The 60948-nt window shown below is 40.6% G+C and overlaps 4 protein-coding genes across 20 annotated transcripts in view; all 4 read right to left on the reverse strand.

Moving 5' to 3' along the window:
* Positions 1-6868, reverse strand: part of msi2b (musashi RNA-binding protein 2b) — a 253360-nt gene extending 246492 nt beyond the window's left edge. For 8 of the 15 annotated variants that reach the window (XR_005443102.1, XM_038709129.1, XM_038709123.1 and 5 more), the window contains exons 1-4: positions 6675-6865; positions 6308-6348; positions 5934-6015; positions 5291-5375 (exon numbers count right to left, since the gene is read on the reverse strand). Coding sequence is in view for 14 of the 15 variants with exons in the window: in XM_038709129.1 (XP_038565057.1) it covers positions 5291-5375; positions 5934-6015; positions 6308-6348; positions 6675-6736 (270 nt within the window). In the remaining variant the exon portion in view is untranslated. Of the gene's footprint in view, positions 1-5290; positions 5376-5933; positions 6016-6307; positions 6349-6674 lie in introns of all 15 variants that reach the window. The other 7 variants (XM_038709130.1, XM_038709128.1, XM_038709122.1 and 4 more) reach the window with 2 other exon arrangements.
* An 8442-nt stretch (positions 6869-15310) lies between these two features.
* On the reverse strand, positions 15311-19146 carry LOC119894912 (oligodendrocyte-myelin glycoprotein-like). The gene is made up of 2 exons (XM_038707624.1): positions 18857-19146; positions 15311-18053 (listed from the first exon to the last, which is right to left on the reverse strand). Exons 1-2 carry the CDS (start codon positions 18862-18864, stop codon positions 16658-16660), a joined length of 1404 nt encoding a protein of 467 aa, XP_038563552.1. The 5' UTR covers positions 18865-19146; the 3' UTR covers positions 15311-16657.
* Positions 19147-20567: 1421 nt separating this feature from the next.
* LOC119896132 lies at positions 20568-23133 on the reverse strand. The gene is made up of 2 exons (XM_038709620.1): positions 22980-23133; positions 20568-21616 (listed from the first exon to the last, which is right to left on the reverse strand). The coding sequence occupies exon 2, from the start codon at positions 21606-21608 to the stop codon at positions 20835-20837; it is 774 nt and encodes a 257-aa protein (XP_038565548.1). The 5' UTR covers positions 21609-21616; positions 22980-23133; the 3' UTR covers positions 20568-20834.
* A 12377-nt stretch (positions 23134-35510) lies between these two features.
* LOC119895478 (kinase suppressor of Ras 1-like) lies at positions 35511-60586 on the reverse strand. Of its 3 annotated transcripts, none has more exons than XM_038708628.1 (21): positions 60058-60586; positions 51220-51360; positions 47505-47652; positions 46908-47397; positions 45066-45247; positions 44602-44671; positions 44423-44506; positions 44278-44339; positions 44080-44189; positions 43469-43637; positions 43111-43152; positions 42686-42734; positions 42522-42585; positions 40797-41084; positions 40514-40710; positions 40329-40425; positions 39706-39839; positions 39137-39268; positions 38848-38983; positions 38498-38631; positions 35511-37154 (listed from the first exon to the last, which is right to left on the reverse strand). In XM_038708628.1, exons 1-21 carry the CDS (start codon positions 60271-60273, stop codon positions 37148-37150), a joined length of 2952 nt encoding a protein of 983 aa, XP_038564556.1. In that variant the 5' UTR covers positions 60274-60586; the 3' UTR covers positions 35511-37147. The 3 variants fall into 3 exon arrangements, with proteins under 3 accessions (XP_038564556.1, XP_038564558.1, XP_038564557.1); XM_038708630.1 differs by lacking the exon at positions 60058-60586 and adding an exon at positions 57675-57942; XM_038708629.1 differs by lacking the exon at positions 43111-43152.
* Positions 60587-60948: the final 362 nt, after the last annotated feature.

The raw sequence follows: 60948 nt of genomic DNA on the forward strand, positions 1-60948 counted from the left end.
CAAAGGGCTCAACAATTACAGTTGTGTGCGTTTTGCAATGTGGGTATTTCAGATAAATCTTAAGTATCTAAGTTTACACAGTTCAGTTCACAAGGAGCACAAGGGCATGACTAGTGAGATGCTAAGGATGCACTACTGGTGAAGTATCCAGCTGTGGTCTGTGTCAAGGGCTTTTTTCTCACTCAAAGTCAAAACTGGCCTCTCCAGTGGAGCATGTTTAAGTATTTGCTCACCTTATACCCTCTTTATATCACCCTAACAAGACTTTTTCAAATTAACAGTTCCGATACACCATTGTTATATATACGAAACACTCTCTCACACATAACAAAAGTGGATATCCTTAAGACATCATACAAGCTGATATGTCAACATAATAAATGAGAACAGACCAAGAGGAATCTCCCCAACCCTAGCCCACCTTCTTTTATCTTCCACAGCCTTTAACTATAGGGTCTCTGAGGGCTGCTTCTGCATGCGACTGTGGGAGATCAGGGCAGAGAAACAGCATATATCTTAAGTTCACATCTTACAAAAGGATTTAATATATTAATGCAGCTCCTGGGTAAACTCTCTTCCTCTCTCTTAAGACATATCTACACTAGCATGATGATGCGGTGTTTAAGCTAAAAGGAAAAGGCTTATCAAAGCTTACAGCTTCTCCCAACTAAAGTGTGAGAGCAGGCCCACAGGTGTGCATGTGTGATACCAACAAAATAGACAAGAAATTAAAACATAAATGTTTCATATCTGGGCTGTCAATCTTTACTGATTTCCGCGGTGGAATAACACCTTGGAAAGGTAGTTTGTTATGCTCCTCAAATCAATAATGAGAATTTCACCAATGTCGTGCTCAACAAGAAAATTGGCCATCTTTTTTATCTTCTTAAAAATATGCTACACTATTATGAGTATGATCCAGATTCACTGGCATTACACAAGATATTACATTACTGCCATCATCTGATGTTCTGTACCAACAAGAGACAGATACAGCATGAACTAATAACGCCTTCAGCCATAATTAACTGCAGAAGACAGAGCACCTGCTATACTTAAACAAGAGCCAGTCAGAGTTTAGCTCACTGATTTGACTTTAAAAATCCTACATGATGAATACGATTTAGATCGGCCCAGAACAGCTGCTCATTCTTTCCTTTTCTCCTCCGTTGCTCTTGGGTTGTTTCCTGCCTTACCTACAACATCAAAACTGCGAGTATAGGTTGACCTGGGGTCATTCAATAAAGGCTTTTTTTCAGATATAGCATTTGGTAGGTCCACCTAGCCCTGCTAAATATTTTATCAAATTTTATTTTTTTTTAAAAGTTACTATCACTGCTTTAGGTAAAACAATAACAAACATCAACCTGGAATCAATCTACTGCCTTGTTAAGCTCTCAACTGTTACTTCTCAAATGCAAAATCATGTACTATAATCTCCCCTGTTCATCTTCAGGAACAGATGCATTGAGCTGCATATTTCTGAACTGAACAAAGCATCATGAAAAATGGTAAATATGTTCTGAATTACGAGCATGTGTGTTTTGAAGCCCTAGGCTGTGCTTCCCCATATGTCTCATTCACATTCATCCTAGTCTGAGTGTTTTCATAACCGGACAAAAAGCGGAAGAGGAAGCCTGTGATGGTGTGCCTACCTTCGCCCATCCTGGCATTTTGGTTGCAGTTACACTGTTTCTACAGCTCAACTACAATAAACATTATGGTAAAATGATGATCCATACTGAAATCCTTTTTTTGCCAAAGTATTAAATGATTCAATACACACATCCAACTATATCTATAAAATAACAATGAGATAAACAAATAGAAATTAGATAAGATTTCCACTTTCCCTGTACAAATAACATGACTCAACTTGTTCAGTCACAGTACCTCCAGCCACTCACTCCTTTCAAGGTTACTAGGGACAAACATACTGGTAAGGATTCATCCAGGCACTGCAAAAGTAGGAGGCCTGTATCAAACCAACATCTGCAAACGCATCAAGAACCGTCCACATATGCTGGACTGGTTCATTCTTTCCATTAGCACTGAGAAACTTTATAAGAGATATGATAGATCCTAATGCAATGCAATCTTGATAGAATGAATGCTAAGATATACAACAGCACAGCAGATAAAGCCCAATGACTAATAGTGAGGATAACAACGCAGACAGCTAGGTTTGTAATCTTCTACTGCACACTGATGGATAAACAACAGCACATTAGCAGCAAGGAAATATCAATTTCTGCATGTATTTGAGTCAACAGGTCTTTGGTATGTCAATTACACTGTAAAACACTTACAACAATGTCCGTCAAAAAACAACAACACATGGCTTCACATTATTGTCTGTTATGAGGAAGCTATTAGGTATCCCCATTATTACAGAACTATCAGTATCATCAATATATTTCAGGTTTGGGAGCTATGAAGACAAAATACATGGCCATGGAAACAAAACAAATAAATCACACACAAAAAAATTGTTTAATTAACGTCAAGACAGAAATGCAAATCTAATTTGGCTCCATAACTTTTAAATGTAGACTGTGTGAAAGTCACCATCCAATATGATTATGTTAATGGTCATTAAAAACGATTTATTTTGGGCAGCCTGGTGGCCTAAGGGTTTAAGACGCTGACCGTGTAATCACAACGTCCCCTGATCGAGTCCAGCCAGGCCTCTCTCTATCTCTCTCCCTCATTTCCTGTCAGCTCTCCACTGCATTCTATTTAATAGGCAGAAAAAAGCACCAAAAAATACTTTAAACATTTTCAAATAAAAAAACACTTCCAAAACATTGTTTTTTTTTAAAGGAAAGATAATACCTGACAGAGGTATGATAAATATAATAAAAAGTTTCACAATAAGTCTCAAGTTACTTGCTGTGTCTGTACACTAAGGCCACAATTCAGAGAGAATTATGACTGGATGCCAGACCTTAAAATGTCACTGTTCAGTTCTCAGGATGAGGTGCTGTCAAATTGGAAGAGTATGACATAAGTCTGCCAAATATGATCAATAACCAACAATAAGTGTGATATAATACAATTGTTTGCATACATATGTATGTAGCTGCAAAGTTTTTTCTCTCTTTTAATATGGATACAAAACAGGGGTGGCGATCCACAGTCACAAAAAGGTAGTTTCACGTTACAGAATTTGCATTCCACTTAATATGCTTCAGAGGAGCAAGAAAAACCTGTGTTTTTACTCCAGCATAATACATAAGAAAATAGGTCACCAATATTTTACATTTTGAAAATGATGTTACGTATGAGCTGTAGGCAAAAGTTTGGTAACTTCAATATAATAAAAAGATAAGAAAAAAAAAAGACCTTTATCTTATGGGTGAAAGAAATATTTTGCAATGGAAGTCAGTTGCAACACAGAAGTAGCAGTGGTTTGAGACTGTGGTATGAGCACAAGGTCATCAAGTTTAATCCAATGAATATCTTAACAGAATAATCCAAAATGTACCAAGAATTTAACTATTTCTGCATTTAAGTATTTATGTATCATTACCCTTTAAAGTAGCCCCTTAACCTGCTGCTACGTACTCCCTTCTATAGATGTTTTGCAATGCCATCAGTCGTACTTACTGGTCATTTCACTGCCAAGAACCTTGTCTTCTCTCTGTACTCACTGATTCACAACAGAAGCACTGCTGTGTGTAGCTGTCACCCATATTCCCATAACACAATAAAAGAGCTGATAGAGCTTCAGACACAACATTTAGAATCCATCCACTCAGGAACACTAAAGCACAACTAAAGCGCAAAATATCAGTGAGACCCACCTGAGACAAAAACATAACAGGATGGGTCTGATCGTTTTCGGGGGGGGGGACGGGGGACTAATAACCTTACCACCGTATGCCCACCATGTTTTTGCCCCATTATGTATTTTGACCTAGTGTTATCATTCATTTTGTAAAGGTGTGTGTGTCTTTTGTTTGATGGTGAATAACTAATTTTCAGAAAAGTTGAAAACTCAACCCATAAGCCCATTTGGAGAAGTAGCGCCTCCATCACTGAGCTGTTAGAAAAACTAATTAAAAGAAAAAAAAAGAACAGCCACATTTTCTCTAAACTTTGCAATCGAAAGAATATAAACAACAACAAAAGGCAAGTTTTCTCACTTCTGTGCCAATCACTTCTTGAGCTCTAGAATATGATTACAATGAACAACAAAACTTAATTTACATTACTTGCCATATCCTATGCAGATTTCAGAGTGTATTATATATTCTGCCATCTGAAGTACAATCTATTTGTCTTTCAAAATCCTTAAAAAAAAAAAACTATCCATCTAGAGCCGCCTTCAGCCGGGGTAGCACACACACAGTAATGTTTTCTCAACGTGCACTATTCCATTTCCAAAAGTATGCTGGCATATCTAGATATTAACACATGCCAAGGAGAAATCCGAGACAAATATAATTTCAGCTGAACCCTGTCTAATCCATCACTGTAAGACATCTCTCAAAAATGACTAGCATCTTTAATTATTCATCTACTGACAAATCTCAAAAGGCAACTAGAATCTACAATAGTTCAAAGTTTTTCCATCAATGCAGTGCGCGCATGTATGTGTGTGTCTGTGAATCAATTGCCTTATTTACGGAAGTAAATTCAGACAATTCTTTGAAACTAAGCACGCACTTATAGAAGGTCACGAATTGCTGTTACACTGTTTCACCATTCCTATCAAATTATTATTTTGTATTACAGTAACTAAGTAAGCAAATTATTTTGAATAAGATCTTTGTAGTTTAAAAAGTTGTTTAATTCTGCTTTAATTTAGTTTACTGACAAATACAGAACTCTGACAGCAAGGCAGTATTGTTTTGGGGTGTGTCAAACCTATTTTTCCCCACTTGCAGTATCAGTGCATCAAGCGTGACACAATGCAATATCTGCCGGGTCAAACAGTAGCAAGGCAGCAGGCATGAGACAGCACGCCCTTCAGTGGAACATGAGATATGTGCACACTGCACATGTGGCTGCAACAAGAAGGGGGCGTGTCAGTCCCATTCATCCAGAGAAGTGAAAGTGAACACATATAATATTCACCCTGGAGTTGTGTTTTATTGCTAAGCTTAGTGTTGAAGGGCCCATCATACATTTAGCCTTTATACATGACCTTGATCCACCCAGCCTGTTAACCTTAAGAGGTGTTTCTCCACAAGGCCTCGGGCAGTTAAAAGTCACTCAGTTATGACAGGGCAGAACAGTGCAAACACAAAACAAGAAATAAAATGTGCAGATACAATTAACTCACCGTCTTTGAGTCTAATTCGTGGTGTTGTTGGGCTAAGACTTTATCTACACTGGCAGCATCTGTAAACGTAACAAACCCAAATCCTCTGCAAAACAAAGACAAAAAGACGACAACAACAACAACGTTAAAATGCAAAGCCTACATACAAAACAAAAAATTACAATACATTTTGTTTCTTGCAAATACAAATGATGAAAAATATTGCAACTTGCCACAATTATCTGCATTACAATGGGCATAATATTCCAATGACCTTATTATTGTTACAACATTTCTCTGTAAATGTATTTTAAAATCCACATTATGGACTTCTTGTGGCAGATTTGAAAGAGAAACTGAGGACAATTCTGATGATTATTTTGGTATGTTACAATATGAGACGACACTACACCAACACTGTGGTGCAGTCACAAAGTCAATGTCAAATTGCATTCGGCTGCAGCTTTACAGCAGTGAGCATTTAAGCTTATCTGGCTTGCTGTGAAACCACACGCAGGCGCGCGCACACGGGGACACACACGAACACGTGCGCGCGCGGACATAGAGACACACACATACACGCTGGATTAATACTAAACACGGACAAAGTAAGCGATATCGCTACATGCACTGGGAAGGAAAAGTAGAAAAGCCCCATATTTACCTTGAACGTTTTGTCGTGGGGTCTCTCATCACCATACATTCTCTTATTTCTCCGAATTTACTAAAATAGTCTCTAAGGCTGTCTGTGAACAGAGAAAATATGTCGGGTCATTTGACAGAAACATATGGGCATGCTGTTGTCACTGTATTTCAAAAACACCCCGCGATGCGCGTAGGGGTCGAATAGAGGACTTCAGATGGACGGAGATCAAAAATAACATCGTGCGCACACACTAGTGAGATATCCCATACAGTACACTACTGCACAGTGCACATTCGCACATACACCGTCAGCAGCCACAACGAGCACTCAGTCACAGCGACAAAAACAACAAGAAATACTGGATACGGTGTAAAAGAGAATAACAGTCTCACCTGGTGAGGTTTGCCAGCTGAGGCCACCGATAAACATTTTACTGTAAGGGGAAAACACAACAGAAGTGAGTCCAGATGTCAGTTCGGCCATTTTGACGACTAACTACTTCTAAAAGCGACCTTAAAGGATAAAGGAAGACTATGAAAACACATTCGCGCTTAGTAATTATAGTCTATCGACATGAAAGGGGGAGGCCACTCTCGCTACAAAGCTCGGGTCCTTAAAACTGCATCTGGAAACAGACCCGTGCACGGTTTAAGTGCGTACTGTGGGGACGAATCCAGCACGGCAGTCGAAGTCCTCTCCAAGATGTTGTAACATGAAAAAAAAATCGTACCTTAGGAATACATTTAAAAAGATTCTTACCCCGGGTCATGTTGTGAATCATTTAGGCTTCCGGATGTGGCTTGACTGCCGTCTCCTTCCATATCTATTTCAAACTATAGGCTGGGAACTACAGTCACAGTGACAGACACACACAGATACGGCAGGAGATATGCAAAGCCCCGCTATGAGAATATTACTGAGCCGGGAATGAAAGCGTCACACGTGGGATCAGCTCAGCCCCCTGCTCCCTCCTCCCTCTCTCAGCATGCTCTACCTTGGCCCACAGGGGGCGGAGCCTGCCTCTGTCACCTAACCAATCCAATTGACGTCAATTCAGGCAATCTGCAAACCAATCCTCCGATTTGTCATTTAATTAAGCAATAAGCCACTAGAGGTGAAAGTGGCTTATTGCTTCTCTAAATCAGTGGACACATTTCATTGTAAATAAAATAAAAAAAATAAACAAAAACTTTGTTCAAGAAGTATTGTTCTTAATTAGTTATGTTTACGTAATATTATTAACTGAAAGGTGGACGTTTACAAAGCAGGGGGGCCAATTTTTTTTAATCATTAATTACAATAATTTATTATTCTACCGCCATGCAATATAGTCCCTCAGAAAGAAGCAAAAAGTGGGTCAGTTCCTATTTGCCTGTGAATATTTAGATAATCCTTATTGTGATGGCTCACAAGTGTTTTGCCAAGAAATAAGATAAGGTTTCATTCAGCTAAAAGTTGCATACAATGTGAAGCAAAACGGAAAATTGACATTGTGCAGCAAGCATGTTTTATTTAAAAATGGTGAAGGAAAGCAAGCAGATTAGTTTATAATAGAAGAATAATTTAATACAAACAACAATAACTGAATGTTTTATCTCCAGGAAACAGAGTATTTGAGTGGCAGATAATGCTATCAGTGCCACCAAGTGACACCATACATTTGCCAAAAAGAGGTGATTTTTGGTTGGAGCATTTATATTTCTTATGACTTACATGACATCACAATCATGCTATAGTATCAACAATGCAAGTCTGTATTTATTAACAAGGTTACGGTACACATAATAAATTAAAATGTGTTACACTGAACGTTTTCAAACACAGCTCAGAATACACATCAGCCACTGAGCCATAAAATCTGTGTTCACCCAGGTTTAAATCCCGTGGAAAAGCTCCCTGAGCAAGATACTGAATCTTTGTAGCTGACCCTGAGGTCTGACCTTTAACGGCTATATTCATTAGGAAAGCCAACAAGGAATCTTCCTATGGGGATCTATAAAGTATGATATTCATACATACGGTGGAGTAATTATGGATCTTTTCATGTAGATGACCTGTAACGAGCTGCACAATGTATGTGGAGATAAGCTGGCTCTGCACCCTCATGACCCTGAAGAAGAAGAAGCAGGATAAGAAATGAATGACTAAATGAACAGCATAATATTTGCGGTGGGAATTTTTTTTTGTACATTATTTGCACAGCATGCTGTCAATAGAACATAAGAATAAAAACCTCATGTTGAAATTATGTTCTAAATAATGAATTATACATTTGTTTGTATCTATGCCTGATTACTGCTCACAGAACTCAGACAATACAGTCTATAAAAATGCAGTTTTCATTCAAGTTGGCATGAGAGTACTTACAACAAAACATTCCAAGCTCTGCATGAAACGTGACAAGTGATCTTATTTCATTATTCACATCCAGTGAAGTTTTTTGAATAGGCCTCTCTGTGCTGACTGTTCAGAGCACTACCAGAGGGTATTTCTTATCTAGCCAAGCAGCATGTTGTTCAAACAATGACTTAGATAAAACCCAAATAACAGCACTTTTGACAGTTTAACAGCTAAAACTCTGTCATTAGTTGGGGGACACTCCACACTGCAGCTGTCTGTATTACTGAAACAAATGTATAGAAGCAATTGGTGGCAATTCCTTGTAGCACAGGAGTGTCAAGGAAGATGGAAACATGACACCTTGTGTGAAACGTTATTTCCCATTTTGACTTTTATCCACTATTCTGGATATTCTGTCCTGTGCCATTTGGCGATACATTAAAGATTGTTTTTGTGTTGCATTTTGTAAGTTGTCAAATGTGTGGCGGTGTCCTACAGCGTATGCCTTAAATGTGAATGTAAGAAAATCACATGCCCTCATGCAGCTGCAGAGAGAGAAGAGCGGGGGGGGGGGGGGGGGGTGTTATAAAATGACGTGGAATATGAACTCTGAGGTAAAGCATGGCTTTAAAGCCCATCACAAGGTGTGAAAAAATCACAGTGTATTTAACACATGAAGAGCAACTTCTGTTTTATGCTCAAATAAAAACACTGGGGTCCTGGTGTGGTTGGGAATTATTCTGCTTTTTGAACGCTGTTATCAGGGCCTTCCTATTCACTGTTGTTTCACCATGAAGAAAGCAAAGTCAAACGTGACAGAAAAGGTACGTTACAGGCGTGGCTTTTAACAACATCTGATCAAGGGTTGCAAACCAGATTTGAACCCAAAACAACCTGATGCCACAGCAGACACACGTAATTTTATTTAAAATCTAAGACTGGTACGGCAGTCAACTAGCACATATTTCAGCAAATATCTTTCCCATGTCACGGACAACACTAGTCCAAGGTTTAGATCTTTTTTACACTGACTGAAGGAGAAAGGTGCAGATTTCTAAATTGAGGGGTGTTCTCCCTCTAATCTGAGCGGCCACCACTGCCTGATGAAAGTGCCTAAAATGTTTATCCTTCTTTAAGCAACTTTAGGCACTCTGACAGCTATGCCTTTGGAGCAGTTGAGCATTTAGTACTGAGTGAGGAGGAAACCGAAGGGCTATATTTTACTGTAAACAGTGTATGAACACACTTCCTTGAAGGTGATGTTGGGTCACACAGTAACATAATCATGGCTTGGAAGTGTTTATAAAGGTGACAGACGTTCACTGAAGCTATTTTGATTAATGACCGGATGAAGAATTTCAAGAAATAGACAGCTTCTTATACCACACGACGTGCTTTGAACTTGTCTATGTTGAATCATAATTCACTATTTACTTTAGATTTGAGGGAAATGTAAAGATTTCATATCGCTGTATCACTGTCACTGTAGCCTGTATTCAGCGCTGAAAGATGAACCGCTTCTCAATAGAGAGGAAACTCAGCATGCAAAAAAAGCTTGTAACTAACCGAGCCTTTGCATGAAAACTGGAGGATTTGGGGATTGAGAGAGAAGTAAAATTGATAGTGTGTGAAAGAGCTGAGGGGAAAAAGAAAGTGAGAGAAGCAACAGACTGGCTGACAGTGTTATGAGATGCTGTTTTGAGAAGAGGCATCCTGTTTCCTGTTGCAGCAATCATTTTACAGCCTCAGACTTGACCTTGAAGAAATTGTTCTTGGATCATGGAAAACCTCTTTTCCCCACACAGATTCCTAAACATCTTCTGTGTGTGAAACACAAAACATATTTTCAATCTTTAAATCTCTGGAGACATAAATACTGTTGACGACAAATCACTTCTGATAGTGATCCGTATTTTAAAGTGAAACTTAAAGTCTACAGGGATTTTACATTTTGATACATCATTTGCATAACTGCACAGAGGTTCACCGTGTGTTTTAAGCATGCACTGACTTGTGAAATAATCCACTGTATGTTATTCCAACATTAAAAGGGAGTTCAGAGGAAATACTTTCACTTCTATGAATTTGTTATGGCTATTATTCAAACACTCTCACTCTGCTCACTTAAGTTTATCCTTTGGATTTTGTGAATTATTTCATATTGATCACTGTGGATTGAGTGATCTTTGCTTTTCTCAGGAGGGCCTATTACAGTGAAATTCAGAATCCAGAGGAAAGCTGTGGAGAAGGCTGCAGATGTGAACAAATTGTCTCCCTCTAGTGTCCTCTCCTTTCTGCTTCTTCTTTGATGAGCTAAAGCACCTCTCAGACTGCAGGGAGAGAGCCAGACCGAAACATGCATAATTGACAGTCCTATTTCAGGAATTAGCCACCCACCAAACTGCAGTCTACCTGCTCTTTCATCTTGCCTAGAATAACTTAGCATTTTAGAAAAGTCTACTTCAGCCACAGAGGATTGTTTATTTGTAGATTGGTGTATTTAATAAATAAAAAATTCTGTTCTCATGATTGATTTTGTGCATTTTCCAAAGGGTGGTTGAAGAAAAACATCAACAGATAATATGTGAGAATTACTGGGAATGCGCACAGTTGTCACCACAAAGAGAAACTGTTTGAAGTGAGATCAGGAGGAAGGATGTTCTGGTGATGAGTGATTTCTCTCCCCCATTATGCCTTCTGTAACTACGCAGATGAGTTAATTAAGCTGTGCCAGAGGCTACGCACTAGCATTCCAGGTAGATGGGCCACTGTGATATTCAGACATCCACATGATTAAAAACTGAAACTCTAATATTGACTTTTGAAATATCCAAAATGCATAAGGCTCCTTGATACTTGCAAATTATCCATGCAAATTTAAACTAAATGCAGTACTCCCTTGTACCAAGTGCCAAAAAGCACCTCAAGGTACCACAAAATAGCTTGTAGTTCCCCAAAAGTTCACAGATTGTTCCTCAGAGTTTTACAAAATCCCCACATACTGCATGAAAAAAGGATCCAACAGTTTTCCAGAATGAATGATATTACACATATTTCTGTTTTAGCAAGCTAGACCAAGCAAGTTGATTTGCATTTTTGACCTCAGTATTAACAGACCATTTGAATGTGGGGGCTTCTTAGACCAATCAGGCTCCAACACAAGTGGATGATGACGACATCATTTACCTGCTCCACTGGTCTGGGAGATAAGCTCATGCCCCTGCTGCTCCCTGGAATGTTCCGGCTGCTGTTTGTACGACTGCAGAGAGAGCTGTGTGTTACAGATGATGACGAGTGGCATTAAAGCACCACGAGAAGCCATCCTATCACCTGTACAGTCAGCAGAGGGGAGAAAGATGTGGATGTTGTTGGCCTTATGGAGAGCAGTATACCCCTTCTCATACAGAGACTGAATATGAAACTGTCCCAGTCATGTAGGTTTTGCGTTGGTTGAACAAGTTAAATTCAACATTGTTTCTAATATGAGCATACTTTCGAGCTTGCTGTCCCCAAATCTTTTCCCCCTCTCTCTCTCTCAAAATACATTAAAGCCCATTTTGTTGGAATCCTCCCCAGGACAGCTGTGCACCGTGCTCCCTGGCTTATCATGCAAATGTGTAGCACACAGTCACGATTTCCTCTTTATAACAGTTTTAAGACAGAACAGTTTTTAACACTCATGCATGTATGCAGCTACATTTGTTGCTGTTCCACGGACAAAAACAGTACACAGTAAACCTTTGGATTAGTAGCCTGAAGAACTCGTACACCCAGTTTTATTAACTTTCTCTGAGTTTGTTTATATGAGTGCATATGTTATGCCTCAGAGGCTAAAAATGGTGCAGCAAGCAGGCCTCTCTGGACACACCAGCTAAGTGGTGCTTTCTGTCTCCTGGCTCATTCTTTGTTTGTTTTTTTTTACCAGCCTTTTATCTCCTTTCCTTTTTACTTTATTTCTTTCCCAAACCGGCTGCCACCATATTTTCTCTCAGTTGCCAACCACTTCCTATTCTGCAACCACTGACCTTAACATTGACCTTGCCTTGTCTGTGCCATTGAGACAAGAGCGAGAGATACCATATCCTCAGCTTCCTCCCACTATGTTGCAGGGTAGAATTTTGCCTGTCTCATCAGTCTTACAACTGCTAGAGTATGCCTTGTTATTTCTTCCAGATTCCTACTTCCAGATTGTTTTGCTTTTCAGCCACTCAGTGACCAGACTGGAAAACATAGCTCTTGGCTCAAAAAGATGGTGAGCCTTGGCATAAAGACCAAAGCTGTCAATACAGATTAGGTTTATCAGATAAACTTTATCTGCATTTGAGCATCCTTTGGTTGGGTACCAGCCTAATTCTGGGTCACAATTGATATTGTGACACAGGCTCTAAGGAGGTTGAAACTGGCAGCCAGTATTTTATCCGTAAGCGTGCTGCAGTTGTCTTGCCACTAGGCATGCATCAGTATGTCTGCAAGCTTTGGTCTATCATGATGGTCCACGATAATGGCCATTACATTATGTGTACAATAGGTCTGTAGGCTGCTGGTTATCCACAGTAATTGTTGTGATTTTCTCATGTCTGTGAAAGGTTGCCCTTGAGTGCCATGAGGAGCTCTCCTTCATCTTTTCCTCTCTGTCTGTTTGTTATTTTCTGTTTGAGTGTGACATTTTGGGAGAAGAATATCATTCACATTGTTCAAAGAAAATTCCAAAGATCTTGACACAAATGTGTCTGCTCACAGTTCTTAGATGCATTTTTATTCCATATCTGAAAATTAGCTGCGTGTTTGAATTACCAAGCCCTGTCATTGCAGTAAACAACATTTTGCTCCATAAGGATTTTACTTTTTTGTGTATTCTAAACAGTAGTGAGATCCTTTTTATTTCTCGAGATGTCCTTGAGAATAATCTCCCTCAGGGGCATGTTGTGTCCTGGTGAAGATCACAATCTCTCTGAGAATTGTCTCTGACTATAGTGTTTTGGTATAAACATTAATTTCCATCCCACCACCACAAGAGGGCACTTTGAGCACATGTAAGAGTAGCTGATGTCATTTGTGTTCATGTGCCTTTGTCTACTGAGTACCCACGGAGGTGGTTCAAAAGTCTCTTCCTTTTAGGAGCAGTGAGTCTAAAGTCACCCACGGGTTCTCCTACAGTGGCCTTCTAGCCTCTCTTACTGAACGGAAAGACTGTATGACTTCTGCAGGCTGCTGTAAGGGGAATGTTGGGCTTTCCTGGACTCTCTGTTATTGTATACAGTCTCAGAAAAGAAGGTTCAATTCCAAACCAGCTCAAAGAACATGTTAGCTTGGCGGTGAGCCAGCTTTGTAAGCAGTGCAAAAACAGAAGAAAATTTACTTTTTCAGCAATGATACATACATACACACTGTATAAAAAATAAAAAATAAAAACCCCATGATTGCCTGCATTAAGATTGTATAAAAATGTGTGTGATATACCGTGTTGATATATATATATATATACCAATTTCATATATATGGTGAGTCTTCTTGCGTGTGGCTGAAAGAAAGAAGGCAGCACACTCAAAATAGGGCCGGGTGGAGAGATGAAGAGGGGAGGCATGGCAGCAGTAAATGATGCTAGCCTTCTACACCTTGTCAGTTATTAGGAGAAGCCAGAAGAGAGATCTGACATTACTTTGTGTTGTCTACAGAGAAAATAATTGGCAAGCAGGCCCTGGCTGGCACTGGCACCTGCAGCACTTGTTTTAAAAGTTCTGCAAGGGGAGGCAGAAAGATAAAAACATATATATCATGTATCTGTTATGGAGATGAATCTCCTTGAGTTTTAGAATGTATGAAAGCTGCAATAGTTCATTGGTTGTGTTGTTTATTCTAAACTTCACAGTTAAAAACAATGTAAACAAAACTTACTTATAATTCTCCACCCTGTCTTCCTTTCTCTGTGGCAAACTTCAGAATTCAGAACAAGAATCTGTTACTTCATCCTCCCTTTGTCTTTTTATGTCTCATAAACTAGGTCTACAGTGGAAACCTCTCTGGCTTGTTGGTCAATAGTACTTTATACTGGAAGAAATATATCCATTTAGGGGACTCAATAATGATTATTTTTTGTTAATAAGTTATTAAGTAAAGATACTGGTTGATGAGAAAGTTAGACTTGAGGGGAGAAATGAAAACCATGTTAACGCTCTTTAAATCTTGAATGGTGCTTAAATAAACAGCACACCAACCACAGGTTTCTTTCTGTTTTGGCTTCTGTTGCTGAGCTATAAATACACAGGATGTATTCAGCAGGTGTTTGAGTTTTCAGTATGAAGGCTGGTGTAGATAAAGTGATCTGTTCATTTTGTTCACTCTTTCTTACTTTTTTTTATCTTGTATTACTCTTTGTCAAATCATTTCACTACATTGTCTGATTGTCATCAACCAAATAACTAGTTATCTGTTTATCCAGTTGTAGTAGTATTTTCTATTCTAAGTGTGTATTTTCATTTTGATTTCATTCCTTTTATGGCTAGCTGTCCAGGTATGATCCATGGCCCAACCAACATTACTTCAGATGTTCATCATTAAAAGTGTGGGTGGTGACAGTGACTCCATGTTGCTCTTCTAGGCTGCGCCTAACTGAACCACAGGGTCACCTGTTCACCAGGCTCACACCTCCCTGTGCCACACAGTGCCTGGAGGGAGCCCTGGTTTCTGTGTCACAGATGTTCCTGCATGTGCATTTTCTCTCTTCTCTTTGGGACAATGATCAAATATAGAGCATGTGCTTCTGGTTTAGTCTCTCTTCCACAATGTATTTCTGCACATAGTAGATAATTTTTCACCAATCTTTGATTTTAAACGTAGACATGATATTCCAGAGTGATTGCTCAGTGACCAACAGATAAGACTGTGTGTTTGTTCTGGGCATTTTCCAGGTGTGATAAATTAAGAATATGACTGGAGTAAGTGCTTTTACGCTTAGTGAACCTTCCCTCAATAAATATACTTAAAAACAAATCTATGCTTGCTAATAAAATCTGAATAAGTCACTGTTTAATGAGTTTGATTTCTATAACCTTGTTTATTTTTAACTTCAGTCCCCATGAGGGTTGACATCCATGTCAAAGACTCACGGAATATGTTGAGTTTGTCTGCCCTCTCCCCTGAGACATAATTTTCAAGAACAGTTTGAAATGAAAAAACATTGATCTTCCAGTGTAAAATGAAGAAAAATGTGGTGTAAAAAGAAAGATCATTAAAAGGTGTAGATAACTCAGCACGTTTTATTCAACTTCACAGAAAGTGCTTCCCTGGCACTATATTCTTCTTAAGTTTATCAAATGCAACTTGCTGAGATGCATTTCCTTCTATCTGGCATTAGGTAGGTATTTCTAAAATGTAAAAACCTGAAGGCTGGCACATCACTGTTATTTACGCTTAATGCAATCAAGATTGGAATATCTTAACATTTCAAAAAAAAATCTGTCTGTGCTTTAATGCTCTGCGGCAATACAGTAGTAGGTTAGCATTCCTGGAACGTTCAATCACCATGCAGATCATTTTCACGAGCGCCACTGAATCATGAAGGACACTTAAGTCTGAGATGTGATCAAAATACAGAAGCAGTGCTCGCCACTCAGAGTTTGTTAAAGATAGTGACGCAACACTGTCCATTTGTTTTCCCCCCTCTCTGCTGCTCCCTGTTATGTACATGTCATGACCGGTTTCTTAGATACACCCTGTCCCCAAAACAGATTGTTCCTCTGGTGAGTGATGTGGTTTGTTACATAAAACAAGCAGGCAGGCATCAAGGACACCTATAGGCATGAGAGTCAAAATATCTTTGATTTACATCATACATATTTGAAAGCTAATGCCACCAATATAAAATAAAAAGATCTGAGCACACCATGACTAAGTGGACATCTGTCCAATCCAGCCCATAGTTTAGGAAAATTTGAAAGAATAAAAATCAAAGACACACAATAATTTGTAGGTCATAATATGTACTGGCCAGCACCTCAGTTAGTAGTTGCAGATGAGCACCAGGTTACATTCAGTTCCATAATAACCTGAATGTACAGTGCCACCATGTGCTTAGCTATATTCATTACAATGTATTTTTTTATTTTTTATTTTAATCAGTGACTGCGTTCAAGTGGAGGCTTGTTAAAAGTGTTATTAGAATAGGAAATGCATTGTTTTTTGACCAGTTATCATAAATGTAGCTCCATTCCATACTCAGAACAGTAGGGATTATGAAAGTTGTCATAAAGCCTTAGTGTTGTAAATGGCCTTTTTCAAGAGAAAGCCGGTAATACGCACAACAGTTAAACAAAAGTTTCCTACAGCACGTGTGCTGCATTTGTTTGTGCTGTAAATTCATATGCAGACTTAACACTAAGCTGTCAGTGTTTTTCGTTTGTCTTTCAGAGGGCTTGGTGCAGAATGAGAGACAGAAGCCCCAGGCTGTGCAGGAAAAGGAGCAAGTAGCAGGTAGCAAGAGCTGGGCTGCTGTTGCTGATGCCATTAGGAAGGGACTGATTCTGCCTCCTGACACTCCTGGTACGAAGAGTGGTTGTTTTCTTTTTTTGGATGGAGGGGCTCTCTGTTGTTAAGAACCGGTCCGTGGCCAGCGTCGCGTCAGCCCTGATTGGAGTTTCAGTAATGAAGTCTGTGTCGGTGGTGTGGAAGGAGTGAGTGGGTGAGGCTTCCTCTGTGCCAGAGGTGAGATGGGAATTAGTGTGGAGCATGTACTCTGCGGCAGAAAGGGGATTAATAGGTAGGTGTGTGCCTGTGCTTCTGGGTGGCAGCGTGGAGATGCCGATGGGTGTGGCTGTGAAGGGGTGGTGCTGTGTGGTGTCTTTGGGGGTGTGTGAGGTGCTTAACAGAGCAGAAACAGACAAGTACCACCACCCGGTGACACTGGCCTCAGAGGGCACGGAGCTCATGTCCTGGGCACTCGCTGCCAGGGGGGGCAGGTTATAGGAGGCAAAGTGCCACCCTCCGGTCCTGCCAGGGCGCACCCCTCCACAGACAGGCTGGGTGTGGCAGGGGCAGCCAAGGACGCGGGCAGGGGTATGCTGAGTCCAGGAGAGTAAGTAGGTGATGTCTGCATAAAGGTGACAGGCCCAAGGGTTGTCTCCCAGAGTCACGACTCTAAGTGATGTCATCTTGTCCAGCACTCCATAGGGCAGCATGGAAAAGCGGTTAGCATGTAGATATAAGTGAGTTAGTCTGAGGAGCCGGTCCAGAGAGCCCGGCAGCACCTTCACAAGCAAGTTGTGGGACAGGTCAATAGTCTCCAGGTGTGCAGGCATGTTGGTGGGCAAAGTCCAGAAGTGATTGTGGCTTAGGTTGAGCGTGCACAGATTGGTCAGTGTATTGTTGATGAAGATGGCGCGCTCCAGCTTGTTGTTGGAGAGGTCAAGCATTCGCAGATTCCACTGGTAGACCGTATCGTTCTTGTCGAGAAACTGGAGGCGGTTGCAGGCGGCGTAAAGGTGCCACAGGGAGCGTGGTAATCCGGTGGGCAGGTGGCTCAGCCGGTTGTGAGACAAATCAAGGAAGCGGAGGTGGGTGTATGCGGTGAGCTGGCTGTCCAGGTTGTGAAATCGGTTGTGGGACAAGTTGAGGGAGCGCATGTTGTGCTGCAGGCCCTCAGGCAACTGTCTCAGACCCCTCCCGGAGCAGTCTACCTCCCTGTGGCTATGGCTGCAGGAGCACATGGAGGGGCACACGGCTAGGACATGCAACCCCAGCAACAACACAAGCAGGAGCTCCAGGAGGGCCTCATTAAGGGAGAACTTCAGCATGGCATGCCTGCTAAAAGAAAGAGAGGGACACAGGAATGTCAGAGATTGTCTTACACAGCATTCTCCTTACCTTCAGGAGGCACACTGTAATGCCTGCAGTGAACTTGGATAGTCAAAACAGGGAACATATATTTGCTATCTGTAGGAAAAGGATGGTAACTGCAGAGGGATGTGCTGAACAAAACTAGTTTCATAAATTCTTTAAAGCTCCACCCTCTTCCAGGATCTCTCTCTCTCTCTGTGTCTCCCTTTACTGTAAATATGCACACAGGATGCTCAAGGTTTACTGCACATCACTGCATTGCTTGCAGATACACACATTCATATCACCTGCCAAACCTACTCCCCTAACCATGCAGGAATGTTTTCAGGGATGCTGTAGCAGTGTCCTATCGAGAAATGCTCATACTGCGTATATGCACCATCAGTAGAGGGTTGTGATGTGTCCTTTTCTATAACTGATAAACATTGGATCTGATCTGTAAGAGGACATTTCTAGAAGTCTAGTAGTCTATTCAAGAATATCATTCATCACAAAGGATGACAAATCCATGTAGTCATTTTCCCTGGCAACAGTTCGCGTGTTCAGTCATCAGTGGTTGTCAGAGCAGACAGTCCCATGCTCTCAGAGGAGGAGAACTAGCTCAATACATGGGTTTTATTAATGACTCCACAGAGAGCTCATGCATCAGCTGGTGCAAAGGCAGGCAAAGACACAGCCAGGAACTCTACACTGCAGTATGTGTGAGCCAGGGTGTGTCAAAACGTGTGTGTAAAAAGTGTGAGAGTCTTTAAATTTTGTCCATAACTCACCTTCTCATCTTATCATTCCAGTCTCTTTTCTCTGCTCCTTTTTGCTGTCCAGCCTCTCTTCCCTCTCCTATCCTGCTTTCAGGCTCGGGACCAGCTGCTGCTCTTTTGAAGGTGAATTTTTATCCTATGCCTGAATTTCCCTCATAGAGTTTGACCCTTGCTCACTTGTCCAGTGCAGGTTTTTGAGGCTGCCCTCACTGCCTTGCAGTATGGTCCTTTTGTCCTCTCTCCTCTTATATGGATCTTTTGGGTTAGCGCGATCAGGCACTGCAGGCTCTGGATTTACTCAGTGCAGTGGAAGTGAGCGGGGAGAGGTGGGGTGTTGGTGGGGGGAAGTATTAGGAGGAGGGTAAGGAGAAATGGAACGCATAACGGAGGGGTCCCTGCACACAAGGCTGCTACAAAGGAAATCCCTTATCTGGCAGCTTTCAGGATTTGCTTCTACATTTGAAGTGGCAACTTTTGTTGTGGTTAGATTAATTGGCTGATTTCTGTACTGTTTGTACTCAAAATAAATTAGACTGTTATCAGATATCCCCTAAATCAATATTATCCCTCTTTAAAGTATCCCTTTAGAAAGTAATACTGTGCTGTAATTGGTTGCTATTTACCCTGTGTAAACTTAGACACTCCCACAAAAACCTTCAAGATTTATTGCAGAGGACTCCTGTCCGCTGCAGCTTCCTGCCATCAGCAATACAGGCAACTCTCTATTCTTGCACTGCAATGCTGTACTTCTATCACACATAATTGCATACCTTGGATTCTAAGGAACAGTTTAACTGCGATACAGATGGTATAGTACAATGCAAACCGTAGATATCTGATTTATTCAAACACAGCAGTTCGGAGTGCTTTTGTATTTGTTTGGTACTTTGGTCTTTGCTCAGTTGTCGTGTAAACTTTAGTACCTCTTTTGCTATGCTTTTGTTACATCTTCACCCAACTCTCTCTGTAACTTTCACTGCCTCTCTATACATCCAGTAGCCCATCTGCACTGAGATCGAAACCCATGTCTCTTGTCAACAAGCCTCAGTGTCAAACCATCACTTCCACTGTTGGTCACCGTAAAACATGCTACCCAGTCAATTTAAGCTGTGAAACCACATAGCAGCAGAGAAAAAAAAAATCATCCAAATCTCTCATATCCAAGTTCTGCCTTTTTCACTTGGAATGCCTGGTGTATAATACAGAAATAAGTTCCTGCCTGAGAAATATTTCACATTTACTTTCACTGAAGATTGCTTTTACTGCACCCTGTCTCTAAATCTGCAACATCACCCAGCGCTACCGCAACTCAGCGTGTTTGCATCTCCTTGCTATTAGAGTTGAGCAGCTGGAGTTGAAGCGGAGGCTGCATTGAGAAGGGACAAGCTATTCAGACTTTTAATGAAAGGTGCACATCCATCATGACGTCACAAGTAAACAGATGAACAAATATCTGCACAAGACGTCGGAAACAAGTGTATATTGGTTTTTTGAAAAGTTTTTTGTGTGGCTTTGTAAGCTCGGAGGTGAAAAAGAATGTTCTTTCTTGGTTGAGCGGCACTGCCGGGAAGAGGCACATTCTCTGCTTGCTAATCAAGCACACACACACACACACACACACACACACACACACACACACACACACACACACACACACACACACACACACACACACACAAGATTTCATTAGGAAATGGCTTCCTGCAATAATAATGCAAAAGTGTATTTTTATATTTATATATTTTAATATTCAAAATACACAAATAACAGAGAAATACAACCAATTGTATTATATAACCAAAAAAATGAAAGAAAGAAAAGAAACGCTCAGTGCTAAGTTTGAGAGACTTGGCACACATAGTTGTTACTGACTGTAGAGAAAAAGCTGCTGAAAAAAGTATCCTCTATTTAAAGTAAGGTGGTTGTAAAGATATAAGGAAGTGAATGCAGTTGCTTAGGAAACTCTTTGGCTTCACACACACACACAACTCTAGACCACATCCTTTGGTTCCTCTGTGCCCTGAGAGGAGGGAGCTGCCACAGCTTTAGTAGCCTGGGCCTCCTCTTGTGGTTTTGAGGAGGATGAATTTTCAGCAACGGTTTCAGGTGTGGTTGAAGCTTCCTCATTGTTGGCTCCCTCCTCCTCCTTCTTCTCCTCTCCCATTTGTCCATCCTTGTTTACAATCCCTCCTTCTTCCTTGGTGGTGCCATTTCCCACCTCCTCCTGTGTTTGAACAACGTCAGTCATTAACATGTTGGTCTCTTTGGCGTCCGTCTCTGACTTGCTTTTGTCCGTCTTGGCATTTTCTATCAAGGGTTCAGAGTAGCAGATCAGGTCAGCGTTGCTGCTCAGCGCCTTGATGCGTCTGCTCAACTGACACACCTTCCACGCCAGCAACAAAGTAGAAACTAGCAGAATGGCACAAAATACGATCAGTCCGCCAGAGACAATCAATATTGGATGACATTCCTTCCTGAAAATCTTATTGGCACTTATGGTGGTGTGCAGCAGGCCAGGTGTGGTGTGCAGCAGGCTAGATGTGGTGGTGCTCCTAGTGGAGAATTGGGAGACTTTTGTTGTTAACCCAGTGGTTATCAGGTTGCCGGTGCTAGACATGACACTGGCAGTGGTGGATGTAACTTCAGAAGTTGAAACAGTGGCAGAGTCGGAATTATTTGTAGGAGGTGCTGTGATGCTTTTAGCTCCACACAATAGTGCACCCAGGATTTTTATGCTGTACAACACGAGGATGAGGCCTTTCATGTTGATGTCTGAGAAGACATGGAAAGGCAGTTTAGTTTGAAATCAGTTTTGGATTGCAAACTTCATACAGTAAGGAGAATTAGAAAGCAGCCCAGAAACATTAGCACCTTACTATATAATCTATGGGGCAACCATAATCAAACCAAAATGCTGTTTTTGCTTGTGTTACAGCCTCTTACTACAAATCACTGGTTGTGGAAATGCATATCTAAATTTAAAATGTATATATATTTAAATACTGTACTCATGTACAGTTTGTATGAACTTTCAATTTTATGCTATTTTCTATTATTATTCCACCACATTTTGAAGGCATATATTGTACTTCACACTACAATACATTTATTTGACAGTTTTAGTTACTACTTATTCCCCTTGTTACTTTGAAAATTTTAATTATTAGTAGAAAATAAAATAAAATAAAGTAATATATTATGTCACGATATTATAGACTAAGCTACCCCGTAATCTATAGAGTAGTTACAATTAGCCACACATTTACGCTGCAACATTAAAGTAATGCATGTATTAGTTATAATCCAATAATATAATATGTATGATTCTGAAATGAATACTTTTACTTCTGGTGCTTTGAATATGTTTTGATGTTAATACTTATGTACTTTAAAGTAAAAATTTGAATGCAGACAGACTTTCACTTGTAACAGAGAATTTGCATACTTTGACATTGCTCCTGATCGAGTACTTGCCATGACAAATCCCATATACTTTTGATTACTTAAATTACTTTTTCCTAAATATTAGCATTTCTTAGATTTTAAATTTCATTTATGAAATATGAAAATTAGTCTGTCTAACATGCCAGATTATGCATTACCTCTGTCAAAGTTAATTTCATTACAGTGCCCTTTAAATATTTAAACAAACTACAGCATGGTTACAAAATGGTCAGCAGTAATATATTGTAATGCATATGACATTTGAATTTGACTAAAATGCTGATGAAGTATTTTAGTTTTCTCTCTAAATGAGTGAACTTGTTTCTGTTATATCATATTATGTTGTCTTCAAAAGGAAGAAATGTTGAGAGTTTGATAAAGTAAATCTTTTCAGATTTATCACTTACAGATTTACAGAGGTTTTTTAAGTTTCAGCCCCATCATCATATTTCCTACATTGTTTGAGGACATATTTGTGAATAGAGTTGTACAGGAGTGTTCCTGTAAACTCATGTCAAGGTGATTTTAACCCCTCAAACAGTTTACTGTATCTTTTTTAATGCATATCACATATTTTTCCATCAGAATTCAGGACAGAACCATGCAACAACACCAACTTTAAATACAGATGTTAGGTCTTCTTTGGTGTTTCAGGTTTCAAAATGAAGTATGTATAAAATCTGCCACTTACATTGTTGGTGATCTTGATATGGTCCCAAGAAGAAAATTGTTTTGATGACGATGAGATGAACGATGTGTAAATGAACTCAGAGACAATGACAGTAACTCGAATCAACTTATGTGGCTGTCTTGTTCTTACTTCTCCATTTGGACTATAATAAGAAAAGGAAGTGGTTTCAATGTTCTGTTCAATGCTGCACCAGACATCTGTGGGTTGGTAGACCATAAAAAGTTGCAGGCATGCTAAATTGCCACTGAGTAGATAGTTCTAACTCATTGATCATGAACTGTTTCATTTAAGGTTATCCGTTTTGGGTTCAGTTATGTGAGTTTTGAATCAATGCAAGTTGTCTTCTTACTGGCACCCTCGTGACATTACTGGAATAAACATGCACAAGTCTGCACAAGTGTCATCTACCTATTTTTGTCCAAACCACACTTGCTCACAGATGACTTTAATTATAGTCCATGTAAGTAATGTACCAATATTACAAGGCCTTTTGACACTAAGTAAGTTAACACCACATGTAGTGGAGTGTGTTGCAACACAACTAGTGTACATACAAGTCAAAAATAATATTTATTTGCATTGATTGCAGTTTTTTTTATATAGTTCCTCTTCTATTTCCCCGTAACTGTATGTTTGTGTTTTCCGTGTGATTTCTGTGGCGTGTCTGCACCTGTGCTTATTAGCTAAATACTTGATTTAGCAAGTTGCCTCATCCCTGCAGATGAAACCAGCAACATGCAAGTCAGGAACTACCAAACTTAAGATTCATCAATCAAAACACCCCGTGCTCCAGTAGCATACTGCATTAAAGATCATGGTGTGCCTGACGCTGCTGGTCAGCCTGCTGTGCATTTGTGATCAAGGCATTGACATCAAATATCAGTTAAGACAATCTCATCAACATGGCCATCTAAAGGAACATATTGCAAAACTGATAATAAAAAATGACAGAAATTTTCTCGCAGGGAAAATGTTCAGACTAGTTTGAATTACCACTCAAATCAGTGCTGACAATATCAGACAGCATCTTCTTATTCAGACAGAAGGGTGGAGGCAAGGTTGCAAGATTACTGCCAAGTAGTGTTGTAACTTGTGTAAGAAGTGGATATCCTGTTGTAATACACAATATAAACTCCACACTGCCCTTGATTTAATCTGATAAATGAGAAAAGCATCATAATGTCACATTCTGCATCACTCACAGTCCCTTCAGCCACATTCCCACTTCCTCAAACCCATTCATTGACATTGCTTTCTCCTGTCCATCAGATACCCTATGACTTTTTCTCCTGTCCCACTCATTCACCTGCTTCCCATTTCCTCTAATCAGCCCAGTAATACATACAATTGACATTTCTATGTTCCAAAGTAAATGCTCTGTACTTGTATAGCGCCTTTCTAGTCTTTTCGACCACTCAAAGCGCTTTTACTCTACATCTGCATTCACACACATTCATCCACTGAGCCTAAGTGCTCAAACAGAAAGTAACATTCAAACACAGTTCGGGGTTCAGTATCTTGCCAAAGGATACTTCGACATGCAGCCTGGAGGAGCCAGGGATTGAACCGATGACCTTCCGATTGACGGGCAACCCGCTCTACCTCCTGCCTTTCAAACCACAGGAACATGAACCTTACCCTGACTCTGACCCTGTACCTTAAAATATCTGTCTGACTGCTTGGCATTAAAGGAACCGCTCTAAGCTGGTTTAAGTCCTATTTATCAGATCGATTTCAGTTTGTACATGTAAACAATGCGTCCTCCATGCATGCCAAAGTTAGTCATGGAGTTCCACAAGGATCTGTGCTCGGACCAATCCTGTTCACTTTATATATGCTTCCTTTAGACAGTATTATCAGGAAACACTCCATAAACTTTCATTGTTATGCAGATGATACTCAATTATATCTATCGATCAAGCCAGATGAAACTAATCAGTTAGCTAAACTCCAAATGTGCCTTCAGGATGTTAAAACCTGGATGACCTGTAATTTTCTAATGTTAAACTCAAATAAAACTGAAGTCATTGTTCTGGCGCCCAAGCACCTCCATGACGCATTATCTAAAGATATAGTTTCCCTTGATGGCACCGCCCTGGCCTCAAGTACCACTGTGAGGAATCTTGGAGTTATCTTTGATCAGGACATGTCGTTTAAGTCTCATATTAAGCAAATTTCAAGGACTGCCTTTTTTCACCTACGTAATATTGCAATAATCAGGAACATCCTGTCTAAAAATGATGCAGAAAAACTAGTCCATGCACTTGTTACTTCTAGGCTGGATTATTGCAATTCCCTATTATAAGGCCGCTCGAAAAAGTCCATTCAGCTGATCCACTGACAGGAACCAGGAAAAGAGATCATATTTCTCCTGTTTTAGCTTCTCTGCATTGGCTTCCTGTAAAACCCAGAATAGAATTTAAAATCATTCTTCTTACATAAAAAGCTCTTAATGGTCAGGCACCATCTTATCTTAAAGAGCTCATAGTACCTTACTACCCCACCAGAGCACTGCGCTCCCAGAATGCAGGGTTACTTGTGGTTCCTAGAGTCTCCAAAAGTAGACTAGGAGCCAAAGCGTTCAGCTATCAAGCTCCTCTCCTGTGGAACCAGGTTCCAGTTTGGGTTCAGGAGGCAGACACCATCTCCACATTTAAGAGTAGGCTTAAGACTTTCCTCTTTTTTTAAAGCTTATAGTTAGGGCTGGCTCAGGTGAGTCCTGAACCATCCCTTAGTTATGCTGCTATAGGCCTAGACTGCCAGGGGATTTCCCATGATGCACTGAGCTCCTTTCTCTTCTTTCTCTCCATCTGTATGCAACCTCCTCCCATTAATGCATGTTACTAACTTGACTTCTTCCCTTTCCCGTAGTCTTGTGCTTTCTCGTCCCTCTCCTCTCTCCTCCTATCACTCTCTGCGGGTGTTTCTGGGTCTGGAGCTGTGGAGTCTGAATTTGTGGTTGTGAGTCACCTGCTGCCCCTGTGTAACTAATCGACACCCTCTGCTACAATTATTGTTACTAGTTCTATTGTTATTATTATTATTATTATCTTGTCTCCCTCCCTCCCTCTTTCTCTGTCTCTTTCTCACACCCAGCTGGTCGAGGCAGATGGCCGCCCACCCTGAGCCATGGTTCTGCTCGAGGTTTCTGCCTTTTAAAAGGAAGTTTTTCCTTGCCTCTGTTGCCTAGTGCTTGCTCTTGGTGGGAATTGTTGGGCTTCTGTAAATAACATCACAGAGTATGGTCTACACCTGCTCTTCCATGAAAAGCGCTCTGAGACTTTTGTTGTGATTTGACGCTACATAAATAAAATTGAAATGAATTGAAAACTGCTTGCCTGCTTGCAGGCACTTACCTGTAAGCCTGTAAATACTTGCATTTGGGTCCTATCTCTGTAGCTTCTCTCACACCAGCCGCAACACATCAGGCTAATTATGTGTGAGAGGAAGTGAGAACTGAACAAAGACAGATGACTTATTCGGAAAAAAAACCCCATGCAGTCCCTTGAGCAATGGAAAGTCCCATTTAAATAGCACCAAGAAAGATAGAAAGGCATTAAGAACGTTAGAAAAGAAACGTATAGTAAGGATTTAAGAAAGAGTAAAACAAAAATAAAATGGAAAAAAGATAAAATTGAATCAGACAAATCAAACAGTAGAATAAAACACAGATGTGTTACAGTGAGGAGCAAGATATTAATAATTGGCCCCAAGTTTAACTTAAATTGCAGTGGCAAAAAAAGCCTGATTTAAAAGAGATGAGAGTTGGAGCAGAACTCATGTTTTCTGGTATCCAACGAAGGTTAAAGTCAAGGGCAACTGGACTTGGTTGAAGATACTGGAAGACGTGTACCGGTGGCCAAGACTGAACGACCATCTTTGGTATCTTCACCCGGTGAAGGTGCACAGGTGAAGATACCAACGATGGTCGTTCAGTCTTGGCCACCGGTAGTCCTAACGATTGTAATGACTGTCGTTACAGCAACCAGGAACATCCTTTGGATGAGGGACGAAACGTCTTCCAGTTGACTGACTGGATGACTGAGAATCTTCATAGACATGTTTTCTGGTAGTTTGTTATAGGTGGTGCATAAAAATGGAACGCTGCTTCTCCGTGTTTAGTTTGACCTATCGTAAACTATTTGAGAGGTCTGGACAGTTCATAATGGAGCAGCAGATCAGAAATGTTTTTCGGCCCCAAACCATTATGTGCTTTATAAACCAACAGCAGTATTTTTAAATATTTTTTTTGAACAGGAAGCTGTGAGAACTGGAGGGAGGTGATCTGCTCTTCTGGTCTTAGTGAGGACTCTAGCAGCATTGTCTTGAATCAGCCGCAGCTGTCTGATTGACTTTTTAGAGAGAGCTGTGAAGTCAGCGCTACAGTATTCGAGCCTGCTGAAGATAAACGCATGCCCAAGATTTTCTAAATCCTGCTGAGCCATAAGTGAGAAAAAACACATCACAATCAATAATAATCAATCAAACATAATAAGCTGGAGAGGAATTGTACACCTGGGATCTAGGGGTCATAGCAGTGAGTATATAATATCACAGAAAATAGTACTTACCTGGATATATTTTGGATCTTTGGTCTTTAATGTTTGTGATTGACTTTTAATCATTCTTCTTTGGTTGATGGTAAAATATTTTGTGGTTTGTGCTCTAGTGGAAATATGCAGATGCTTGGGAACTCCACATTATTTTGTACGCCCTACCCTAACCCTTTAAATAGGATTAAAACCCGTTTAACATTGAGCCAGTTTTCCAGTCTGCCTAGTAAGGTGCTGTGGTTGACCACATTGAATGCAGCACTGAGATCTAATAACACCAAGACTGAAACTGAAACTGACTGATGTTGTGGTGTAATCAAAATCCTGGCAGCATCAAAACTATTGTTTGGGGTCAACAGCCTTTTTCAATGATTTTGCTTAAAAATGGGAGTTTTGATGTGGGCCTGTAATTGTTCATTGGTGAGATGTCTAGATTTTTCTTTTTTAACAGTGGCTTAATAACTGCAGTTTTCATGCAAATTCATTGCATGATTCCTGGGATAAAAGTCCGGGGGTGCTATTGACACACTAGGGTTTTTCAGCCTGTCAACATTAGCAAATAAGGCATATACATTATTATTGTTCTAAAAATGCAATAAAAATGCAAAGTCTCTCTTTAAAGATAATGCACATTGAGATTTGTTTTTCACCACATGGGTTCAACTTTGAAACACTATGTGTTTTGTTTTTTACGAAAGACTACCATTACCTTAGTGGGGGGAAATGGCTTTAAAGAGGTGGTATTATGCTAATTTTCAGGTTCAAAATCTTATTTAGGGGTTGTAACAGAACAGGTTTACATGGTTTGATTTAAAAAAAAACCCACCATATTTTTCTCATAAAGCACATTACTTCAGCTCCTCTTTTCACCCTGTGTGTTGTACGCGCCGCTCTTGAGCTACAGAGTGATGCATCTTACTTGTACAAAATCTTTGTTGGGAGTTGTACATGCGCAGTTCCCAGGTAAGGACTACTAGCCAATCAGAAGCAGAGGGCAGGGTCTTAAGAAACAAGTTAGTGTGATCCAAATCAAGACGCTTCAGACTGCAAACGTAATCTAGCAGATGGTATAAGTTACTCACAACCACACAACATCATTGTTCCACATCTTCTGAAGTGGATTTAGTTATTAAATTCCATACAAAAACTGTAAAATATCAAACTTTCTGTTGCTGGCCTGATGCAGTGAATAGTGACGATTCTCTCTGACCAATCAGCAGTCTGTCCTGTTTTCACGTTACATTTTAGTATCCCTCAGCTCGCTTGGAACCTCGACGGAGGTGAGGTGATACAAAAAAAAGAACCTGGAAGCAGGTACAGGTACAACATTTCTACAATGGAAAACCAAACGAAGGTGAGTCGAGCCAAAGGGCCTCCGCTCAGACTAGCTTGGTTTGAGGGCGTGCCTGACCCCGCGTTTTCATTGTGATGTCACAAGTAAAGGAAGTGAAGGGCTGGACTACAAACGAGCTGTTTTCAAGCAGTTCAGAGCAGAGTTTTCTGTGGGAGATGGGAACTCCCTTTGGGCTGGACTTTGGGCTTTTTCACTTTGCAAACCCGTTACATGCACAAAAAAGATATATAACTCAATAAAGGAGAGGGGAAAAGCCAAAAAGCATAATACCACCTCTTTAATATTATAATCACCATCACCTTTAATATTATAATGTGTCATTTCTGAAATCTGAAATTATCTACAAGATCATTGATCAAGTCTCAAGCAAAATTAGGTGTGGAAGAGAAAGCCTGAATGAATAATTCACTGGTGTTTTCAGTGATAAACCTTTTTCTGATTACGTCTGATTGAACATATCTGTGCACAGAGATAGTGATCTCAAAGAAAACATAGGAATGTTCCGAAAAAGCAACCACAGTCACCACAACCTTAATAGTTTTAAGGCCCTTGGAGATGACTACGATAAGTCCAGAGTGTTGACCCTGTCTGTCCTAGCATCTTCTCGCTTGTCTGTGCTGATGCCAGGCAGATATGCTTGGTGTTGATTTATATGGCTGTGATTTGAGATGCAGCAGTGCAGTTTAGTGGCATCCATTTACATCTAATCCAGTTAGTCTTAATCTCTGATCTTGGTTTGTCAGAGAAGGGGGAGTATGGGGGGATATTGATGAAGCTAACTTTTGGTGACCTTGCTGGCCTTATCAGTTTCGTCAGCCCAGGCAGGAGAGGGTTATTTTTGTAGTCTTTGTTATCAGCAAGGTTGATGTTACAGCGTGTGCATGGTTGGGGTGGAGGCAGATTACGTGTCGGTGACCTGGGGGTGAATTTAATGCCAACGTTAACCAGCGCTTCCGTTTTATCAGTGAAATCCAAAAGGGGTAAGGCAGGGGAGAGTGACGGGAGGAGGAATTGGACGGCTGATCCATGACCTGGTTGTCAGCACGCTGATGTTGAGGCTGTGGTGTTTTGTCTTGGTGGTACTGAGGCTGCTGTGTGTCCAGTTGCATCATCTTGGGTCTAGCCCTATTCGAGTGTCGCAGACTGATACATGTACATTGTAATGTACATTTTGTACATGTACAAAAATGGTTCATTTGCACTTTCAAGCAACATTATGTATTTGTCTTTTAGTGCAAATTGCCGCCTGTACTGTTTCAGTGTACAGCTGTCGTAATAAGGACAGCTGTACAGGCACTGTAAAAAAAAATCTGTAATTTTACAGTTTGATTCCTTTTTATTTCACAGATCTTTTCCTGTATTTTTGAAATACAGGAAAATATCAAAAAATTGCCAAACCAAACGGTGAATTTACATGTCTAATGTAAAATAACATGAAAAACCTGTAGCTGTGAATAAGCATAATATTTCTACTATTTTAAAGAAATTATTGGGTTTTTTTACGTAATACATGAAAATATCAAAAAATTGCCAAACCAAACAGTGAATTTACATGACTAATGTAAAATAACATGAAAAACCTGTAGCTGTGAATAAGCATAATATTTCTACTATTTTAAAGAAATTATTGGGTTTTTTTACGTAATACATGAAAATATCAAAAAATTGCCAAACCAAACAGTGAATTTACATGACTAATGTAAAATAACATGAAAAACCTGTAGCTGTGAATAAGCATAATATTTCTACTATTTTAAAGAAATTATTGGGGTTTTTTTTACGTAAAAAAGCTGTACCATCACAGATAAATATTATTTATCTTATTTAAAAAAAAACACTGTTAAATTTAAGTTTAATACTGTAAAAACATTTCTTAAACAAAAAACATGTGTTCTGTAATTTGACATAGATTTGCTTGTAAGTTGACAATATCTCCGTTAATTATGGATATTTGGAAGGCAGTGCACAACTGTGTGCACCTGAGTTAGGATCCACAGATTCTTTTACTAAAAATGACAGAGCAGATAACCACTCCCCTCCACCACCAGCTCTTCCATCAAGTGTGAGCAATATGCAAAAGTCAGATGATTACAAAAGTATTGAGACACACCTCAGAATCACTGAATTCAGGTGTTCCAATCACTTCCCTGACCACAGGTGGATAAAATTGAGCACCTAGGCATGCAGACTGCTTCTACAAACATTTCTGAAAGAATGGGTCTCTCTCAGGAGCTCAGTGAATTGTGAATTGAAGCATGGTACTGTGATATATTGCCACCTGTGCAATAAGTCCTCACTATTAAATATTCCACACTCAACTGTTAGTGGTATTATGACAAAGTGGAAGCAATGAGAACAACAGAAACTCAGCCACAGTGTGGTAGGCGCACAGTGCGCGGAAGCTGCCAACCTTCTGCAGAGTCAATAGCTACAGTCCTCCAAACATTGTATGGCCTTTGGATTAGCTCTAGAACAGTGCGTAGAGAGCTTCATGGAATGGGTTTCCATGGCCGAGCAGCTGCATCCAAGCTTTACATCACCAAGTGCAATGCAAAGCGTCGGATGCAGTAGTATAAAGCACGCTGCCGCTGAGAGCAAAGGAGACATGTATGGCTCAGGTCTTTAAAGACATAGATGAACGAGTTTGGTTGAAAACTTTTGGGATGAATTAGCGCAGAGACTGCGAGCCAGGCATTCTCGTACAACATCTGTGCCTGACCTCACAAATGCACTTCTACAAGAATGGCCAAAAATTCCAATGGGCACAATCCTAAAAGCTGATTACCAGTTTAAGAACAGTATTTTGACATGTTTTAAATGGAAAATCTAGTGTTTGCGGGTGTTTGTATAATTTTTTGGATTAAACATTGATTAAATTTACAAGATTTTTATGTAAAATTATATAATAAAACTTATGCAAATTTTAAGTCTTATTTGTATTATAGCAGTGTTCAACTATATTTATAGGTAATTGTTTTTACAGGTGTATATGTTCTTTAATAAACATCAAAAGCCCCCAAATTACATGATATTTTTTGTAAAAAGAAAGTTACAAACTGTAGTGTCATCATGGAATATTATCGTACTTTTACAAGGTAGTTATTTAAGGTATTTTTCTGCCGCCCCAGCTGCCGGAATATTTCCGTTTTTTCACAATTGTTTTTTTAACAGTGTATGCATTTGTTATGATTACCTAATTTATGATAAAAAAAAAAACTAGCAAGTCGTGACAACACAAGACATTGCAATATTACTTACTAGTCCAACTGTGTACACAGAAAGGATGCCAGCTTGGTATGTGTCTTGGAGCCTTTAATTTGATGAAACTCTGGCCGACGTCCAGCAGCCTCTTGGACATTTTCGTTTTCTCTCCTTAGCTTCCTCTGTCAATGTCCTCTTCGCCTCTGCCATTAGCTAACGTTATGTCCATAGAGGCTGCTGAGCCCAGTTACGTTGCCCGCTCGCTCGGCTTGCCACCCAAGTTTCAAGCAACATTATGCCTCTTCTGCTGGAGGGATACTTACTCGTACACTAACAAGAAGGCCAGCTCAACATCTATCCTGCATTCTTTCAGCATTTGCCGTGATATTCATACAGAGAATAACTGAGCTAACTTTTTCCAAAGAACTTACATTGGACATTCTATACTTTTTGCTTCTTCTTATAGCTTGCTTGCTGATGAGATGTGTTGGTCCTTCAAAGCGTTAACACAGTTGTCCTGATAAATGTCCTGCCCAAGATTCCAATGTTACATTGCACTGCAAGCCTTTTGTGGTAATGACAGAGAATCCATTCACGCTTTTACAATTCAGTGTACCATCAAAATGACTTTGAAGCTGTTATCTTAAGATAAAATTACAACATAATGTTGCTTTAACTTTAACTAATATAGGTGATCCCTTCCAGACTGCAGGTCCGTGTTTGAGTGCTCAGAGTCATTGTTGGCCCCCATACGGAGAATAATTATATATTTTTTGCTATATTTTGAAATGTTTATTGGTCAGTTTTCTCTTTTTTGTCACAGACCAAAGCATCTGGGAAGCAGTATGTTGGAATTATCCAACGAAGGTTAAAGTCCCTCATCCAAAGGACAGAACTGAAGAAGTCCTTTGGATGAGGGATGAAACGTCTTCCAGTATCTTCAACCAAGTCCAGTTATAATATATTCCAGGATAACTATGACCTGGATGACTGAGAATCTTCTTAGACATATGTTGGAATTGTCTCACCGCTTATGTCTGATAGCAGCATCTCCTTCAACCAGAGTTACAGTTTGGATTGTCTCTTTAGACTCACTCCACATGAGTTTTTCTTCATAATATTCCTATGTCTAAACTTATCAGCAGTCTTTTCTATCTCATTGACATTTATTAATGGTTCAAACCTGTTTTCCAGTTGTTACATCAGGATTGACAGTGGTATGTCTTTAAACCCACATTTTGGCTGTCTGCCAGATTAGGTTGGCTGAACTGAATGTATACATTTGGTCCTCTGTACAGTACAGTCTTGCACTTATCTATAGGTTTAGCATCCAGATTATCCAGGGAGGTAGAAATCCCACTCACAAATGCACATGACATGTCTTATGGTTAGAGAAAGCTGTCCAATTCTAAGTACAATCTTTTGTAACAATTTATGACAGTTTGTGCACTTCATCAATTATGATGAGCAGCAGAGAGGCATAGTGCAGTCCAGGGCACAATTCTATCAGTAGTCCAGTTACTATTTGGGTTGAGTTAACATTGTGGGTAGCAGAAGGCAGTTCATAGTACATAACCAAAGTACAACAACCCAGAGTTGTCATAAATTATCCTCCCAACGATTTTAGGAAACCTGCTTAAATGTGCTGTAGTTTGATAATGATGACAGAATTTGAGGTTTGCTACAATCATCACTTTCCAATTTTAAACGTGTTTGATATGCGATATGTTCATAAGCATATGCATTGTTTCTACACATTAGTATTCCTGAAGGTCCTTCAACACTGTTAAATCATCAGGTCCAGAATTTTATAACAAAAACAAACAAATGACTAATTGTCATTTGCTTTGATTGCCCTGCAGGGAAGAAAGGACATTTTGTGTCAGGACTGTTTCCCTTTCACCAAATGCTGGTCATATGATCCAGTACCAGTTGGAGTCAAAGACTTTTGGTTGCAGTGCCTCATCAGCCAGGATACAAGGTCCTTTCTTTTCTGTTGGATTGATACCAGCATACAGAAATCAACCCATCAATGCTATTAGTCAAAGTCACACTTCAGATGCATGCTTACAGATTCAGGTGTCAAGGACTGAATGCAAGCAGTATTTATCATTTTACTGACAGCTTCCAAGGCCTAATATTAAACTTTTGAAAATCATCACTGAAATGTTGCATAAGCAGACTGTGAAAAAACATTTTTTTTATGAAGCTGAAGTCCATAGTGTTCTGCTATAGATTAATGGATAATGTGGATTAATAAAATGTTCAGATGAGATTTGAACAATGTATATGCAAGCACTCTTGCTTAACTGTAGTACTGGTATATCAGTTTTGAACCAGATAATATATTGTAATCCAGATAAATCTTCCTAAATGCACTCTCAGTCCCCCCACCCCAATTCTCACAATTCATTCTATTGCAGCTTCCAGCATTTTAGCAGACAAACTCAGAAGTTGAATTGGTTTCCAGATTTAGGAGAGAGCGCTCATTTTCACATAAGCTGATTCAGTAGTTGTATGTTATAGAAATGACTCTTTCACACCTAAAATTGCATAATATACGAATAAAAAGGCATGCCATGCCACAAAAAATATCTAACCAAACTAAATGTAAAATGTGCACAATTGTAAACAGCACTGCCTCCCAGTGTGGGTTCAGAATAAAAAGATTGAAGATAACTACTGCTGCTTTCTGTTGGGTCTTTCTGCCACCTAGAGGCAAACTGGGAATTTGAACAACTGCTACAAACTACTCAAATGATCTTTAAGTTTTATTATTGACCTTGAAAAGAGTAGTCGGACAAAACTTTCCCTCTTTCAGTTTTTCTGTTTGCAAAGACTAAACTTCTCAAGCAGGACCATTAAGGATTTGAATGCCACCCGGTGTGGTCTTCTTAGTCTGATATGTGTATAAGCCTCACATGAGTGACAGCTCTTCTTCCTACACACTGCAGATTGATGCCGTTTAATTTCCCCAAGACAACAACCAGCCTACTTTCACTCATCTACCCACTAGACTACTAAACGTACTAACATGCCCCACTATTGTGTGATAAATGTGTGCTTTAATGTTCAATTTTTTTTCCTTGGATGAAGTCAAATAAACTCGTCAAAATCACAAATTCATTAGATTAGCACACACATTTTTTATGCTTTTATAAAACCGACATCTCAGTGCAAGCTCATGGTTCTTTTTATCTGCACCCGAATGATTGCACATAGTTAAAATCCAACCACTGTTATGGTAATGTAGTAGCTGTTATAAATCTCTTGTTTGGAAGGGAGACTAGAAAAGGTATTCTGAGGTAAGCCAATTATAGTGTCCTTTCATACTGCAGCTGAGGCTTTGAGGTAAAGAGGGTTGCGCTTCCCATTGGTGTGAGTGTGACATGCCACAAGGCAATAACTGCATTACAGTGTCCATTCTATTGTTACATGACAAGCCTTATTTTATTGTCTTCCATGGATGAAAACAGAAACTGCGTGTACAGAATGGTAGTCACATGCAATACAAAAATATGAATTTTTACAACATAAAAAAACATGTATTGGCCCATTCTAAAAAAATTGTACAGCTTTTATACATGAAAAAAATATAAATATATATACACATCTGTCATAGCCATAGCAGTACCTATTCAAAAATGTTGTGATGTATTTTACATATAAAATGTTTATACAAATATTAGAAGAATCATGTTCATTTGCTATACATTAAATAATGTATGTACATTACATACCATTGGATTTGCGACACAACACGACAGCAGTCTTTCACACAACAAAAACTTATTCCAACACAGTACGCTCAAGTCGCACGTGCACCCCCCCCACACAAATATATACACACACAACATAAATACAAGCACGCCAACTGAAGCCAGCAATCACAAACAGTATACACAAGCGCGCACAAGAGGTAATGTTTTAGGAAGATATAGGACACTTTTGCGCCAGGTTCCCGATTTCTCTTTTTTTTGCGCAGAGAATGAAATCATAAAATAACTCATATTCTCATAAGGTGCACTTTACACTTCAATGGATGGACATTATTATTAAAAAGTCTTCAATCATAAATAGCCAGCATTATTCTGTTCCCATGTGGATTGTGAATGATGAAGGGAATATTTCACCTGCCTCTTTTCATTGTGTTTAGCATACAGAAGTCCTGTTTTTAAATTCATCCTATAAACAGTAAATTTAACAGTTTATACTCCAAAAAGACAACACACAAGTGAGCAAATCACACTGGCCAAGCCTCTGAGACCCTCCTGAAGAAAAAAAGAAAACACTGCAAATATGACTATTCAAAACCAAAACTAAACAACAACAATGACAACAAAAAGAGTTCATGATTTTTTTTTTCCTGTTCACAAAGTGCATACTGTGTCTTGACATGTCTCAGCACATGCCGTCACACAAACAGTAAAAAGAGAGAGAAGAGCGGAGAGGCAGTTGGTTTTAGAACACCCCTCAAGCAGCCTTTCCAACATGAGTTTCCCTCAGGGAAAACAAAGATTAATGAAGCTGTCCATTCAGTTGCAGGGTCCATTTTTATGTCCAGCAGTGTGTTTGTTTGTGTGTGCATGTTTCAGAGAGAAAAAGAGCCACGTGGTCAGCCCCCCGCTTTGAGAGAACAACCACATCACAGCAGCACAGAGAAGGTGAGCGGGCCGAGGACAGGGCAGCCATCGGCAGGTATTGACCACAGCACACCAGTCAGTCTTAGCACAGACACCACAAGCCAGTTATTCACAAGCCTCAGAGTCCCGAACAACATTACAAAACAAAACCAAAAGGAAGGCAAAGAGATTAGACGGAAGGAAGGAAAACGTAAAGGACAAGAGCCGGGCCCCTGCCACACCTCACTCCACCGTTCTTCTTTTCCCAATAAGAAAACGCAACAGTTAGACACGGAAGATCAGACTGTGGATTAGTGGAAGCAGTGTCTGTTTCAGGCAGAGGCGATGCTTTAATCAATCCTGCAAGAGTTAAGGATACAGGAGCATGCAAGGCAGACCCAGGCTTTGTTTTGCATTGCTTATGTTTCAGAGTGACTGCTACAACCTAGATTAGATAAGAGAAAAAGAAAAGAGAGAAAAGAGCAAAAGGAAAACACAAATGTTAGACAGTTAGTAAAAGAATAACAGGTTTACAGTGAGGAAAGCATCATTTGAAAAGTAGCAAGATATTACATACACGTAGATTAGTTAAAGGACATTCGCTTAATGAAAATAGGTCCGGGTGTGTGAGTTCAATCCACAGATTATTTTTTGATCCGTTAAAGATTAATTTAAGCAGACCTCTTAAGTAATTAGTATTTATTTCTTTTACAGAAAAAAAAAAGAAGCTTGCACCTCTGCCATAATCCAGCTAAACCAAACTGGCATTTAACTATGTACTATGCCTTTGACTGCTGTTTATATAGCCTTGGAGCAAATGCGGTAAGAGGTTTGTGAAAAAGCAAATCATAAGTAAAAAGCAGAAAACCAGTGGGAAACACGATGTGAAAGCGAAGTCGTTAGGAAGTCGTGTATTTAAATGTGTAGATGGCATGTGGTAGCAAGAAGTGCAAAAAGCAGTCTTGGTAAAAAGAGGATAAAACCCGTTCTGGTGCAGAAATGTACAGGATTACCGCACAGTAATGGCGATGACAGTATGTTCTTAATGACCCCCCCCCCCCGATGTTTTCTGGTCATGGCATTTTAGATCCAAAGATTCTCCAGACTATGTATTTCTCCTTGGTCGTTTCACACTTTGGACAGTTACACTCAACTTAGATGATATATCCCAAAATGGCCCATATTTTTTACTTAGATGAGACAAAGAAATTATTTGATGGAGTGATCACACAGGTAACCTCTTCCTCCTGCTGTTTCACACATGCATGAGGACACAAAATGAATAAAAATGCACTCTACTATATATCTGTCTACTTGTCCGGCCAGCCTCATTTAAAAAGCTGGAAACATACAGAATTCTCCACATATGAGACCTGTGCCCTGGGATACTTTTTTTTTTTTGTCAATTGTCAAGAGTGTGGAAAATTAACAAATGAAACTTTACTCTTCACATCTACAAACAAAAAAGTTCACATTTCATGAGAAAGCAAGCTGAGAAGAGCTATGCCTTTGTGAAGTGACAGCGTATTTGTGTCATGTGCGATGATTAACAGAAAGGAATGAATCCTAAAGTATTGTCTTATTTTCAAAATATATCAAATGCATATCCATTCTTGAGTCTTGTTTATAAAACTGCAATGTTTATAGAGTTTGTTGTCACTTTCTAATAGGATCATCGCTGACAAGCCATTGTACCACATGGAACCAGAAGATACACAATAAAATCTTTTTTTTCCTTCCTCCATTCGTCCAGTGCCTTCACAAAGTCCTTCATTTTTGGATACCTACTCTGCAGACTTCCAGAAGTGTCCGGGGTGTGACAGCCTACGGTTTAGTTTGGGCAGCTTCTCCAGCATGTCGGCCAGCTGGGTGAAAGTCGGCCTCTCTCTCAGGTCGTAAGCCCAGCAGGCAGAGAGGATCTCCTGAGACGACAAACCACTTTCAGTCATGCATCTGGCAAAGCACTGAGAGCCCTGCACTCACTGAACTGTGGACTATGAATGATGATCAATCTAAAGAGTTTCGCAACATCTTGATATCTCTGCACCACTAGAGCATGCAATACTATTTGCCACTCTTATACAAGCAGAATAAAATGTACTTTTCTGAATAACTGTTACACTTCTGTTTCAACTCACAGTGACCTCCTTGCCAAGGCTGATCTCCGCCAAGACCTTCTTTATGCCCTCTCCACTCCCCACCTGCCAGATGGTAGCTTCCACATGCTGGTTGGTGATTGGCCAGTCCCTAGCTTGAAGCTCATACCAAATGGTGCTTAAATGGGCAAAGCAAAAGTATGATTATTCTGTCCAACAAGAAAGTCTCTTAATAAAGTTGTAATAAAGCTCTTTTCGGTCAGAAACAGGTGTGACAGAACCGTGGAGCTCTAACTAAGTTAAATAAGATGCACGAGTGTGCAGAACGTACCCAAAGGCGTATACATCTGCTGAGGTGGAAAAAGGAAGGCGGTCCTCATTGTTACCTGGGCTCATCCTGCGCACAATTTCTGGTGCGAGATAACAAATCCAGCCATGTGGAAGTTTTAGTTTGTTCTCACGCCTGGAAAAAAATAAAAAATAAAATAAATAAAAACAAAGTACACAGTTTTCAGTGCCAAACCAAATGTAGTCAAAAATCTGAGTGTACAGATGCATTAACTAGAATGGAAAATGTATTAACTAAATGCAATCCATCTCCAACTCCATTGTACAAAACAGCTATTCATGAAGTCATGCACAAATAAAGTACAAAATTAACAAGCTGTATGTTCAAAGTGTACTTGAAATACATGAGTGTGCTGGATACGAGTCAGATTTTACAAAAAGGAGACTTCAGTCTTTGCAAAGAAAATACTAGCTGACAAGGGAAATTCCTGCAGGACTGGAGCTGTGGACCTCAGCAATTATTTCAAATCACTGGACCTCCCCTAGGTAATAGTGTGAACAGCACTTTTGCTGATGAGCTGTTTTTAAGGCCTCTTGAGTGGCGTTTCTTACCTCCCCTCCTGAACAACTCCAGAGATCCCAAACAGCCCGAAGTCTGTGATCACGACTTTATTGGTATCATGAAAAACGTTCTTTGACTTCAAGTCTTTGTGAACAATGCCTTTAGCGTGCAGATAGCCCATTCCCTGTATCACAAGACAAACAGTGGCAGTTCATGAAGTGTTGTCATACAGGCTCCGATGAATTCAGAGAGGCTTGCCTCCGTTTAAGGCACTCCCATTCATATTTTTGACCATTTATTGTACAATTTTGTTGTGCACGTTTGTACAAGGATTTGCAAAAAATCTTGGTTTCCATGTTCTTTCAATTATTTATGTATTTTTGCTGTGGCATTGACTTGTCATGCAACTATAGTGCACATAAAGAATTTGACTGAACTGTCAAAATACTCTTTGGATACAAAGAGCAAAATGAAACATTTTCCAAAGAAAGACATATTTAATAAAGATTATTATATTTAATATATTCAGATTTGTTATAATACAGATTTCCTGTTTCTTTTAGTCATTTAATGGACTTAAAATGTGGCTTCAACACCACTTCTGAGTGCTTAAATCGTGGTCTGGAGAAATGCACAAATGGGAGCTTTGAATAAATATAAAAGAAGAGATTACCTTTACAATCTCCTGAGCAATTTGTCTTGTCTTATTAATATCCAAGGTGTTTTTAGTGTCTCTAACAACTGAATACAGTGTCCTCCCTTTGCAGAAACTGTGGGGAGAGAGAAGAAAAGATTAAATTGACAATGAAATCATATATTCGGGTAAAAATCTGGTGTGTTTGAAATGTCTCCTCTCACCTGGTGATGATGGCTAGGTGGGGTGGAGCCATGCAGGCCCCCATGAAGAGAACCACATTCTCGTGCCTAGTCTGTCTGTAGTTCATCACCTCCTTTTTAAAGAGCTTGAGATGGTCCTGATTGTTCCCATCAATCTCCAGAAGTCTGATAGCTACCTCCCCGTGCCAACGACCCTTATGCACTTTGCCCCAACGGCCCTGCATGAACAAACAACAACTTGAGCAAAAGTGCCTTTTCGGAATATGATACATTTACCACCAACGTATAGGATCAGATTCCTCACCTTTCCTATGAGTTCTCCAAGGTCCAGCTGCTCAAAGGGGATGTCCCACTCCTGCAGGTAGACACTGGTCTGACTGGCCTTGCGGGAGATGGGGCCCTTCCACTGGTTTCCCCGAGAGCTGGGCAGATCATCCAGCTCATCGCACTCACCGTCTGAGCCAACGTTCATCCTAATTTCCTCCCCGTCATCCTCATCTTCCCCTTCGTACTCATTCTCCTCCTCTTCTTCCTCATTATCCTCCTCTGCTTCTTGGTCTTCATCTTCATCCTCAATTTCCTCCTCACCTTCCTGCAAGAGAGTGGTGATTGCTTTGTCAGTTTACGGTGCATAAAAGCATAAAACAAATCTACGTCAAGTTAAGTGTGCGTAATGTGTGGGATGCTCCCCCAACAAAATTTTATGTTTTCCAATGACAAATATGTAATTTCACATCATATTGGGCCATTATTTTCACCATATCTCTGAATAAATCGTTAGAAAAGCTAGAGCAGATAATAAATAAACAACAGCCAAAGATCAGTCTACTGGAGAAACTACAACCTTTAGATCTTGAGAAAGTAATTTGGTGGTTCTGTTGCTCCACAGTGATTTTACAGTGATGGCACAGCATGTTTTGGGCATCACCCCTAAGCCTTAATGGCAGGAAAACCCTGTTAATATGACCTCAGAATCATTATAGATACGACTGTTCATGTTTGTCTTTTGTGTCTTCATTTAACAGCTTCTGACATTTATCTGTAGACACTAATATAAAAAATAGGCAACATGAGAAACCTCCTCCCTTCTGAGGTTCATTTTATTTGCACATTAAAATCCAAAAAGAAACGTCTCCTCATCAGCTTAAAAGGACTAGTTTGCATCAATAATTAGCTTTACTAACCTCAGCTCCTCCAGTCACTTCCGTCCTTTCCTTTCCAAAACCACTTTTTCAGACTGAAAAATAATTTAATCAGTCTGTACAGGACAGAGTCAATTTAGTCTAAGTTTGTACCTGATGTTCTCAACATTGGACAAGTAGGCAGTAATAAAATACAGCTTCCAGTTACTTTCTATAAATTGAGCTAATGTTAAGTTACATCGCAGCTATGTAGCTTGTGTAGAAGCTTTCCTGCTCAGCTGCGCAGTCTGAATGGGAGGGGAGATGTTAGCTAACTTAGCGCTGACCGGCTTCACTTTTCCAGCAGGTGTGAACAACAGACTTTTCTTGGTCTTGAGAAGCTGACACACTGTAACAGACACCGTACATTTACTGCCAGAATATTTTCCTCCGCTCGCGTTCACCGTCACTTTCTGCCGCTCGGACAATCAAACGCTCGCTACGCACCTCCCGATTCAGAGTTACGCTGCTCTTATAACCATCTGTCACGTATGTTCTGCATAGAACGAGGAGAGGAAGCGAGCAGAGCATTGAGTGCTGCCGTGCTCGCACAGTGTGCCAGTGAAAACATGTGTAGCGCGTAGTTTCATGATCGTGGGAAATTTTAGTAGTGGCGGTCGTGATTGCATATAGAGGAAACACTGGTAAGCTCCATAATGACACCTTAGTCTTTCAGTCCATCAACAATTTTTTGTCTTTTGACATCACTGTGCTGGACGACAATATCAGTGTCCACAGATTTAACAGAATGTGGTGCATTTCAGAAATACAACTCAGAACAACCTCATTATACTGACAGGAAAACCTGAACCAAAGTGTATTTTCTAGACTGCACACTGCAACGTTACCTCTTCATCTTCGTCTTCTACCAGCTCGGCATGAATGTCATCCACTGATTGTTCTATCTCACTGCTGTGATACAGATATCAGAGGGGTCAATCCAAGAAAAAAACTAAATAATGAAAATACTGAAACTGAATGAACATATAGCATTTTAATATAAATGTCTTACACGGTGTCTTGGAGGACATCGGGGTGCAAATAAGCAGGACTGGAGACATCTGTAGAGAATAATAAGATGTTTGACAAAGAAATGAGAGGAGCAAAAATTCTATCCCTCTTGCCCCCCCCCCCCCTTTTTTTTCCTTTCTTTCCTTTCTTTTTTCCCTTTCTTTTTTCTTTCTTTAGGAAAGCCTCATAGCCCACCACATACAGAAAATGACTGATCATGCAATTTCCCACTACCACCAGCAGATGGAGTCAAAAAGCCGTTAAGTGTTATCATGCAATCCCATTGCTGGCACTCCGTGAAAGATACAGCTACACCTACGGTAACTGCCACAACATGCAGAGGACAGAGGGAGCTGCGGGGAATCTTTGGAGAGTGGAACGATGGGAGCACAACAATGCAGCATGACACTTTGACCGTCAACTCACCAGGGAAGATAAACTGCTGTCTATGCTGAAAGTAGCAGGCAGCTTTTGTAAAAAAAATAAAATAAAATAACAGAAGAGAGGGAAAGGCCGACAAGCATGGCAGGGAGAGAGACCTTTGGTTAGAGAAGCTTTGAAATAACATGATTTGTATACTGCACAGTTGTTCTTCAGTGTTAATGTCAGATGGAGAAAGAAGGGAAGAGAAGGCTGTTTGTGTGGTTGTAATATCAAGAGAACGTTAGCATGCACATTTGAGTATACACAGTATTGTGTGTGTCAGAACTTTTTTTAAGCTACAGATCCTAGCCATCTATACTTGTGTATTGTGTTTCTGTATCCAGGCTTCTGTGAAGCTTACCTGGGAAGTTGAACCGGCTGTCCCGATGGCATTTGGGTGAGGGGTTGGGCGGTGGAGTGGCGCTGGGGGGGTTGCTCTGCTGGAAGGGTGCTGGGGAGGAGGGCGTGGATGAGGTGGTGGAGGACGGATTGCTGCTCGAGTCCAACTGGTTCAGCACTGGAGGATGATCCTGGCGGGGCAGGAATGGATGCAAACAACACTAATCAGTCATATTATACGTAAAATATCTTCCACAGCTTCTACACTTAGTTTTACTTTTAAGTGTGATAATGCAGCAGTCGATTTCAAGGGAAGTGTGAAGGTTTGTTTTAGGGCAGAAGTAAGGATTGGTTAATGGCATAACATGGGCGGAGCATCACTAATCTTTACAATGTTTTGAAAGGGCAGACTGAAAAGCTCATGGCAAAATCTCTTACGGAATTATTTGTATTTTCTGTCCAAAACAAAAAAACATGTAGAATTGGATTGGGAGAGGTCATTTTTCAGATGAACAAACCCTCTAGTGCCCGAGACAAAACTCCTCAGTGACACTCCAAACTATTGCTTCATTGATATGCATACATTACATCAAAATATCACAGGAGCTGTAATACAAAACTCCTAAGCCTTACCTTTTTTGTGATGGCCTTTGGTAGTGTGCCGAACTGTGGTGCTTCTGGCGGCCGGTCCACAGGGTTGTTTATATCAGACGGAACAGACTCAGTCCTCCGAATTTTGGCGACTAGAAGAGAAGTTGGAAATGTCACAGTGTATATATGCACTGCATATTGTGTCCATCAACTGCAGGCTGAAGATAAAACCAAGCTTACTCGGTAGAAAGGAGATTCTGCAGGATGGGGCTTCTTTTGTGCATTTGTTGTGGCACTTTAATCTGCGCAGAAAGTAGGCAGCATGTAAGAGACCTAGTAGATATCAGTATATTGATATATATTGATTAAGTTGCACTCAACTCACCGACAGTGTTTGCATTTCACCCCGAACATCATGTTCTTCTGGCACACCTGACATGTCTGGGACAGCCAGGACTTGGTTGAAAACCTACATAAACACAGAAAAATGCTGTTAAACCTACAGCATTTTAATTTTGACATAAGCTTAGGATAGAACATATTGTGTGTAAAAGAAAGGTCTACCTGTGTGTGACGGACAGGCCTATGTCCCTCCTCACTGCTTGTGGGGAGCTGCGATGCACTGCTGCGTTATCTAGCCAGGGAGAAAAACAGGTATCTAATGAAGTGACTCCAGTGGTTAATTACACTAAAAACTGAGCATTTGACTATATAGATTTTGTCATTAGAGCATGGTCAAACCACATTTGGGATGCGATTCCCTCATATAGAAAATGACTGTAGAGATATTACAGGCCCAAATCGCATTCAAGCTCAAACACAAGCATGCATGCTTACAATGCATATGGAAAAAGATGAGGAATAATTTTTCATAACCAATTTCACAAACAAACTTTGCTTATTTAGTCCCGAAATCTTGATTATTATTAACATCATAATCTAAAACGGACTACTTTTTGACAGGTCCAACATTCACCAAATATCCACCAAACCAGCAAAGTCAAAATGTATACACATGCATGACTTACTCTTAATGGTGCTGTGTTCTTCTAGGAGGGTGGGCGTGCCAGGGAGGGTGTAAGATGCAGTGGTGGCAGCCGGGGTGACTCCAGGGGTGCGCGCAGACATGACAGGGTAACGAGAAGGCGAGTCCTCACATCCATTCCCGTTGACTTGCATATTCTGGAGCAACTTACTCTTTTTAACACACCTGGACAGAGTGAGAGCAGACAAAAAGGCATCAGTAGGTCCAGTATATTGACACAAAATTGACTGGATACCACAGCAGATCCACAGCACCGCCTGAACACCATACTGTCTGGGGAAAGTTATATAAGGGCTAGAGAAAAGCATGTTGGGAGTACCTAAATAGCATTGGCACAAGACACCAAGGGTGACATCCTTAACACCTAGACTGAAGTCACAAGGACTGAAGAACCAAGCAGTGCCAATTCTGTGGTTTATACTCTCACACGCTCATACAGCACGTGAGTAATCACAGTTGGAAAACCAATCCATTTGTCTAATTTTATCTTTGAGTTCTGTTTAATCAGCTATCACACCTGAAACCGGTTTTCAGAGTGCCGTTGTAATATACCGTACAGTATGTATAAAGCCAGGATAAACTACCAGGATTGTCTGGGTGTGCGTTAGATTCATTGGATCTATGTCAGCTGTATTTACTTTTTTGTTTCAGTAAAGCTTTCTATAAACAGACAAAGATATTATACCAAACATATGGCTTGTTTGTCTATGTGTATCCAATCACAATGGAGAGGGAGAGAAAAAAATATGGGAGCGAGAGAGAGAGAGAGCGATTGTGTGTGTGTGTGTCTCGCCACATCTGAGCATTAGTCCTAGGAAATACTTCCTGTTTTGACATGAGTCCTAATCTCTGGGAATCTGTGTGGGGCTTAGCTCCATGCATCCGGGTGTGTGTGTGTGTGTGTGTGTGTGTGTGTGTGTGTGTGTGTGTGCGTGCGTGTGTGCGTGCACGAGAGAGAGCGTGAGAGAGTGAGTGAATAAGTGAGAGAATGTGAGTGTGTCTACCGAAAGAGACACTGGACAAATGCTTTCAAGAAAAACTGCACCAACAACTGTTCTCATCAGTAGGTGATAAGAAACATGAGGCTGCAACTGTAACAAAATTACTGCAATACTACTAAAGAAATCTGCACATTTGAGAAGCTGTAACTAGATCATGTTTGCCAGTTTGATAAATGACATACACCTGTTAATCCTTTATCAAAATTGTTTCCTTTTGTGTGGATCAATTAATCACTTCAACAATTTTTAAAATGAACAGCAGGGTGTCTGGCTAGCCCTTACATTAACATACTGTATGTCAATGAGAATGAATCGTACTCTCATGGATTAGTCCATCTATTAGTAACATAAGTAACACTGAAGACTCCAAACAAAAAATGGCTTGAAAAAGTAAATGCAGTTTTACGAATTGTTTAGCTCTTAACAGGGCATTTGTGTTAGCATTAACAGGTCCTTAGATGAAAGTTGGAGTTATCATACCAGTCAGTAGTAAAAGAACAAAAGGAATCAATGCGTAGACGGCCAATTAGGCCTCAAAATCCGGCTGTAACAATGCCTGCATAATACTATCAAAGAACTGCTGAGACAGGCAAAGATTCAAATTCAACTAACTAAAATATACTACTCTCGTCTCACAGCACTTTCCTCCACACTCCCAAATGCACATAAACCTGTGCTAACAATGCCAAAAGTGGGAATCTGATACATTTATAATGTGATCTTAGGATTCCCATTTAGGTTGTATCTGACCTACTTATGAAAAGCTCTTGTCAGGGTGAAATATATAACTGTATGTCAGTCCCAACAGCTTTCTGAGCACCTACTTGTTGGTAGGTGGGTCCTCGATGCGGTTGCCCAGCTGGGACTCGTGGCTTTTGCTGCGTGTCAGGGTGATGTTGGGAAGTAGATGCAGCACTTTGCGTGACGGAGGCGGAGGGGTGCAAGGGGGCTTCAGGCGGTGACGCCTCTTCGAGGGCGGAGTTATGGGTGGGGTGGAAGTGTGTCCGTGGAGCCTAGCTGCGTGAGCTAAGGACATCGGGAATGGATCCGTAAGAGGGCTTTCACAGTGGACATATGATGCTAGCGCCTCAGGTGTGGGTACCGCTGACACCGAGCCCGAGCGGGGATGAGGGAAGGTAGCGCAGGGGGTGGATGGGGTGGAATGAATGGTGGATGGGCGGGCAAGAGGTGAGGGACTGTGAGGCCGGAGTGGCGTCCCCAGGCTAGGTAGCTGGTCTGCAGTTAGTAGTGAGCCACTGTCCCTCCTTGTGGGCTCAGACAACCAGGGACTGCCGTCTTCCCTCAGTTCACCTCCTGGGCACCAGAGAACACAGAAAAAACCCTCACCACCATTAGAAGTCCAAAGGAGAATACAAAGTGATGCATCTGACAATAGAGGCTCCAATGGAGTAAACACATACCTGATTCAGTGGCACTCTTCAGACAGGAGAGGGCAGCACCGAGCCTGGCACAATCCTCTGAACTGAACCCAAGTCTTCGCAGTGTATCCCTCACCTGAGCACCTGTCATCTGCAGTAAGGCATCCAGGGACAACTTTGTTTCCACTGTCTGCAGAGGAGCAGTACCATGAAAAAGAGAGGAGCCCTCAATAACTATACAAGACTGAGCAAGAACACAAGCAATACACATGCTCTATCAGTGGGGCACTCTACAACAAGGAAAACAACCAGCAGATTTACCGCTATGGGCTTATCAGTTGTAGTGTATAATTAATAATCTGGCTAGGATTTGCTAAATGTTCAGAAACAAGATATATATTAGCTTTTACCTGTATCTAGTGTGGTCATAATAAAACTGATGACATTTGTGTCACAGGAGAAAGCAAAGAGACTCTGCTTGAAGTTGTGCATATAACATTAATAAACGACTTCCATTGTACGCCATCTAACATTGCAGCGGTCTCAACACCATGGCCTGAAAAAAGGTCAGCATGATAGGGTACTAAATAGGTCATACAGCATCAGACTTGCACTTTTCCTGGAAATCAGTGTAATCCCGTTGTTTGAGGCATTTCACACATCACTTCTTCCACTTATCTGGGAAATAAGGGCCGACAATACAGTACTACAGACATGGTGGTATGCCTGTATCAGCAGGTTGTAGTAAAAACTTGCTAGACTTGATCTAAACTTCTGCGAAGTCTAAGTCAATGCAGAGACTATAATCTTGCTTGGACTACGACTCAGTGTGTATTTATTTCTTTTTTATTCTACTGTTGGAAAGTCAGCAACGTTCATTCAGATTCACTAAGGATTTCCTATCTAACTCACATATATTATTAGATAGAGTGATCACTGTACAGACATGAAGGAAACTTTGACAGCAGCGAACAGGAAGAAAACAGACACGTAATATGCAGAGTGGATGCACACAGCACAGCATTGTGCAAGCAGAGAATTCCATTAGTAAGGCAAAATTAGAGTGGGAGGCAGCCTCGGTAGCGCTGGTTCAGACAAGACACATGCAAAGCTGCAAAGACCGAATGTACTGCAACCTGGTGCGTGTGCGTAAATATCTAAATAAAAAAAATAATAAAAAAAACCCCAAACAAAATGACAAAAACTGAAAAGATCCAGGAATAAGTTATGATTGACAAAAACCATCTACTTGTAACTAACAACTTTGTAAATCAAATCACACAGTGAAGAGACAGCCAAATGCAACGAGCGAGCCAATGAGCTGGATGAGGTCTCTAACAGTAAGCAGACAGTAAAAATCCACTAATATCAACAGTGAGATGAGATAATTGAAACAAGCTTTGGCCCTGTTTAGCAACAAATTCATGGTGGAAAATTACACTTATAACAACTTCAAAAACACAGAACAGTGTGATTGTGCCTGTGATTCTCTGTGCAGCAAGTTAACCATCTGTACTTATAAACTGTAGTTAATTTGCAGTAGCAGACTTAGAGTTTCCATCGATTATACAGTATTCACCACTATCGGAACAGTTTAATAGAAAAGAGTAGGACATGGGGGTTAATGCCAATCTTCTCATACAGAGCTCCACGTCCGAGGTATGGAGGTAAATAGGTTTATTTAAATTTCAGTTACTGAGACAGTAATGAATCACAGAAGGAAATAGGAGATAGAGTTTAGGATGTTTTTTGACATGGGAAGTACGCAATTGCTTATCAGCCAGATTAAACCCTTGCTCTGAGAGGGCAAACACTGATCAGAAAACTAGGGCAACCTCCCACACTCATGTGTACACTGTAAGCAAAAAGGAAGCAAACACATACATACAGACACACAAACACATAAGGGTGAGTGATGTGATATTCAAAAGTGGCTGTGGGCCCTCCGCTGCCCTCCCACCTCCTCACTTATAATAACATTACAATTTTAGCACCACGAACAGCATAGATTGCATACATGATTGCTGTACTGCAGCCTCCTTGACACAGTGTTATTGGTTGGAATTGCTATGTATGTGTACACAGCAATTAACATGACATGGTTATTGAGTCTGGACATTAAGTCAAGTGGGTTTTAATTTATATGGGGGTCCCTTACTGTTTTAGCGTTCTTATGTGCACATATTGTAGTTACGCATAGAAATGAAAATGAATGCACCTCTAAAATGTTATTATACGAACAGAGAAATCTACTCAGATAAATTGGTTTACTAAAACCCTATTTTTGGTAACGTTTTACAATACAGGGAGGTTTCTAGTCTCACTTTGGCCTGGCTCAAAATGCTTTGGCAAGCTTTTTCTTGTGGCGAGCCCTGGGTTAATCAAGATAAGGCTTCTTAGCAGAGCCACAGACAAAATTAATTAGTGTACAGAAAGACACACATGATCATTTAAGAAGCTTGCCAACATGGTATCCACATGCTCTTATAACATTATGCAATACCTCACTGTCAGTTGTAGCATGGGAGCAGAGAGGCTGGATTCCTGGCTAGACAAAAATAATAAAATACATACTACATGCAATCATTGCAATGTTTATGGATTATCCATTACATAGTCAAGCCTTCATAGTAAGGAGATGCACTGTAGAAATCTCAATCTAAATGGGTCATCATTATGCCATGACGGATCTACATGTTTTTAGGAAATCCCCGTTGTATCCAACACACACAAAGACAATACTAAATTCTTTGAAGGGAAGGCCTTGATGTTTAAACTGAAAAGCAAACAGAGCACTGAGCATGAGAGATATGACTAAACCGTAAACAGAAGACAAATAATCAGATATGGAACAACGTCATAAAACAAAACAAAAAGTATGCACAAGCTTGGGAGATATTAAAGAATAACAAGTGCAGAGGCATTTGAAATGAGCAGGTTACAGTTGGGGGTCACAAAGCAAAGACAAACAGACAAGAACAGTAAAAACATACAGAAGCTGAGAAGGATTAAAACAGTTTACAGCAGCACAGGAAGGGGAGCCAGTGGAAGGAGAGGAAATGACAACAAAATATGCACTATACTTGTGAAATACGGAAATGACTGCAATTGGGGTATTTTTGTCAGGTGTGCACAAGCAGCTAGTCGTTGGAGCTGGGTGCTAGTGTGAGGAGAAGTGGTGATCCTGAGGGCATAGTCACTAAACAGCACTTTAACTTAACCAAAAGAAAAGATGGCTTATACTAAACTAAGCAATACATGTGTATCCAACCACAATAAAACACACCTTATTTATTGTCAATGCACATGCAAATGCCAACAGATATTCCATGTTACTATAGCCTAAATAAATCCACAATGGACCTTCTGAGATAGTATCAAACATTTGCCATGGAGAAATTCCACACACACACACACACACACACACTCTAGGATGAGAGGAAGATTTTTAGGCAACCTATATACTCCTGTAGGTGTGACAAAATAAAGTGCAGTCACTTTCCCCCTCCATCTAAGTCTCATGAAACATAGTGTATATTGTCTTGAAAAAAAAGTTTTAAGTTCAGTTTTGTTGCCACTGTTTGCAGCTTCAATATCACGAGAAACGGCAGAGCAAAGAGAGTTTGATAGTATTCGTCATGTGCATGCGAAAAGGGGACTGAGTACACAAACTGACACAGTCAGTCACCCAGGCCAGAGCGAAGGGGGAGACAAAGAGAGACAGAGACTGATATTCAAACAACACAACACGACCTACCTCTATGAGCTCCGGTCGCAGGTTGATGGTGCGTAGCCAGTCTCCCAAGTGTGGGTAGCTGTCCAGGGCCTCGGGCCTCTCTGTCTCTGGCACTTTCTGCTTGCACTGCAGCTGTTTACAGATGTATTTCATCAGCTTCACCTGCAGGGAGCAATAGAGAACACAGTGCAGATGGGAGGGGCAGGTTAGAGGGGAGACTCACAGCGTGCTAGGAGCTATAGCTAAGGAGCAGGCCTTCACTGAGGAGGATATCTTTCACACCTCAGTGCAAGGTTCTTTTGAATGCCCTATGTGAGATGACACAGAAATGATGCAGTACATGTGTTTTATTGTTACTGCAATACCACACAATTCTTGTGAGCAATAACACACTTACTACTGACCACTTTTACAAAAGTGATCTTTAGATCCAGACACAAACTTCTATATACTTTCCATCAACAGATGCCTCTTTAATACAATAAAGGTTAACCTGATGCATGAATTACTCCATGCTCGCACCGTTTTTCCATTCTGAACTCAGTGTACCTGCAGTAACGATTCCAGTGTTTGTTTCACCCAATTTCCCAGTGGCCCCGGTGCACAAGTCAGTTAATTAGATATAAACAGCCATTATCATACAGAGAACAATGAGCTGGTCATCTGATGAGAGCATCTGCCATGCTGGCACAGCAAACAAGTATATTTGGAACAAGGAACCAGCTTAGTGAAATAATGACGGAAGAAAGTGCCACATGACCGGTCAAATTTCCAGTTAGGTTCAGAGGTACTGTACACTTTTTTTAAAAATCAGCAGCTATTAGAAAACACGGTACATAATTGTACCTTTTGTCAGAATCTACCATATCTGTATCTATGTCATAACAATTACATAAGAAATATGACACAATTCCTGTGTGAGCCAATAAAAAAATAAATACAAACAATAAAAAGGCCCAGCTTGTGGTTGGGAACAAAGCTACTTGTTATCAACACCTTCCTTCCTCTCATGTCTCTTCACGAGAGCATCCATAATGTCTCCACATTCTGGTGCTGCTGCTGATGAAGCAGGGGTGTGAATGGAGAAGAGAATAGAGGAGAAGAATAAAAGCTTGCCTGCTGAGCCAGTCCTTTCAACATCACTTAATGACACACAGCTCCGCTGTCTTCCTCTTGATGCTTGTATCTGCTAATCAGCACATTAATGACTAAGGCCCTGGTGAAAGGCTTTGCTGTAGTGTCTCATGACGCTGGGTGCATCAGTTAACATTACCAGAACATCCCTAAACTCTGCTATGCTCAAAAGCCAGACCGGTCAATATTTCAAAAACACTCAAATATTCCACGACATATAAAGCTGTGAGACTTTACATCAACACTTTCCAAGCAAATGTCAAGTGCAGTGGTCCTGTGAGTAAGTATTACAATGAACACTATGGTATTGGTTTGCAGTGGCCCGCATTGTGCAGCTGAGCGTGGCCGTATAGTGTGTCTCCTTATCTCGCAGTCTATCTGTAAGAGTCCATTACAGCAGGCAGCACCTTCGGATGAGCTGTGCAACACCAGCTAGCTCTCGACCCACTACGCTCCTCTTGAGTGCCTGAGCGAGTGTCTTTCTCTGCTTATTCAACTTTCTCCCCGACACATCCACTCACCAACCAGACAGAAACTCATACAGCCGCGCTTACTCTCAGAATGTGTGGCCTTGGGATGTAAAAAGGCTGCTTCGTGGCAGCTGACAAAAGCATCTCAGCCAGAGGAATGAAAGAGGAGCGAGAAAGAGGATGGTACGGAGGGAAAATGCTCTCTGTGTCGACTCTGACTGCAGCTTTTCAACTCTGCAATTACTCATCTATTCAGTTGCACTGAGAGCATTATAAAATAATAAAACAGTGCGCATTATTGAACGCAAACTAATAAAACGGGACGTTTTCAAAACTTACAAACAAGGACCATGTCATAAAAGCTGATTGGTCTGGAACAAAATAAATAAACAAAATAAATCCATAAATGCATAAATGCAAACCGTCAGGCCTTACATATCAATGCCTGCATAATCTTGTCTCTAAAAGCTTCAAAAAACACTGGCTTATGAACAGTATTAAGTGGTGTAATGTGGTGCCCTGTTGTTTCCAAAAAGAGTTGGAACCTACTTTTAGTTTTATTTGACCTTAGAGTGAAGCCCGTGAGAGCAGCTCCTTCTATGGGTGGAAGAGACGGGTAGGCAGCCTGTTCTCCCTCTCTGACATTTATACACATGCATCCATGAGCACACATACATACATACATACAGGTTGGACAAGCATATATACCAAGTAGATGGGAGACTAAACAATGTGAAGCTGTGCTAAATGTCATATCCACTCCATTACAAACCAAAATTCAGAATTGCAGAACCTCACAGATTATTCACTGTGCTCTCACCAAGTGTCTGAATTTAGTGTTTCTGGAGATCCGGACTAGCATGGCCAGCGGTAAGGGGCCTTTTGCTTGATGTGGCTAATGAGCTAGCCGCCTTCTTTACCTCCCTATACACCAGTGAAGTGCTGTGACGTCAGGTTACCTAGCAACCCCTCTTCTGAATCGTCAGCAACATTTCAGTGGGATTTTCCCACACATGTGAAGCATGGAACTCATGCACACAATACATCTCAGCATACGAATGTCATCACGCATCTCCACAGGACAATACCTGTGGTACACAAAACATGACCAGCATTTTCATCTCCACTCACAAGCAGAACATTCACTTCATCCATTATCGTCCTAAATAAATAAGGTGGATAGCGTTACACAAGCACACAAGTCCCCCATATCAGCAATGTGTGTATTTGTGTTGGGAGGACAGTCAGGCACATCAACAAACTGAGAGATAACAACAAGCCCCTCGCATATTATTTTTGGTGCAGTGGAGAAAGCAGCATTTGACGTGTGGCCTGGAGGTGGGAGGAGAAATCGCGTCAGAGCCCACCTGTCAGCAGAGCTAAGCAACACCATGGCAACGGCCTAATGCTGTGAGGAGATGAGTGACAGCCAGTGTGTCAGCCGCCGGAGAGAGGGGAGAAGAGTCCCAGCGCCGGCCTGCCTGACACAGCAGACCCCACTGCTCCCAATTGTTTTCTCAAGGCTCTTGCTGACACAGCCACTTTGGTGCATGTGCCAAGGATAGCATGGCCAATGATATATATCAGAAAATGATATTTGCACAGGAAGGTCAGTTCATTTCTCTCGGACTAAAAATGCACACATTTCTTGTTGTCAGAACAGGCTCAGTGAATAAAAACTTTCAAAGAAAAGCATTTCTACGCCTTGTGTCATATGAGCTATTGAATGTTAAAAGTCCCAGATGAATAGAGTAATTCTTAGACATCTTTGACAGACATTTGCTGTACAATATAATCTATGAGACAAATGCAAATGTGTACCACATCTGTACACAAGATTATCGCAACACAGGGACGCAAGAGGGATCCTTCTTTACATGTGGCAGCTCCAGTCAGTGTCACAGTGAACATGGTGTGTGACAGTAGCAACAGTAGCAGTGGAGCTGAAAGATAATGCAAATTTAAGGCTAATTTTAACATGGCTTTCAAAGACACATTTATGCAGGGTCATGCAAGCGAGCCATGGTGAGTAGACTCATGTTATATGGCGAATGCACAGTTTTATCTACATGTGAAAAATTATGAAAATGTCAAAAGACAAAAACACAATGGAGCCAAGCCGACCTAGTTATGCAGAGGCCAGGTCAGATGGACTTCTGTGGGGGCTGCCCATTCTCCATTATTGTTACCACCACTGCAAGTTGACCCGTATACTGGGCTCAGAGGGTGAGGAGGTGATAACGCTCTATAGTAAGGCTGTGCAAGGTTAGTCTATGTCCCAGCCTGCCCCTTGGACTAATTTAGGCTTACATATACAAAAGTACCAATTTATAATGGATGATATGAATGAGTGACTATAGTGGTCAATAAAAAAAGTTTTATGTAAACTGGAAATGATCAAATAAATTAAAAAATGATGGATATACTTACAATAATTCAGGTACATTGCTAATATACTGTATATAGCCAGAACATACAGCAATTTTAACCATTTACAACAAGGCACACCATGCTAACTTCCTTATGATTAGCAGCTGGGGCAAAGCAAATCTCAGAGCAGACCTCAAAATTACAGGATGTAATGCAACTCACCCTGAGTCAGTTTAAGAATAGATTAAGGTCTGCCTACACTGTTCAACTATCTCAATTTCCACAACGTGCAGTTCATTCTTATTGGCTACACCACCCATACTGCAGGAAAAAAAAAGGAAACAGAGACAGGGTCGTCGTTGCTCACTAGAGTTGTGTTTCCTGTGTGCCCTCATGTGAGCAACATTCTCCATTGTCTTCTCTTAGGCCCCCGACAGACACACACATGCACGCAGCGGTTGTCATGTCATAAGAAGCAGTCAGCCGATTGGCTTTGATTCTCCCCTCCCCTTTCCTCCCTGCTCTCCCCTCTTGCAGAGGCTCTGTGCGCGTCATTTGATTTTCTTATTTAACAACCAACCCTGAAAATGCGTAGGAAGAAAGATGTCTAAATATAGATGCAGCCACAACAGCTCGCACCACGAGCACACAGCAAACTCTCCCCAGCACCAAACACAGAGACAAAACAGAGTGACGCTTGCTGTTTGCTGATCATTTCTGAGAGCAGTGATTAAAAAGATAAGACAGTGAGTTGCATTTATGTAAAGATTTACAGCAATGAATAAATATCTGGCAACATCTGACACTTGATTAAGGTTGTGTAAACAGCAAAACAGTGTCTGGATCAAACAAGCGGCTAAGGCAGTGCAAGTGGGTGTGATAAAGCAAAAGGCAGGAATACATAAAGAACTACAGTAAAGGTAATAATGGAGGCAGCATGAGAGGCAGAGACCAGGCTGAGTGGGATTAACATGTGAAAAGTGAAGTACTAGTTAGCACTCCATTTGAGAGGCCAGTATCATTATCCTCTCACTGGCAAGGCAGAAAAAACACACAGTTCAAGTGGAATAATAAAGCTCTCTCAATGAGAGTATAAAGTGAGTTCAAGCCTCTCTTGATGGCACTCCAGTGCAATAAGGGAGCGATACCCATTTGCACCACGAGTGTGACAACTTCTTTGACCTGACACAGTTCCCTCAAATTCATCACATCAATTAAAGTGGCTTAAAGCTTCAGTAGTAATGGCATCTATCATCTACATCTGCAACAGAATGGTTTACATGAGACCAGATCTTGTACTCCTCTCACATCAATGGGTCAAGGTTCAGACACAACAGAGATGAGTTTTAGGGGTGTGTTGTGCATGTCAAAAAAACATTTTGGTTGAAATTTGGATATATTTTATTTATAGAAACTAAATCTATGCCCCAATCTGCTGATTTTAAATATTTGAAGCATGTGGCAAGTGAAATCTAAACGAGGTATAAAGCAAGAAGTGAAAGTCACACTTATGACAAGATGTACTTTCAAAATGGTGCGCCAGCTAAGGCAGGAAGTAAGACTGCTGATCAAGACAGCACCCTATGCCCTTCCAGTTCCTCTTGAAAAATTGTTGAAAGACAAGGCTTCTTAGCAATGATTTGATCAGATGTCACCAGCTAATCTAAAATCCTCCTTTTATCAGTTCTTTTCTCTTGTCCCCTCAAAGGGTCCTGAAAGGTCAAGGGCAGCTAAACAGCAGCAGACTTGAACACATTTATAAAAAGAGAGGAAAAATGTACGCGTCAATAGACAGTAACAGAGGTAACAGTAACTAAACAGTAAGTTGAATACATTTCAGCTGTAATTTTCACGACATTTATATCCACTTTTGCTGTGCATAAATAGCTGCAACTTCATCCCCTGTTTAAATAATAGAAAATTAGTTTCCAAGAATCTACTATACTTAATCATTAAGTTCTTCCGAATCGATGAAAATAAAGAGGAACCACTCATACATTCGCCCACCCTGCATCTGTGGCATAGAAGATGAACATAAGGAAATGAGAAAGAATAAGTAAAACAGTAAGTTACGGTGAAACATTGGTTCAAAGTCAAAATGGATCAGATAAATTTAAATGGAACAAAAACATGTTTTACCAAACACCTGCATCTACAACAAAGAGAAGATTTTGACTTCAACAGCTCTGCTGATACACAATAAGACCAACAGCAAGTGATGAGTTCAAGGGAAGTTTAAAAAAATATAATAATCAGCAGGGCTCTGACCTAAGCCATTGCTAGGCTACTTGTATATTTATATTTACTTTAGACTTGGAACAGTCCATACAGCTCTACGTACGAGTTACATGTATGCTCTGTAATGTAAGGTAAGGCCAGGCTGAATAGCTGCACTTTGAACTTACTATAATCAGTGAAAGTAAGATCAATTAAAATTTAAATAAATATACCATTGTACACATACAAATTGCTGTGTTGGAAACCAAAAAGTATCTACCTTACCTGTTTCCAATGCAGCAAAAAAAATGTTCCCAGTTGCTCTGATCCACAAGGTACAATAGGGAAGGATACTGAACCTTGCTAAACTTGCTATACTTGAGGTAACCAGATCCACTATTTGCATTTCTGACATTCAGGGATCCTCCCTAATAACGGCCTCTAACCACAGGAAAGAGACCTCACAGCAGTTTTAATAGCCTTCAAGAAACATGTGAGAGCCGACACGGCCTGCCCATTGTCATATAGAACAATGCTAGGGGCCAAAATGCATCTGCAAGACAGCGTACCTCAGGAAGTACTGAGCCAGATCACATCCTGTTCCACACAGTGACGAGGTCCGCATGACAACAGATGAAGAAGAGGTGAAGCATGTAGGAGTAGGACAGGACGTGGTCTTGACTTCACATTTCTTTGTATTCAAGCAGTCATGGCTGGCATTTGTTAACCACAGTTTTGCTTGAGAAAACAAAGATGTAAGATGCTATGTTTAACAAATGGGTTTCATTTGCACTCATTATAGAAAAGCAGTAGGGACAACTACAAATATGCAAACTGATCTGGTCTGGTTTCTATTCCAGTTAATACTTTTCTTCATTTAATACCAGGCTTCTTTACTTGAGCTTGTGAACATTTGTTCCCACACTTGCCAAACTGCACCTGGTGCCTGCCAGCCAGCTAAGAAGCTACCAGATTACATTCAACATTAATATGATGAAAATGGATAAAACACTGCACCTAAAAACACAGCACAGCGTTGTCATCTATCCCTTGCTCCAATGTATTTTTTTTTTCTTCTGCTTTTGAGCAGGTGATACTGTGTTGCTACCTGGTCTGCTGAGGCAAACCATCTGACAGTAACACGATAACAAATACATCGCAACTCAACTAAATGGGCTACTTTCTTCACCAGTCATGATTCTTGACCATTTTGAAGATTAGTTCAGCCGGGTTACTGCATCTATGCGTGGCTGAAACTAAATGCTCAGAGCTTTCTGGAACATTAGTTTATAGGGGCATCAGCACAATTGTTCATGCGGTGTTCAGTTATACAGAAATAAAAGAGACATGGATAATTGATAGCCTCCAGCCAATCAGGAGTGAATATTCCTTTTATCCAAGGTATAACGCTTAAATAAACCATGAGCCAGAAAACCCATTTATCATATCTGTAGAATATTACGTCTTGAGCCTATAGATGCATTAATCTACTTTCTACAAGTTGTACCATTCCATTGTTTTTCACAACTCCATGTTTCATCAAAATGTACTGTATCAGCCTTCAATACCCCACACCAACGTCTCTTCCCATCACCCTCCTCAGCAGAAGCAGGGGCTGTTGTCCTCTAATGGCATTGTTACTAACAACATGAAGCTGGACTTTCCATGACATGATTTCTTCAGTCATCTTGCAGTTAATATTGCAAAAACAAGACCTGACTATAAACATCCCATGGGTGGAAAAAAGGGCTAATTCAACATTACTATAAAATGCACACAGTCGGGATTATAGGAATTATAATTTGTATATGATAAATAAGCACTGCTTTAAATAAAAGGTAGTTTCATATGGGGTGGTTACTTGAAAACAGGATTTTGGATTTAAGCATTTAAAAAAAAATAAAGCAAGGTGATGGCTGAAATGCTAGAAAGAGAAAATATTGAATGCATCCTTCGCTGATGCCTGCATGCTACCAGGCATGACTTCTCTATCACACTGCCTGCTATGGCAAGACATGCTGAGGCCCTACAAAACCGTGGCTCGCGAAGCAATGTCAAGTCATCCCAACACGACTGAACTGAATCTGCATCCAGATGCATTAAAGCAGCGCGCACAATCAACCCTGCGTGCTCACGGTTGGGAGACAGATAAACACGCGGAATGGGTTGCACATTTCGTTTTGCATTTAACTTGCGTGCCTACTGTACAGCCACGAAATCCTGTGCAGAGAACAGAACACGGTAACATAAATAATCACAGTATCAGATTATTGAATATGAGCCATTGGGCCAGGCTGAAATCCGCTGCACGGCACGGTGCTGTGAACTATCCGAGGGGCTCCTGACAAATATTTCCACCTAGAGAAAGAGGTCACACGGGCATCACGGATATCTCGAGCATTTATGGATCTTCTAAGCACACAATGAAGCCCCCCCGTACGAGGCAAACCTTTCAAATCATTTTTCAGTCATCTCCACCTCAGTGCATCGACCCAGTAGTATACTGTAAGCGACAAAATGTGCTCACTCAGTATAGGGCGCCTCGGTTGCAGCCAATGCTCAGCCTACATGAGGCGGACATAGCGTTAGGGCTTCATGACTCCGCAATTTGACTATAGACTGCTTTCTATCGCAGGACGGGCTTTGACATATCTGAAAAGCTCATTACCTCTAAAGTGCGTATTTCTTGCTGCGTGAGGTCGTTGGACGCGGCGCATTTGGTCCGTAGCCCCTGTAAACTGGAGATGGAGATTTCAATCATATTCTGGATGAGTTCGCATTGATGTAGTGCGGCCATCGCTGCGCCACCGCCACTAACGTTATCCCTCTTCGGCTGCTCATCACTCTCGACCATCTTCCCACCTTTAGCAGACACACTATCCATTCCTCAGCATTGGGCACGGCTGGAAGGGCTGGAGTCAAACTGTTAAGCTCAAAACATATGCAGCAGTCCAGCGACGCAGCAACCTATTGTGGAAGTTAGCTGACAGCAAATGTCCCCAGCTTCTAATCTGGAAAAGTCAGGATGCAAAAGAATTATTTATATATATATATATTTTTATCAAAACAAGATGCTCGACGGAAACCGAGCTTGAGAAGCGATCCAAAGTCCAGCTCGGCTTGTATTTTCAGTCCGTACAGGCTACCAACGAGAGGCTACTCTCTTCCACCGACAGCTCTGGCAGAGGCTTTCGCCGTCTGTCAGCTGTTGGGAACATCGTGGGGCGCGGTGCAATCTGGGAAATGAAGTCGCCCCGTTTACCAAAAATAAATAAATAACTGCCTTCCACTCTACATCCCTTCATCCTCCCCCACCGTCTCGTTCGTGTGCTCGCGCACACAAATGAAAGGAAAAATATATATAGTAGGCCTACCAGGTATAAAAAAGGATAACGTATTTGCTTTTAAAATGAAAGCTCATTTAAGTGAAATGTTAAAGTACATAGTATATAGAAATGTTATAGTATATATATAATATATATAATAGTATATGGGAAACCGGGTATTGTTGGCTTCAGCTACTATAACTCGCTGAATTTTTTAACTAGAGTTCTCAAAC

This window comes from Micropterus salmoides, unplaced genomic scaffold, assembly GCF_014851395.1.
Source record: "Micropterus salmoides isolate LMB-PRFRI ecotype aquatic unplaced genomic scaffold, ASM1485139v1 Ms_hic_scaffold_9, whole genome shotgun sequence".
NCBI lineage: Eukaryota > Metazoa > Chordata > Actinopteri > Centrarchiformes > Centrarchidae > Micropterus > Micropterus salmoides.

What these genes read in the sequence shown, in the direction of transcription:
- LOC119896132 (XM_038709620.1), bottom strand. Translation starts at nt 21,608, where the DNA reads ATGAAAGGCCTCATCCTCGTGTTGTACAGCATAAAAATCCTGGGTGCA.
- LOC119895478 (XM_038708628.1), bottom strand. Translation starts at nt 60,273, where the DNA reads ATGGATAGTGTGTCTGCTAAAGGTGGGAAGATGGTCGAGAGTGATGAG. An exon ending in ACAGCAGTTTATCTTCCCTG is followed by an intron (nt 42,735 to 43,110) that starts GTGAGTTGACGG and finishes TATTCTCTACAG; the next exon opens with ATGTCTCCAGTCCTGCTTAT. An exon ending in CACCTAGCCATCATCACCAG is followed by an intron (nt 40,426 to 40,513) that starts GTGAGAGGAGAC and finishes CTCTCCCCACAG; the next exon opens with TTTCTGCAAAGGGAGGACAC.